The 72089-nt window shown below is 39.2% G+C and overlaps 2 protein-coding genes and 2 pseudogenes across 2 annotated transcripts; 2 read left to right on the forward strand and 2 right to left on the reverse strand.

The window, feature by feature from the left end:
- Positions 1-28830: 28830 nt before the first annotated feature.
- Positions 28831-32281, reverse strand: LOC149242590 (uncharacterized). Its single transcript, XM_089367701.1, has 2 exons — positions 29918-32281; positions 28831-29602 (listed from the first exon to the last, which is right to left on the reverse strand). Exon 1 carries the CDS (start codon positions 32117-32119, stop codon positions 30587-30589), a length of 1533 nt encoding a protein of 510 aa, XP_089223827.1. The 5' UTR covers positions 32120-32281; the 3' UTR covers positions 28831-29602; positions 29918-30586.
- Positions 32282-33687: 1406 nt separating this feature from the next.
- Positions 33688-34341, forward strand: LOC149242591 (putative pentatricopeptide repeat-containing protein At3g13770, mitochondrial). Its single transcript, XM_089370890.1, has one exon. It carries the CDS (start codon positions 33688-33690, stop codon positions 34339-34341), a length of 654 nt encoding a protein of 217 aa, XP_089227016.1.
- A 93-nt stretch (positions 34342-34434) lies between these two features.
- LOC149242592 (putative pentatricopeptide repeat-containing protein At3g13770, mitochondrial pseudogene) lies at positions 34435-35793 on the forward strand (annotated as a pseudogene).
- Positions 35794-42966: 7173 nt separating this feature from the next.
- LOC149242593 (putative pentatricopeptide repeat-containing protein At3g13770, mitochondrial pseudogene) lies at positions 42967-43338 on the reverse strand (annotated as a pseudogene).
- Between the last annotated feature and the right edge of the window lie 28751 nt (positions 43339-72089).

A 72089-nucleotide genomic window follows, 5' to 3' on the forward strand; every position in this document is an offset into this window, starting at 1 on the left:
TTGAAGTGTGGTAGAAGCCAAGGGAAATTTTCTTATCTCAAGGAAAATATGTGGTGAAGATTCTGAAAAGATTTGGTATAGTGGACTGCAAGCCTGTGACTACCTCGAGTATCTTAACTTTCAGAAGTTATATGGTAGTGATGTCGGACCAGATTTGGGAAATGCCTCTTGAGTTTCAAAAACTCATTCGCGTTGATGTTCTTGGTGAACCTCCGTCCGAACATACGTATTTCAGTTAGCATTGTGAGCTCATATTTGGTTGAGCCTCACTAGATTGGTGCCAAGAATCTTCTGAGATGTCTTCATGACACAATCTCTCATGGATTGAGATACACTGTTGGAAATATGAAACTGCATGATTATTCGGATGCTGATTAGGCAGGTAGTGTGGAGGATCATTGGAGCACTTTTTAGTGTTGTTTCTCTTTGATTCTGCTTCAATATAATGGATGAGCAGGAAGCAGAAGTCGGTTTCCATAAGCACCACCGAGACCGGATACATATGTACGAGTATGATCTCGTATGAAGCTGCCTAGTTGGAGAAGCTCTTCAGTGAGCTGTTTGAACACATACCACTGTGATTCTCTGTAACAACCAGAGGTGGGATTCGATTATTGAGGAATTGCGTATTCGTCGATTGCTCCAGCAGATAGACATCATCTGGGATATGGTAAGTTGATGAGCAAGGAGGCTCCATCGCATTAAGATAATGTACAGGTCAATACACCTTGTCAAAGCCCTGAGGAAAGATCTAATCTGTGATTTTCCCAAACGACTTGGAGTCGTCAAGAAACCCTTGCACAAGGGTCCTCCATGTTGCATACATTGAGCTCTGGGAACTCTGAGGGCTTGCGGTTCTTACTGGAACAACATACGACCATAGGGTGACTCACCCTCCCCTGGTGGTGCGCACTGGAACAAGATGATTCGCTCTCTTGTGGGACAAAATGATTCGCTCTCTTATGGAATAAGATGATTCGCTCTACTGTGTAGCAGGATGATTAATTCTCTTGTGAGGCTTGGATTGATGTGTTCTCCATGGCGATTGTAGCAGGATTGATGTGTTCTCCTGTGAGGACAGGATTAATTAATTCTCCTGTCGAGGCATCCTACCCATGCAGCATGGGACTCATGGGAAGTACCTCTCATCTGATCAATGAGTAAGGAAATGAAGTTAGGGACCATAGTAGTACCAATGGACGCAACGTTGTATCTACCGTACTCCCTACGCTAGGATGACCTCCATTGATCTGGGATCAATGATACTGGTCTGGGACCACTGGTAGGAGTTGTACCATACTATGACACTGACTTCGGGTCGGTTGAGACTAGTCTGGGACCAGTGGTACATACTTTGAGACTGACTTCGTGTCAATGCAGTATTGGTCTGGGACCAGTGAGAGTGGTACATACTATGACGCTGACTTCGGGTCGGTTGAGACTTGTCTGGGACCAGTGGTACACTCTCTGAGACTGTGATACTGGTCTGAGACCAGTGGTAGGAGTGGTACTTACTATGAAGCTAACTTCGGGTCGGTTGAGACTGGTCTGGGACCAGTGGTACGCACTGAGACTGACTTTGAGTCAGTGGAGGATGATACTGGTATGGGACCAGTGGATTTGTACTCACTATGACGCTGACTTCGGGTTGGTTGAGACTGGTCTAGGACCAGTGGTACATATTGTTGAAATATGGTACCGGAGACAGGTGGTTCCCTAAGGCTTTGATCTTTGGCCTAGAAAAAAGTGTCCAAAAGAATTTAATTTTTCTCCTAAAGTGACTTTATAATTTTTATAAAGTCAGATCTAATTTAAAAGTGACTTTAAGTGATAAAGTTACTAAAGTGACTTTAATAAAGTCAATGTAAAATTAGAAAGGAAAAGTGACTTTTGAAATAAATGATTAAGCGGGTCTTTATTAAAGTGGGGTGAATTAAAAATTAGAAAGTGAGATTTAAATGAGCATTTAATCTCAGCCCTAGATCTCAATCTATTTCAGCCATTGGATTTAGGGATTCCCCAAAAGTCACTTAGGGTTGGATTAAAGGAGGGAAATGAGGAAAAGGTCATTTATTTCTTTCATGAGCAGATTGAGAGAAGGAGAGCAAGAGAGCAAGGGAGATTTCTGGACAGAGAGGAGAAGGAGGCAGCAGCTTGGCACACATTCCAAGGCAACATTTTAGCAAGTCTGTACAGCTGAGTTAGCACACAGTGAAAGGCAAATATTGGGCACAATTTTCTAGAAATCCGTATAGCAGTTTTTGTGGAGGTCGTACAACAGATTTGGAGGAGGTCGTACAATTGTTTTCAAGGAGGCCGTACAGCAGTTTTTGTGGAGGCCGTACAACAAATTTTGAGGAGGCTGTATAGCAGTTTTCAAGGAGGCCGTACAACAGATTTCTAGGAGGCCGTACAGCATTTATGACTGTTCTGTTTTGTTGTTTGCAAGTTTTTCCAGTTGGCTGTGAGGCACGGAAAACGAGATAAGTTGTAAAAGTTTGTTTGCTGATTTTTTGTTGAATATTTCTCACTGTAAAAAGCATTTTCCAGAAATAAGAAAAAGCTCTCGAACTGGTTTTCCCCAAGAGTTGTAGGGGGTTTTTCAGGGTCACCTTGACCAAAAAGCACTGTGTTTAAATGTGTTGAATGGCTGTTTGTATGTGCTGATTTTTATATTTCTGCATTTTCCAGAATTCTGTAAAATTTCCAGAATTTGTGTTTTCAGCAAAATTTATTTTCCAGTGGTTGAATGTGTGGATATGGGAAAGGGCATTTAACTATTTTGGAGAAATAAGGTGAAACTGAAAACCGGGGTGGGAAATGAGAAATTTTTACATGGTATCAGAGCTTGAGTGCTGAAGTGCAGTTTGGGACAGCAAGGAGGAAAATTACAGCCTTCTGATTTTTCACTCAGAAAATTCCAGCAAGCTGATTTTTCACAAACAGTAGTTTTATCCTTACTACAGGAGTGCTATTTTTCAGTTTTAGGGCAGCAGGATGTCATTGGGATTGAGGGTGGATGATAGGTTGGATGGGCATTCCAATTACAGCGTTTGGAAGGAGAGAATGCAGAGCATCTTTGAGGAGGCAGATGTCTGGGACATCATGGTGCATACCACACAAAACCCTGTTGTTGTGCCTACTTGATGCTACTCAGTTGGTTGCTTATAATGGAAAGAACAACAAGGGTAAGAGACTAATTCTAGACGGAGTCAAAGACCATTGCATTCCTCATGTGAGAGGAAAGAGAAATGCCCATGAGATGTGGACATCATTGTCTAATCTCTACCAAAGTACCAATGAGAACTGGAAAATGGTCCTGAAGGAGAAGCTGAAGACCATTAAGATGGGTAATGATAGTGCAGCTGGATATCTCACAAAGATTACTAATGTGAGAGATGAGTTGGCAGCAGTTGGAGAAGTCATTCCACCCACTGAGTTGGTGCGGATTGCAGTGATTGGCCTCCCCCGTTCATGGATGAACTTTGCTGATGGGGTTTGTGCACGTGAGACCCTCCCACATGGGAGAGGTTTTGGGATGATTGCATTCAGACAGAGATCAGGAAAGATCAACTTGGTGCAACCAAGCCAGTTGAGCAGGATGAGGATGTAGCACTGTTGGCAGGAGGCAAGAAAGGCAAAGGGAAGAAGCAGGCTTCCACAAGCAATGGTGGGGGCAAAGGCAAAGGTAAAGGTAAACAGGGTAACACACAGAAGGACTATTCCAAGGTGAAGTGTTGGAATTGTCAAAAGATGGGACACTATGCAGTTGTGTGTCCGGAGAAGAAGAAGGGGAAGAACCAGAGCATGGCAGCTTTAGCAGAGGTTGAGGACTTTGCAGATCGTTTTGACCAGGAGTTTGCGTTCACTGCGTGTAAGTCCTCTAGTGCAGGATCCCCTGCCACTCAGGTTCAGAGGGAGCATGCTTTTCCCTTGATTAGCGGAGCATCTTCGGGTATCTGGTATGTGGACAGTGGGGCTTCACGTCACATGACAGGAGTCCGTGAGTACTTCTCAGAGCTTTCAGAGAGTGCCACTGATATAGAGGTAGTACTCGGTGATGACAGAGTTGTTAGAGCAGTCGGTGTGGGGACACTGACATTTCAGAGGGAGTCCAAACCTCCCTTGAAGGTGTCAGATGTTCTTTATGTGCCAGGGATGAGGAAGAACCTCATATCCGTCTCAGCTTTGGAGGACAAAGGGTATGAGGTATTGTTCAAGAGAGGACAGGTGTTGATGTATCCCAGGGGCACTCCAGCTGATTCAGCTAGAGTGATAGGTGTACGCCATGCAAAGGTGTACAAGTTTGCATTCCATCCCCTTTTGGCATTGAGCAGTAGTACCGACAGCAGAGCTAGCAAATCTGAGCTGTGTGAGATTTGGCACCGCAGGATGGGGCATATGTATCATGAAGCCTTGAGGACATTGCGGGAGATCACTACAGGTGTGCCAGATTTCAGTATTGATCACTTTGATACTTGCAGAGGATGTGCGATGGGCAAGTTTTCCAAATCCCATTTTCCCAGCAGTGACAGCAGAGCGACTGGGATACTTGATTTGATTCATTCCGATGTGAGCGGTCGGACGTCTCATTTCCTTGAGTGGATATGAGTACTATGTTTTATTCATTCATGATCACTCTAGGAGGACCTGGATTTATTTCTTGAAGACCAAGAGTGAGGTCTTCAAGCGGTTTCAGGAGTTCAGAGCTCTTGTGGAGACGTAGACAAGTCGGAAGATCAAGTCCGTGAGGTCGGACAATGGGGGAGAGTACACCCTTGGAGAGTTTGTTGACTATTGTGCGGAGGCAGGCATTAGGAGGGAGTTCACTGTTCCTTACAACCCCCAGTAGAACGGGGTTGCGGAGAGGAAGAACAGATCCATCGGAGGGGCTGCCAAAGCCATGTTACATGATCAGGGGTTGCCATTGTTCTTGTGGGCAGAGGCCTGCAACACAGCTGTTTATTTGCAGAACAGGAGTCTGCATCGTGCCTTGGGGCACATGACTCCGGAGGAGGCTTTTTCTGGGAAGAACACTGATATTGGTCATCTTCGTATCTTTGGGTGCATTACATACTCCTACATACCCAAGGAGAAGAGGACCAAACTAGAGCCCACCGCAGAGAAGGGTATCTTGTGGGCTACAGTGAGACCTCAAAGGCCTTTCGGATTTACATTCCTACACAGAGGAAAGTTGTTGTCAGGTAGGATATGAAGTTCGAGGAGGACAAGGCCTTTAGGAGGTCACGGAAGAGTATCTGGATCAGCCAGACCCTCAGCAGCAGTTGAGTCAGTCACAGGGATCCAGTGGGCAGGGATCAGGGGGATCCGGAGGTACATCTATGAGGATGTCAAGTCCGTCAATGAGCAATGGCTCGCCGAGCCAGAGGGGTGGTGCTCCGGGCAGCATGCAGAGCAGTTCACTAGGGAGTCCACTGATGGACAGTTCACACGGTACCTCAGCTTCTACAGGTTCAGGGGCAGGCAGGAGGACAGCAGACAGACAGTCAGGAGTTCAGGCTCCTGATGATGATGAGGAGGAGGAGTTTCAGTCTCCAATGGAGAAGTATGCTCTGGGAAGAGGAAGCCCAAGTGGCTTCAGGACACCTTGAGAGATGCCACATCTGTTGCTGAGCCTAAGAGGCCGGTCAGAGAGAGTAGACCACCTGAGAGGTTTTGTAGCTATATGGCAATGGCTACCAGCATTCTTGACTCTGAGCCTTCTAGCTATGAGGAGGCAGCTAGCCAGCAGGTCTGGAGAGAGGCCATGCAGGAGTGTTCTTCTATCATGAAGAATGATGTTTGGGAGGTGGTGCCGAGGCCTGAGGGCAAATCCGTGGTTACTTTCAGATGGCTTTATAAGGTAAAGCATGTTGCAGATGGCAACATTGAGAAATTCAAAGCGAGGTTTGTGGCTAGAGGGTTCTCCCAGGTAGAGGGAGTTGATTATGAGGAGACCTTCGCTCTCGTGGCTCGATATACTTCGATCCGCTCCATTATATCGATAGCAGCAGAGATGGGTTGGAAGATCCACCAGATGGATGTGAAGACTGCATTTCTCAATGGCTTCATACAGGAGGAGGTGTACATTGAGCAGCCACAGGGCTTTGAGGTGCATGAGAAGGAGTCCCATGTGTGCAGATTGAAGAAGGCCCTTTATGGCCTGAAGCAAGCTCCCAGAGCTTGGTACTCCAAGATAGATACATACTTGTAGGGGATGGGTTTCACAAAGAGTGAGGCAGATTCAAACCTTTACATATTGTGATAGGTGAGGAGCCTCTCATTCTGGTGTTGTATGTGGATGACTTGGTCATTGCAGGTGCAGAGAGACTCATAGAGCACTACAAGAGAGATCTTGCGGCGGAGTTTGAGATGAAGGACATCGGCTTGATGCATTACTTTTTGGGTTTGGAGGTGTGGTAGGAGGAGGGGCATTTCTTCCTGGGGCAGGGGAAGTATATTGTGGACATCCTTGGCGGATTCCACATGGAGGATAGTAAACCCATGTCGACACCGATGATCACCAACTGGAAGAAACTTCATGCTTCGGATTCCGAGTTGGTGGATCCCACATTGTACAGGCAGCTGATTGGTTCCTTGATGTATTTGGTCAACATTAGACCAGATATTTGTTTTGCAGTCAACACGATGAGTCAGTTTATGTGTGAGCCTAGGAAGGTTAACTGGGTGGCTGCAAAACACAATTTGCGGTACTTGCAGGGGACAGTGGATTATGGTCTGGACTACAGGCAGGGGGATGGAGTGAGATTGGCAGGTTATACTGGTTCTGATTGGGCAGGTTGTGCTTCTGATAGGAAGAACACTTCAGGGTGTTGTTTTGGGTTGGGTTCGACAGTAGTGTCATGGTTCAGCCGGAAGCAGCAGTCAGTAGCATTGAGTTCAGTATATGATAGTCAGTCTAGCTAGTTGTGAGGCCATCTGGCTTCGCAAGATGTTGTTTGGCTTATTTGGTCAGCCGTTGAGACCTTCAGTGATTCACTGTGATAATTAGAGTTGCATTAAACTCACGGAGAATCCAGTATTTCATGACAGATCAAAGCAAATCAGGATCAAATATCATTTCATCAGAGACTGTGTTCAGAAGGGCGCTGTGAAGCTTGATTATATTCCCACTGATGAGCAAGTTGCAGATATTCTTACCAAAGCCTTACCACGGGGCAACCATGACTACTTCAGAGACAAGATGGGTGTGGTGAGGAACACCTTCCTCGGTAAGAGGGAGTGTTGAAATTTGGTACTAGAGGGCAGGTGGTTCCCTAAAGCTTTGATCTTTGGCCTAGGGAAAAGTGTCCAAAAGAATTTAAATTTTCTCCTAAAATGACTTTATAATTTTTATAAAGTCAAATCTAATTTAAAAGTGACTTTAAGTGATAAAGTTACTAAAGTCTAATTTTAAAGTGACTTTAATAAAGTCAATGTAAAATTAGAAAGAAAAAGTGACTTTGGAAATAAATGAGTAAGTGGGTCTTTATTAAAGTGGGGTGAATTAAAAAATAGAAAGTGAGAATTAAATGAGCATTTAATCTCAGCCCTAGATCTCAATCTATTTCAGCCATTGGATTTAGGGATTCCCCAAAAGTCACTTAGGGTTAGATTAAAGGAGGGAAAGGAGGAAAAGGTCATTTATTTCTTTCATGAGCAGATTGAGAGAAGGAGAGCAAGAGAGCAAGGGAGATTTCTGGACAGAGAGGAGAAGGAGGCAGCAGCTTGGCACACATTCCAAGGCAGCATTTTAGCAAGTCCATATAGCTGAGTTAGCACACAGTGAAAGGCAGATATTGGGCACGATTTTCTAGAAATCCGTACAACAGTTTTTGTGGAGGCTGTACAGCAGATTTGGAGGAGGCCGTACAACAGTTTTTGTGGAGGTCGTACAGCAAATTTTGAGGAGGCCATACAGCAGTTTTCAAGGAGGCCGTACAGCAGATTTCTAGGAGGTCGTACAGCATTTATTGCTGTTATGTTTTGTTGTTTGCAAGTTTTTCCAGTTGGCTGTGAGACACGGAAAACGAGATAAGTTGTAAAAGTTTGCTTGTTGATTTTTTTGCTGAATATTTCTCACTGTAAAAAGCATTTTCTAGAAATAAGAAAGAGCTCTCGAACTGGTTTTCCCCAAGAGTTGTAGGGGGTTTTTCCAAGGTCACCTTGACCAAAAATCAATGTGTTTAAATGTGTTGAATGGTTGTTTGTATGTGTTGATTTTTATATTTCTGCATTTTCCAGCATTCTGTAAAATTTCCAAAATTTTTGTTTTCAGCAAAATTTATTTTCCAGTGGTTGAATGTATGGATACGGGAAAGGGCATTTAACTATTTTGGAGAAATAAGGTGAAACTGAAAACCGAGGTGGGAAATGAGAAATTTTTACACATACTCTGAGACTGACTTTGAGTCAGTGTGATACATCCTCGATCATTTCTTCTTCTTCATAATTCGAACAAAAGCATAGCAGAACAAAACAATGCAAGAGCAGAGCAGAACAATACAGATCAGTACAAGGCAAAACAAGACAAAGCAGAACAGGCAAAATAGAGCAGAGCAGGGCATGGGACAGGCTGTACAGGGCAGTGCATTTGATGGATGAATAGTAACAACTGATAGATTGCAGATGAAGTTCTCCCTAGTTGAGAGGGAGTGTTAAAATTGGCAACTAGGGCAAAACTTCATGTGGGTCATCTTATTCATGGCTGATAATATTTTTATTAGATTCCTCTTGTCGAGAGGTGTAGGATTGATATAAAGATCATCCGATTCTGATAAGTATTCATGGAGATATGAATTTATTTTGATTATGGAATTATTATCAAGCCGACCTACAACTCATGTAGGTTCAGAAGCCCAACAGTCACATCTATTCAAACACCAACATTGTGTATAAATACAAGAGGACTTTTCCTCATTTGGACTCACTCATCTCATCACATCTCTCTCTCTCTCTACTGCGCAGAAAAGAGTCTCTTCTCTACTGCGCAGAAAAGGGTCTCTCCCTCACACATGTGAAGCCGGAAGTTGTTAAAACTGAAGCTGCAACTGCAGAAGTAAAGATTGACCTGCATGAACTAGAAGATCTCCTCATCTGAACTGCGTTGTAGGTTCATCTGAACCTCCTCTGAAAGCCGCAACTTTTGGTGGTGGAATCAAGTCAATCCGATGGATGGTTTGCAAGATATCGACTGCCCTAGTTTGAAGCCGGAAGCTGCCGAAACTGAAGTTGCAACTACAGAAGTAAAGATTAACCTGCGTGGACTAGAAGATCTCCTCATCTGAACTGTGTTGTAGGTTCATCTGAACCTCCTCTGGAAGCCGAAACTTTTGGTGGTGGAATCAAGTCGATCGACGGTCGGTTTGTGAGATATCATCTGCCCTAGTTTGATGATGAAGTCGCTAATACTGATGCTGTTGATCTAGGGTTTGCTACTGCTGATATGAATCAGATTTATTGTACTATTTCTCTCTACTGAATTATTGAAGATAAAAGAAGATTTGATCAAACAGTTTCCCCACACATTATGGGGTTTGTCCCTGGCTAGCCGCCACATCTTGTGTCTCTTGTCTTGGCTTGTTTTCTGTCGATCGTTTAATGTTCTATCTGCACTTTACTTTATGTACATGTGATTGCTAATCTGTGGAATATAATAAGGAAAAGAAGTAAACTGTTATAAGCATAGAACATACCATAACTTAACATCACCTAATACCAACTCTCTCTGTTAAAGTTCTCTCCTAGTTAAGCTAAGGGGGGTAATCCCTAAAGAAGCTTAATAAAGTGAAATGTAAGGTTCTAGGAGACTAAGACTAATGGAACTACTTCTAAAATGTAACTTGATTCAAGATAGAGGCAAGCATGTAGATGTATGAGCAATACAAAGATATATATTCAATGATAATCAATGCAACATTCAAGAAATAAGAATATAAACCAGTGCCTTGTAAATGATTGTTCAAATAGAGATAATAAGTACTTGCTCAAATGGAAATTCAAAGTACAATGATAAGTAGTCCTGCAAAACCAATGTTAGATCAAGATATAAAATATGAGCAAATAAAATATCACTTGCAAATGTAAATGGAAATTGCACTTGTAAAAGAAATGCTCAAGTAGAAATAGATAATGACATCAAATAACCATGAGCCAATTAATCATCAAAATGACAAGTACGTTAGCTAACAATATTGCAAGTAAAATTTAAAATGCTCACAAAATGACTTGATCAAGATGATGTGAAATGCAAAACTATGTGAAATGCAATTATCTTGGTTAATTTTAATCTATATGTCTGTTCTTAAGTGATAAACTCCCCTTTCAAATTTTTACCAAAGGGTAAAGATTTGGGTGACTTGTAAGGAAGAGAAGTTGAGAAGGCACTAAGTCCGTCGTTAACGATACTCTTCCCCTAAACCTTACAAATCATGTGTCATCATTCCTACAAGGGAGCAAAGCCACCTTCATAACTGTAGGGTCACGTACTTTACCTTACTCCATACCAAATGGAAGAACTTTTTCGGAAAATTTGGTCCTATGATGTCTATACAACCAAGCTTATGTTTGGAAGTGAATTTTTTTCTATTTGCTCCTCCGTTGAACTGAACACTGCCGCCATCGCCAAGTAGCCTCCTTGTCTGCTCCTTCGTTGAACGAAACGCTGTCACTGATGTATCAGACTTGACTTTTATATTATTCAATATTCGATGTTCATAGTTGGAAGTGGAACATCAATATGGTTTTAAGTTTTAAGATTTAAAGTTTAAACATTTATAATTTTATAATTTATTTTCATTGTGTAGTGTTAGTAAGTTAGTAGACTAGTAGTTACACTATACAGTTACAAAATTACATGTATGATGTATGATTATAATTTATATGATAATGATATGAATGATCATGCTTTTTGTTTTAAATTTGTTTCAGTTATATGATTCATCGATTTATATTTTATATTTATAAGTTTTTAAGATCCCGACGTCCCCCCACGTTTCCTAAAAATTGGTGGGGAGCTTTTGCATAGGCCGCTCCTGCGTATCCCCGCTCCCTCGTCTCCTGGTCCCTGAAACTTGGTGGAACATTGCAAAATACACTACATCATGACTCAAATTCAATTATGAAGACCGATACTAGTTACATTTCTCAATAGTCCACACATTGTGTTGGGCCTGAAACGATGCCCTGGAGGTCAGTGTTGTGAAAATCGCGATTTTTTCCCTCTGCCGATAAAATCGCGATAATTAAACGAAAAAATCGCCGGATTTTTTTTGCCGATTTTTATTGAAAAAATCGCGATAAAAACTGAAAAAATCGTCGGGGGTCGCGACAGCATAGTTTTATAACGTTTTTTTGGGTTTTTTCATGCGCTCATTTGGATAGTCGCGCGCGGAGGGAGGAGGAGCTCTTGGAGACCAAGCTGAAGAGGGTTTTTTGCCAAATCTAAGTGCTTAGAGGAGGAAATCAAGAGGAGACCACCGATTTCTCCATAGAAACGGTATGTGGATTAATTTTTTTTTGTTTTCATTGTTTAAAAACATTGTTTTTGTATGTTTTTCATTGTTTTTGGTTGGGAAACTTGGTATGGGCACCATTTTTCTTTTGTTTTCATTGTTTTTAAAGATTTTTTTGTATTTCTTCATTGTTTTGGGTTGGGTAACTTGGTATGACTATGGGAACCATTTTTTTTTTTTCATTTTTTTTAAACATTGTTTATGTTTTTTTCATTGTTTTTGCCATTTGGTTGGGTAACTTGGGTTTGGAATGGTTGGGTAATTTGTGTTTGAAACTTTGAACTTTGGAATGGTTGTTTTAAGTTGGATTACGGGTAACTTGGATTTTCATTGTACAATCATCAATGTAAAAATTAAAAATTAAAATACTAAATTGTAATTTGTAAATTTGTAACTTGTAATTTTGTAAATGTTAATTGTAATCCTAATCCTTATTTTCCCATAGGTTCACAACTGCACCAAAACACCATTCAAGACTTCAAGTTTGCAACTTCAAAGTTCAAAAACAAACATGCCAAGGAAATTTGATCCTTTCTGGGAATATGGTGTACCTGATGCTCCGAATGATAGAGTAAACTTGAGTTGCAAGTTGTGTAGCCACCCTATGTTTGGGGGGGTGTACAGGTTGAAGTTTCACCTTGCAAAAATCCCTGGACATGATGTGGAGCCTTGTATAAATACAACTCCTGAACTTATCCAAAGAGCCATGAGAGCATTGGAAACTTTAGAGCAGAATAGAGTGGCCAAAGAAGAACTCAAAAGGCAACTAAAAAGGTCAGCTGAAGGAAGTGGGCCAGGTGGCAGTGGTTCTACTGCAGCATCATCCAATCCAGTAGCTGCATCATTATTTTTTGTTCCTCGAACCACACCTGGTTCACAGCCATCTATTGGTTCAATGCTAAAAAGAACTGAGAAAGAACAAGCTAACAAGTTGCTGGCAAAATTTCTCCTCTGGAGTGATATTCCTTTCGGCATTGTAAGGAATAATCCAACCTACTATTGATGCTATTGCCAGTGTTGGCCCAGGGTACAAAATCCCTTCTTATCATGATTTCAGAGGCTGGATTCTTCAAAATGAAAAGTGTGACTACACCCAAAGATTGGAGGATTTTAGGGCATCATGGGCACAAACAGGATGCACAGTTATGTCAGATGGTTGGACTGACCAAAAGGGGAGAACCCTTATAAACTTCTTGGTTAGTTGTCCCAAGGGGACTATGTTTATCAAATCTGTTGATGCATCTGCACAAATCAAAGATGCAAGAACTTTATGTGATTTGCTGGATGTGTTTATTTTGGAGGTGGGTGAACAACATGTTGTCCAAGTCATAACGGACAATGCTGCAAATTATGTTGCTGCTAGTAGGATGCTTATGGACAGGCATCCTACTTTATTTTGGACACCTTGTGCTGCCCATTGTATTGATTTGATGTTAGAGGACATAGGGAAAAATCTCTTTGTCAAAGATATTGTTGACTCATCAAAAAGCATTACAAAATTTATATATAATCATACATCTATGCTTAATTTGATGAGAAGATTCACCAACAACAAAGAGTTGGTGCGCCCCACGGTCCACCATTACACGGTTTGCCACCAGTTTCATATCTCTTCAATCCCTCTTGATTTCTATGTGGAATGTGAAGAGAATGTTTCTTTCAGAGGAGTGGTGTGCTTTGCCAATGAGCTGCAAACCAGAAGGAGATGACATATGCAGACTAGTTTCATACCAGGAAGACTTCTGGGCGGGAGTACAGGAGGTGTGCGCCGTTACTGAACCTTTGGTAAAGGTTCTTCGAGTGGTTGATGGTGAGAAACCCGCAATGGGCTATTTGTATGAAGCCATGGACAGGGCCAAAGAAGCCATCCGAGCCTACTATGATGATAAAGGAGATGATGGGTTTTCAGAAACAACTCCTATGGGGAGTGATGGAACAACACACTCCATTGTCCCATTCATGCTGCTGGGCTTTTCCTGAACCCTGCATTTTCTTATGCATGTGGGTTTGATTTTGATGCTAAGATCATGGATGGATTCTTATCCTGTGTCTAGAAGATGGTGCGATCTCCAGAACAACGTATAGAGATCTCTAAACAAATTTAGACATATAGGATGGCAGGTAGCACATTTGGCTTTGAGATGGTTGTCAATGATAGGACGATTAAAATGCCAGGTATTTTTTAGTTTGTAACTTTGTTTCAAATTTCATTGTCTCTTCAAATTCCATTTTTTCTTATGTTTATTTAAAATTTTATTTGTATTTTTGTTGTAGATGCATGGTGGAAAATGTATGGTGGCAGGGTACCCCTTCTACAAAAGCTTTCCATTCGCATCCTCAGCCAAACATGCAACTCCTCAGGATGTGACCGCAACTGGAGTGTATTTGAAAAAATACACAACAAGAAGCGCAACAAGTTAACACTTAAACATTTAAAATATTGAAAATTTCCAAATAAATTTTTGAATTCATTAAACAATATTTTTTATAATTATTAATTATTATTTCATGATCTTTGTACAGGTTGGAGTCCCAGCGACTTAATGACATGGTCTACGTCTACTACAATCTTCGATTGTGTGTGAGGCAACTTGAGAGGACTCCTGATGTGGATGCCATCTCATTGGATGGGATTGACACCACTGCTGCATGGAGGGTTGAGGCCAAGAGGCCTCTCATGGATTCTGCTGATGATTGGTTAGTGCAAGATGTAGTGGAGGGGGAGGAGGAGCAGGAGCAGGAGGAGGAGGAGGAGGAGGAACAGGAGGAGGTGACACCGCCTGCCCGGGCTACCACTGCCACCAGTAGAGGACATGGTCTACCTCCTATAGCTCCTACTTCTAGTTCTTCAGCTTCTAGAGCACATCAGACTCCATTGCCATCTCCACCAGCACGGGCACCAACATCTACATCTAGAGGGAAAGGGAAAGCTGTGGCATTTTCTCGCAAGAGGGGCAGAGGAAATCAATAAGATTAGACTTTCATTTTATTGTATATGACATTATGACATGATGAGATACAGTATCATATTTTTTGTTGATATTTTGAGGCTGAGTTGGGACTCAGGAGTCAGGACTTACTATTTAGGACATGATTCAATGTTATGTGTGATTTTAGAGCTAGAAATGATATTAAACATCTTATATATTAGTTTTTTTATCATATTTATGTGTCAATGTATTTATTTTATGTTGTAGATGGTTTAGATATTAAAAAAATGAATATTTTGTACCAAACGATTTTTTCCTGATTTTTTCTGATAATTTCCCGATAATTTCGATTTTTTCCCCGCGCCGATTTAATCCCGATAACGATTAATGCAACATTGCCGGAGGTTGATGCAACTAAAAAGAAAGATAAAAGCATAATATGGCCACATACAATAAGAAATGTACCACAAAATGCAAAATATGGTAAGGACAATAATATTTGGTGAGTGGGCAAAGCCAGACATGAGCTCTACCCCCCATCATCATTATGGCCATCACCCTAGTTCCTAGGGGCCCTATCACTGCCCCCTACACCATTAAGGAACCCATGATTGTCCCAACCCCCGGTGGGTGATGAACTGCCCCACCTTAAGGGGGTATTCACTGTTATATCTTACACATCATGTTCTCATCCCCTTTAAGCCCCGAGAAGTAAAATGAAGAAAAATCAATAAAAGGCACATGAAGGGTGGAAAAACAAAGGTCGGGGTAACTCATGTACCATGATTGCTCCCTCCTACATTCATACACCCAAGGTGTGGGTGTCCCTTATCATAGCTACATGTGTACCATGGCATGTGGCTTGGAGCCTTCCCTCTTGCCCCCACTCTGTTCCATCACTATTTCACATGGCACCTGCCATTTGATGGATATACCATGGACCTATCACTCCCCTAGCAATTGATACCACCTAATAGGGTCCTTCATTAACCTCTCTTGTCAAGGAAGGTAACATTAGTACATGTTCAAAGAGGAAGGGCATGCCACTATGAAGTGTCCACTTTTGTCCCTAATTAGCAAGCTTATTTACTCAATTTCACTTATGGATTATTATGCTGGAAGGTGACGAGACGCATTGGATCTTATACAAGGTTGCAAGTGCGTCTTCATCTTGGACTTGGACTCCCTATACGGGATCCAAGCCCTCCATAGGGTCATAATGGCACTTGTAGGGTGAGTGTTGAGAGCCATGGGCCTCCAAACATGCAAAGCATTGATTGCCATGCCATGGGCTTCTTCAGCACCACCACATTGCGTGTTCGTGAATCGTGCCCTAGTTATATAGAGATGATGATGCACTTGGACCATGTTGCCCAGCCAACTACACATTGCACCTGACACTTGGCAGTTGATCCAAGGCCCAGAGGAGGTTTTGTCTCTCCCGGGGAGACATGGGAGAGCATGTGTCATCTTCTAGCCCTCACTGATGGAGCATCGACTTGATTATGAGTCACATGGAGATCCATGAGACCATTGAGAGCCACCTGGAGCACCCCATGATGTTTCGCTTGGAGATCAAGGGGCCACCCCCTTTGACCATTGTTCATGGAGGCTTCTTGAGGACACAACTAGGCCCTCCAACAACCCTTTGTACCATTATTTTATCATTTCGGCTTCATTGGATGGGTTATCTTACACATTTGACCTATTTGGTAAGCTTATCACCAAAGATATGTTATTTTTGCACATTAAAATAATATTAGGGGCATTTTTAAGCTAATTCGAATTAAAGGAAGCTCATATAAATGGAGCTAATCCTCATTCATTTGGATCATCACTTGGGATTTTCACCAAGCTTATTAGAGATTTTAGACCTGTAATTTGGTGAAGGATTTGGATGAGTATGGATGAATTTTAATGTTTGGATCTTTTCACTATCTTTCTTGGAGCCTCTAATGTCTTGCTAATGGATGGATATACTTCGCATTGTCTTGTAAGTCCTCTTTAATGGTGTATTTCTAATTTTCGCTATGTCTAATGCATGGAATATTGTCTCTTGATGAAATTTTGTGCCCTAGTTATTAAATGTGGTTATAAATAGTAATCTTGAGAAATTTTTGCATGTGTTACTCATTGATAATGTGAAATGAATGTTCCCAGTGGATACTAATCATATTTAATCCATGAAACTCCATTAACTTGATTAAAGAGGGTAAATGCTTGAAGGGGTAGTTATGACTTCCTCTTTAGGCCTCCTTGAAGGACGTTTTGGTCAAGTCAAAGTTCCCATGACTCCAACTTCCCAATGGTCTAGGCACTAGTCTTCTCCCTTGGTGGTCACCCTTAAATTTTATACAAAAATTATCTTCCTTTTTTCCGTCCCTTCAAGGATGAGGAGGCTTTCCAGGGCTTGGTGCGAAATTTTAGGGAGGATGAATTTTTGGATTCCATATTGATAGAATTCTTCCTTTCTATCTCGTCTAGTAATCCTCAAGTTTTGGTGGAATTCCCATGGTGGAATTTTCAGAAATTGGATGCCCTAGCCATCGCATCAAGAGGGAACCCTAGGTGCTAATCCTTCAACTTGGGGACTTCCTTAAGGCTTGAGCTTTTGTACTTGTTGAAGCATATCATTCATAGCCTTTTCTCTCATCTACCCTGACCTTGGGTGAACCCTAATCCCATCAAATATCTCAACCCTAGGTCTTGTGTAGTCTTTATCTCAAGGGGTTTTTCTTGGAAAGTCTTCGTAGCTTCTCTCAAAGTTTGTAATGTTAATTGAATATTTCCATTGAATGAGCCACCTTGTCAATGTGCTCTCCTCCCTCCTCCTCCATTTCCATTTGAATATTTGCATCTCTTGTTGTGGAAAATGAACCCTCAATAGAATAATGATCATCAAAAGTGTTTGGCTTTAGGATTAATGCATTAAGATCCAAATTGACCAATGCCAACTCAAAGTTGCAAACCCATTATATCAGCAAAAACATTCCCCGTTTTGTCCTTCTCTTAATCACCCTTCCCTCACTTTGTGTATAAGATGGACATTGCTATGCACATACACCAATGTCTCCACTCTAAAATGCTCAACATTGATCTCTTCAAAGTCTCCACATTCTCATAAGTTCTCCAATTCCTTTCACAACAAGAGAATGAAGTAACCTAAGAAAGGAACCTCATGCTTATTCATTGTATAATATTCAACATCACCCTGTGTTCCACACAAAGCACGAGACTTCTTAAGCCCCATGTTTGTGACCACATCATATCCTCTAAATATTCCAACAAAAGTCGTTAACTCTATTGAACCCTCCTTCACCTCATTATGCATGGCTCTATCCTAATACATTTGGCTCAATGCAATCATCCTCCCTCTCTAAAATCTCCATGTAACCTAATAAAGGAACCTCATTCCTATTCATTATATAATGTTCAACACTGTGTTCCGCACAAAGCACGAGACTTCTTAAGCCCCATGTTTGTGACCACATCATATCCTCTAAATATTCCAACAAAAGTTGTTAACTCTATTGAACCCTCCTTCACCTCATTATGCATGGCTCTATCCTAATACATTTGGCTCAATGCAATCATCCTCCCCCTCTAAAATCTCCATGTCCATGTGAGAAGGGAATCTACATGCAAGCCCAACATTGAACCAAACTTGACTATAGTTCTTGGGATTCAACAAGTGATACAAGCATTTCAAAGGTATACATCTTCTCTCGCTTGCAAACAAGAATATTTTGTATGGTGGTGAACAAGATCTTTGCCAATGTCACATGCCTATGGCATTCATTCTCAAAAATAATTGTCCTCATCGACTTGAATATAAAGTCCCCCCATTCATAAAAAATTCCTAGTATGGTTTGGTTTGTATTTCCAAACCACAACAAAGAAATCATAGGTCTTGATGGTAAATTCGCCTTTCCCACCAACAATCACCCAACACTATATCCAAGACCTTCTTTAAAGCATACACATCTTGCTTTTTCCATAGAGCCTAATATTCTAAAATGGACGCAAGAGTTGTTTTCACCTCCCTTAACCTTCGAAACATGATGAATGATGAGCCAAACCCAGTATCCAAAATTTTCAACAATGAGAAATATGTGAATCTTTTATATAATGTAAGGGCATGGTTATGGTTTTGCAAATTGTGGAAATGGTGTCCATCATCAATTAACTCTCTCATCCACATCACATTAGAAGCAATAGGATTAAGTGTCAATTTCAAAGAACATACAAAGCAAGGTGTCCAAAATATTTATGGATATTTGGTTTCCATAGTTAAGTCCATAGCCCTACAAATAGGTGCATTATATGTGATAATTTGCACACAAGAATCAACACCTACTTCTTGAAAGACCTTAATGAACAACTCACCTAGATATTAAGCATCATTGTAATTTTCAAGAGCATCCAACACTTTGAAGATCGGTTCATTCTTTGATGACACAATGAAACAATACTAACTCTTGATGAGCGCGATGTCGATTTGATAGGTTCTAATGGGTTGTCCATACCCCTCTTTACCTTAACCAACAATGTAATCCCTAATCCTTAAACTAGGAGCTACATACCTAATTGGAGCCCAATAGACCAGCAATGAATACATCTCGAATAAGGAGAACATGCAATATTACATAAATAAAAAGACTTTGATGGCAAGATCCATCCCCTCTCGCAACTCCTCTTAATTGATATTGTCCACTAGATCACTAGGACGATGCCTCTTACTTGTTGCTACTATTGGTCCACCATCAAATTCAACCACAATCCCACTACCACTAGATGACTTCTTTAAAAAAGAAAGAGGATCCTCATATCGATGTAGTTATGTTTCTACCACATCCACTACACCAAAAAAAATCCTCTTGTGACAATTTTTATTTAGTTGGGGAAACATTTATACATGCTACAATTCCTCTATCTAGGAGAACCAAATGTGAAAATTCCTTGATTGCAATTATTGGAAATTTATCCCTTAACTATTTTGCAATTTATTTGTTATTACGACAAATATCGATAAACTTGTTATCACCCCAAGAAACTCTCCTAGGTTGTATCTCAAAGATGCTTGGGAACATTACAAACTCAACTGAATGTTGGAAATGGATGAATGGAAGGAATGATGCTTGTTCAAGTCAGATAACCACTTCTACTATGCTTAACTCCAGACATGCGTGAACACCCCCAGACTACAAGGCTTTAGATCACCAATTACTCACAGTTTGAGGATTAGGTGAATATGGAGAATACTGACCACACCAGCAAATGCACAAGACCATGTGATGGCCAGCTGCAACCAGTAAAGAGGTCTGCAAATCTATTTCCTAATGCACAGACAGGATGACAGCTCTCTGGCACTAAGTAAACAGAAACCTGAATAACCCATTCACTGATACATACAAGATTCTAACACAGAGGTAGGATGACATCTCCTCTAATGCTAAACATCAAGAGTTCATGAAAACTGCATAACAAGCACAGCCTAGAACAAAATAGAAATGGAAAATGAGCAATTAACAACAAAAGAAGCTTGTACTAGCTTAAAATGAAGACGAGACACTGCAAGTATCAAAGTAGTTACAGTCTCCAGAAGTTGAACCTTACATCAAAACAACAACCATCAACCTTGATTACATCTGTTTTCTGGGTATATATAGAGTTTTCTTTACAAAAATGCTCTGCTACTCTAGGCGTGGAGGGGTCATAATTGACCACCAATCGCTTTAACTGTCTGAAAGAGTCCCTGCTGCAATCTGCTTGCTTCAATAAATGAATCTGATCTTTTCTGATACTCTGTTGTCCTTCTTGAGCAGGTGGAATGTTGTATGAAAGAAACTCCATAACTGATAAATGCTGCGATCTGCTCAAGGCTGGTCCTTTCCTTCTCGGCCATTCTTCATGTTAAATGCGGTTGTTGAGGATCTATTACGCCGAGTGCTAGATACTGGCCACCTTCTTCCTTCAGATGCACGGGACAGGGTATGGACAAGCTAAGTGCATGGCAGAACAGATATCAGTCGTTGGATCAAGTGAATGGAGGGCAGAGATCTATTGGCGAGAAGCCGGAAGTGGGAGCAGAATCGAGCGAAAGCGGGAGCAAACAAACGTGAGCCGTCAAATCGCGGGCAGACAGATCCGATGGCCATCGGGCAGAAGAGTAGCACGGGAGATAACGAGCGGGGATGGTAAAATGAGCGGTAAGCGGTATGTATCGCACCGCTTTTGGTGGGTGAGCGATAATCATACATGGGAGAGCGATCACAATCATCGGGTGACGCGTGGCAGACGAGACGGGATGAAAACCACTTCGATCACGAGTTAATGTGCGGGTATCTTATGGGTGCGGGAGGTGCGAATGCCGTCGGATTGCACGTATGGACGACGAAGATTGGTTTGCGAGAGATATCGAGAGATATGAGAGCGAAATGGGCATGGGCCGTTGGATCTTGTCAGGACTGATCGGACGAGTCGCTTTATCGGGCGCGACGGGAGTCATCGGATCGGCTTTTTCCTTTGATAATTTTGGGCCTTTACGTAGGGCGATGTGCGATTGCGATCAGATCGCATCGCAATATCGCATCGGCGGAAGTCAAGGGGCGTAGCCTTTATACACACATGGATGCGATTTGCGATAGCAATTAAACCCGGACCCGATAAAGGAATTAACTGTTTTTAAGACTGATGAAGGGAGAATGAGCAGTGCAAGGGAAAGAGAAAATGACTGTTGTGACGGAAAAGGGCTTATGAAAAGTGCGCGGTCACGCGATCACGGTCTTATGGGTTTAAACTTTGCGCCCGGGGACCTGAGGGAAAGCGGGTTTATCCAAGGTTTTGGAGGAAAACAGAGATAGCAAGGGCTATGAGAGTATAAGGAAAATGAAGGAGAAGAAGGAAACAGACTGTTGCGAGCTCCCTTTTTGCATAAACACACGACCAAGCTAGTATTTGGTCCTCCAAATGTTGAAGTATGTAGCAGAGCTAACAAAACTCACAATTTCAATCTTCACCAAAAAATAAAATATGTTGTAAAAAATAAAATGGAACTGAGAAATTGATGCACACAATTAACACAATTATTTCAGACTAATGTCCCCAGAAGAAACCCGCAGGGAAAACTGGCGCAACAAATGAGACTTTATTTTCCCTATACAACAGTAAAAATCTGAATACAATAATCGAGATGCCCAATTTGCAATCCTCCGAAAAATGTACTAGCAAAATAATTTGGATGAATTTTCTCCCTTCTGCAACAATTCGGCCTCCCTCTAGCCTGCTCGAACTCTTTCATTGGCAACTCGCTCTGCCAGAATTCGCACTGCTTGGCCTGAGAAAATTGTACGACTTGCTAGTTAGCTCCAGATGAGTCGTCATGCATCACTCTACCTCTGGAATGAAGTCACTTTGCCTTCCGAACAATCTTTTGGCCTCCAACAACTGAATCGACCTACTTTTTAGCACCTTCAAACTGGGTTCTGGCTCACTCACACTGGCTATGCGGCCCTCTTTGCAATAATATTCAGCCTCCTCTCTCCAGCTAAACTGGCACTAGACAGAAACTAGAAAATTCTTCGAATCTCTTTGTTTCTACTCCCTCAATCACTGATGCTCCTCCACTGGCTCGAATTCTTCCCTTACTGAATCACTATGCATTGAGAAATCCATACTACCAGGATAATTTGCTCTCTCACTTATGTCTCTCCTCATCCCATCGATCTACTCATATGATCTCTCGTTGGAGCTTCAACGACCATGATTAGATCCTCATCAACGACTAAGATCATCTTAGACTCGATCCATGTGAGTCTCTAGAGTATTCTCGATCATCCTTAATTAATTCCCATTAATTAATCAATTTTCCTAAGTTAGACTTAGGCAATTTTTAATTATTGATCATTTAATTTAATTGAGGCATTTTGTAAGCTTATCTCATGAAACCTTTTCTGGGTTTTAGAGAAGTCGTGTTCCTTAGCCTCTTAGACACAAATTGAGACTAGAACTCCTGTCTGATACTACAACAACTAACACTCTCTCTTAGCCAGGGAGGTGTTTTCTCTACTAATACTACTCTCTTGCATCTGGACAGTCCTGCGTTGTTGATGTCTTACTGACCTTTTTCACTTCTCCAAGTTGACCAATCTCCCTATCACTATGAAGAGAATATTGTCCATCATGCTACTGCACAAACTCTAATCTACTCATATTGTTGTTGTTATTGCTCTGCTACTATCTCTACATTGTTTCTGCAACTATTGCAATAATGAGTCTGATCTCTCCATAGGGCTACTCCCTTTGAAACTAGACTCCCTCTGAATTTCAATCTCCCATGGGAAATCCCTCTACCCCCTCCTGGCAACTCGCACTGTCCTCCTGCACTGGAAACTGGACTACGTAGCTCTACGTTGGGAATCTTCTGCCTGGAATTACACCTGCATAATGCAACTCAGCAATTCGCACTAATTGTGTCACTGCAACTAGCTCTACAACTGTCTCGTGCTGAATTGACTACAACTAGCTCTGCTAACATTGCACTGTATCTGCAATGTTTTTATCATTGCAATTGTACATTGATCACGTTAGATCATGCTTCCATAGATCTACCACCTTTGAAGGTATTCTCCACTATACCCATTTGTTCTCTGAAATACATGAACTTGGCTCTTCGTAGAGCCTTTGTGAGTATATTGCCATCTATTGTTCCATGAAAACATAATGTAGCTGGATCAATCCACGCTGCACACAATCTCTGATGAAGTGATACCCGTGTGTCTATATGTTTCGACCTATCATGAAACACTGGATTCTCAAAGAGCTTGATGCAACTCTGGCTGTCGCAATAGATATTGGTCGCCTCGATCTTCTAACTGAACAAACTCACTAGCAGCTTCTGAAGCCATATAGCTTCACATGTGGCCATGCTAGCTACCATGTACTATGCTTCGACAAAGCTTAGAGCCACGAATTTCTACTTCCTATTGCACCAATATACAACTCCTAATCCAACGCTAAAGCAAAACCCTGATGTGCTCTTCTGATCCATTGAACTTCCTTCCCAATCTGCATCTATGAAACCACATAACCTGACACCATCACCTAAAATATACCTCAACCCATACTCAATTGTGTCGCACAAACACCTCAGTATGTGCCTCATTGTTGTCTAAAGCACTCTCTTAGGTCCCGCGATAAACTGACTGAGAGTGTTGACTGTGAAGCAAATATCTGGTCTAGTGTTTACTGAATACATAAGGGAACCAATGAGTTGTCTATACAAGGTTGGGTCTACGTCCTCGCCCTATAATGCATCAATCTTCCCCCAGTTAGTAATCATAGGCATGGACATAAGCCTACAGTCCTACATGCTAAATCTCTTTAGAATCTCTGTAGTATATCTCCCTTGACCAAGGATGATCTCCTCATCCCTCCACCATACTTCCAGGCCTAGGAAGTAATGCATCAGTCCCAAATCCTTTGTGTCAAACTTTGCTGCCAGGTTCCTCTTGCAATCCTTTGAGCCCTGAAGAGCAATCAAGAAGAGATCATCCACATATAAAACTAGGATGAGTGGCTCACCCTCTACCATCGTATAGTAAAAGTTAAGATCCGCATCACTCTTGACGAATCCCATCTACTACAAGTAGTTGTCAATCCGACCATACCGTGCCTAAGAGCGTGCTTGAGCCCGTATAGTGCTCTCTTTAATCTGCACACGTGTGCCCCTCTAATGTGTCTCTAAGCCCTCGGGGTGTTCGATGTATACCTCATCCTCTATCAACCCATTCAAGAATGTTGATTTGACATCCATCTAGTGAATCTGCCATCGCATTTGTGTTGTTAGAGATATCATTGATCAGATGGAGGTGTATCCAACAACTAGGGCGAAGGCCTCCTCATAGTTTATGTCTTCCTTCTGTGCATACCCCTTTGGCACGAACCTAGCCTTGTACTTCTCCACGTTGTCGTTCGCAGCGTACTTGATCTTATAGAACCACCAAGAGCCCAAACATCATTTGTCACAATAGAGCATATACTCTTCTACCATGGCATCCACCCATACTCGATGTTGTGCCGCCTCTTGATAGCTAGAAGGTTCATCAACTTGTGCCACCAATGCTTGGTATCTATCTATCTTTTTGCGTTCTCTCCTATTCGTCCTAAGAGCTCCTATGAACTCCTTTGCATCCCTCAACGTCTGACGAACTTCTCTACTGGTTCGACCACTAATGGTGGGAGGATCGACCAACTCCTCATCTTGCCTCTACTACTCCATTTGTTGTGAACTCACTGAATCTCCTATACCAAAGGTTATGTAAGTACTGGTAACTGTACCAAATCCTTGTGGTTGCCCTAGTTGTTGTCCCTGTGGCTGCATCTGTGGCGGCCCCCGCTGCTGGACTAATGGAGCTTTTGTTGGCTCACTCAGATCACCAGCTGGCAACTCGCAAGATTTCTAGAAGGCTTTGTCCTCCATGAACTTTACGTCCTTTCTCACGACAATCTTCCTACTACTCAGAATATATATACTATATGCTTTTAAGGTTTCGTTATACCCAACAAAGAACCCCTTCTCTGCAGTTTGATCCAATTTAGTACATTTTTCATCAAGCATATGGCAGTAGACTATACTACTAAAGATCCTTAAGTAACTCACTTTTGGCTTCTTCCCTAAGAAGACTTCTTCTAGTGTTATCTTTCCCAACGCCTTGTGAGGAACCCTATTCTAGATATACGTTGTTGTGTTGCATGCCTCTGCCCATAAAAACTTGGGCAAATCCTGGTCATACAACATTGCTTTTGTTGCCCCAACTATAGACCCGTTCTTCCGCTCTACTATTTCATTTTGTTATGGATTATATGGAGTTGTCCATTCCCTCCTAATGCTTTAATTCGCACAAAAACTCATGAAGTCATTGTTTGTGTACTCTCCTCCATTATCTAAACGAAGCACCTTGATCTTCTTTCCTATCACATTTTCTACCAGAGCTTTAAACTCTTGAAAGCAACTGAAGACCTCATCCTTAGTCTTCGAGAAGCAGACCAAATTTTCCTGGAATAATCATCGATGAAGGTGACGAAATATTCGTACCCTCCAAGAGATCTAGTGGACATTGGGCCACAAATATTTGAGTGTATAATTGGTAACACACCATCTGATCTATTGTCACTTCTTGGGAATGCTACCTTAGCATATTTCCCAAGTACGCACCCCCTGCACACGTCATCATGTTCCGTGCCTAATTCTAGAACACTTGTCACTATCTCCCTAAGCATCTTAAGTGCTCCATGGTGTAGATGTCCCATTCTCCTATGCCATAGTTCATTCAAGTCTCTCCCACTGTTACTGCTATCATTGTTGTTGCTAACTAGTGCCATTGGAGAGTCGAACTGCAACCTATACAATCTATTGCTTCGCACCCCAATTTGTCTCACCTTCTTTCAGTGTGGTGTTTGACAAACACCTTCTTCCTTACAAAGTAAACATCGTATCCCTTATCTTGTAACTGAGATACCGAAATTAGGTTCATAACAAGCCCTGGCAGATGCAATATGTTTGTAAGACTGGTGCTTGCTCCTGACTCCCTCTGAATATCAATCCTCTCCAAACTAGAGTACATTTAGTTGTGTTTGCCATTGTTATTCAGAATTCCATCTCCTCCCCATGGTAACTAGAGAAATACTCTTTGACCCTTGTCATATGAGCCGACGCTCTACTGCCTATATAGTAGATACCTTGTCAAGATGAACTAGAGAGGCAAGCAATCTGAGCGAATTCATCTTCCAATCTGGAAGACAAATCGGTAGCCTCCTAATGTTGAATCTCTAAAGAAACCTGGAAATAATTTCGTGTGCTTTTATCTTCCTACCCTACGCAAATCTACAACTGCAACACTTTGCTACAAATCACTTTGCCTAGATCTGATAAATTTGCTCTACAAAATCACTGATTTCCCTACCAAAATTACTATCTGGAAATACCACTAGTTACAATCACAGATCTAGAGCAAAATTGAGCTTTGCCTCTACCTAAATCTGGAAATCGATTTCCTGCTCCTCTGTTAATCAAACCTTTGGCTAGGCCTGCGCATATCTGAATAGAGTGCTTCAAATCTCCCTCTAAAACTGCACAATCTCTTCTTCTTGCCTTTGAGCTTCAAATCTGATCAAACACGCTATGATCCCATGTGAAAATTCCTTGATTGTAATTGCTGGAAATTTATCCCCTACCTGTTTTGCAGTTTACTTGTTATTATGGAAAATATCGATAAACTCACAGTTGCAATCATCACCAAAAAAATAAAATATGCTACGGAAAATAAAATGGTACTAAGAAATTCATACACACAATTAGTTCGAACTAACGTCCCTGGGAAAAAAACCCGAAGAGAAAACCGGGTCAGCAGATGAGGGTTTATTTTTATTATGCAACAGTAAAAATCTAAGTACAATAATCTGGATGCCCAACTAGCAATCCGCTGGAAAATATACTGGCTAAATAATTTGGATACATTTTCTCCCTTCTACAACAATTCGGCCTCCCTCTAGCCTACTCAAACTTTCTACTGGCAACTCTGCCAGAATTTGCACTGCCTTGCCTGGCCGACGTTTCCATTTTTGGGGGGTGACGTTTCTAAATGTACTTGTTTTTGAAACTTTGAAACGTTCCAACGTTGACTGCAACATATGTCACAAGTCACCAAGACAAATTAAACACTATAATACTAACTTCGCCCTTAATCTTGCCTCGACTTGAGGACACATACAAAAAGAAGGTATCACAAGACAACCTTTGAGACCACAACTTGGTTAGTAAAGGTTTTGACAAATAACCATTCATATATTTGACCAAGTAAATACTAAATAGACATCCCAACACCTTTATACTTTTAAGTTAACTTGTTTAGAGGGAAACTATCTTCAAAAAGTATGCTTCCTTGCGGTATTTAAGACCTAAGTTTCACTTTCTCATCAAAGGAAATATGAATCATTAATAGCTGCATATTTACAGTGAATGTTAGAATTTCTAAGTCTGACACGTTAGAAACCCTTCATGCACTTTACTGATTTATTCCTACCTACCTGCTCTGTTAATTAACAAGTTATTTACCATGTAAACACTGGAAATAAATACAAGTACATGCTCAACACATTACAGATCATGAACTGAAGGAAATAGAAACAAGCACACAAGTGACACCGTTGTTTTTGGACCAATGTCCCCGGAAAAACCCAATGCGGGAAAAACCGATGTAGCTATCTGAGGGTTTTATTATTATGTAGTTTTTGAATATAATCTGGTTGCCAAAACTAGCTCACCCAACAGAGAATAATCTCACCAGTAGTACCTCTCAGTCGGAGACAGATGTTCTGGCTGAAACCTCGGATAATCACTCTAGCAGCTTCACAGCTCCAATCTGCCCCACGAAACCCCAACATCAGCCTCTAGGGACTGTGTCAGCCCTTTGGCCCTCTGCGTCACCCACGCTGGCTCTCTAAGGCACTGCGCAGCTCCTGGCTGCCTCTGCATGGGCCCTAGCTAGCTTTGCGTGGTCTCTAGCTGGCTTTGTGTCCCTCTCTCGGCTTCTACGTTGATCCTCCCGGTACTATCTCTCTGCCTCTCTGCTTCTGTATTCACTGCCTCTCGCTGCTGATCATTGATTCTATCTCTTTTAGCAAACCCCGCTCTAGATAATAGAATGACTAATCACTCTGGTGTGTTCTCCAAGTGACCCTCCAGCGTCCTCTTATACTTTTCTTGTTGACAAATCAACGGCGGAGATTAAGTCCCTAATGAACGGCTAAGATTAGATCTGGCTTGATCCATGTCTTTTGGACCATTCTAACATAGTTTTATATTAATTCACATTAATATTTTAATTTCCCTAAGTTTAGACTTAGGACTCCATTAAAAATATTAATTATTTTAATATCTCTCTGACTATTTAGAAGCTGCCCAAACCCTTTCTGGGTATTGGAGATCTCATGTGCCCTAACCTCTCCACCAAATTTCGTGGCTAGAGCACATCCGATGCTACCCCAAATCAACAGTGAAATGTTATTTTCATAGTTTGATCATCTAATATAAATGTGACAAGGAAGTAAACATCCAAAAAAATTGATTGTACGCATCACGTATGAGAACAAATTCCAAGCTACAAACAAACATGTACTTCCACATTCTACATCTTAGACATGTTACAAAAGTAAGTCCAAAAGTAGTTTCAAATGTGCCATCAAGACTCTATGATATGAATACATAATTAGGATAAAAGGAATAAAAACCATTACACTTCCTCCACAGAAAATGCATAGAAACATAAGATGTCATTAACAATGTAAACAATTAAAAAAGTTAGATATTATCAAAATTAAAGCAAACCTGTGCGTGACTGATCTATTTCCAATTATATATGAAAAAAATTGAAGCAGAACAGGATGAAAGGAACAAGGCTAATCTTACAGGTTATAGGGGTGGGCCAAGAGGATCAAGAACATTGTTGTGAGAGTAATCCTCTCCTTAGAATGATGGCATCCACATGTCATGCCAAAGTTACGGTCACCTGTCTTCTGTATAACTGACATTCTGGTTGACCAGGTCTTTGAGGGACCGTACTTTCCTTCGGGGTACTGCTTGACAGCAGATGCTAGTGGAAATGGGGAAAAAGGTCCCTGAATTCCAGTAGCCATCACATCTGTTTGGGATGTGGGCCCATAGACTAAACCAGCTCCCATTGCTTGTTGCTAACCACCTAGAGAGGCAAAATTAACCCACCTGCCCTTTGCAGCAAATAAAATAATTTATGGCTAAAAAAAGGGAATGGTCCACAAATTGATATCCTCACTGAACACATAGCCATGACAGCTTTGAAATCAAGCTGATTGCTACAAAGGTCAAAACAGACGAACCACGAGAAAATAGTTGTCTCAGCTACTACAATTTGGATAGCAGAGAGAAATTCCAGTATTTGGAATGTGTGATAAAAGCATGCCACTGTCACAAATATTTGCCATGCCAATCATTGCTGCCCATTGTATTCTAGAAGAAGAATAAGTACTCAATAGATCTAGAGTCTGGGCATTCAATGAATGCAACAATATTTCACAAAGCCTCGAGTGTCAAAAACGCAACAACAAGATGTATGCCAGAGCAAGCTGCAAAGTGGGAAACAAACTTCAGTTCAAGAAATAAAAGCAGGTTGTTCAACTTTTATGTAAGTACATCCTACTATTGAAAGTCACAAGGTACACTCTATCAATGTCATTGACAAGCCACTAACCACTTTACCAAACCAATTCCAGATTATTAATGCGAACAATATTATTGAAATTTACCTAGGGCAACTCATCAATCGCAAGTTACAGCACACTAGCTGCTAAGCTCAATCCATTTAGATTGATCACCTGGTGCATTTTAACAGATATGCAGCCAACTAAACACTAAACCAAATGTGTTTTTAGATTAGATACCTGGTGTCCTCTTAGGGAAGTTCTGTTCATATCCCACCATCAAGCTCAGCCACCAAACCAATTTCAAATAGCTTGCCTAATGTATTATACCGAAATTGCCCCTGTACTTCATCAATTGCAATTCATTCGCTGCTACTGAATCTTGCCAAGTTCATTTCAGCCATATCTTAACACAGGCTGTTGCTTGCTGCTGAATATGTCATTGTGTCATGTCAAACCTTTTTTAGAATCTCATGCAATAAACTATTGGCCTTTTAGGGTGTGCCTTCTTTGCATAGTCCATCCACGAGGATGGTATATGCATCCATATCAGGGAGATAACTGCTATCTTTTTTCTGCTTAAATAACTTTATTGCCTCCATACTATCACCCATTTTGCAAAGTCCATCCATCAATGTGCTGTAAGTAACATCATCAAGGCTCAGACATCACTCTGAAATCTTGTAGAAGATCTGTTAAGCTTTGTCTATGCAATGATATTTACTGAGTCCATCTATCAATGTATTATAGCTAAGTCAGGCCAGCACCCTTTGTCCGATATCTCTTGAAGGATCTCCCTGGCCTTCTCCAGATTACCCACCTTACAAAACCCATTTTTATGTTCATCATATGAATTTCGTTAGGCCTTCCTTGCAGAAACTGTCAATAAGTGCACTGTATGTGACAACATCAAGATATTTGTTTTTTGTTAGGCATTTCATACAACATCTTCTTTGCATCTTCCAACTTGCCTTCCTTACAAAAACCATCAATAAGTGTATTGTATGTCACAACATTGAGGCATATGTTTTTGTTGGGCATTTCAAAGAAGAGCTTCCTAGCCTCGTCCAACTTTCTTTCTTTCAAAAGACCGTTAATAAGCACACTGTATGTGATAACGTTTGGGCATATGTTTTTGTTAGGCATTTCATAGAAGAGCTCTTTAGCCTCATCTAACTTGCCTTCCTTGCAGAAACCATCAATAAGTGCATTGTAGGTGATAACATCAGGGGATATGTTATTGTTGGACATTTCATCGAAGAGTTTCCTAGCTGCCTCCAATTCCCCTTCTTTACAGAAACCATCAATAAGAGTATTGTATGTGAATACATCAGCACTGTTTTTGCTCAGCATTTCATAGAACAGCTTCGTAGCCTCGTCCAACTTGCCTTCCTTACAGAAACCATCAATAAGCACATTGTATGTGACAATATTAGGGCATATGTTTCTGTTAGGCATTTCATAGAACAGCTTCCTAGCCTCGTCCAATTTCCCCTCCTTAGAAAGGCCATCAATAAGTGCACTGTATGTGACAACATTCGGGCATACATTTTTGTTGGACATTTCAAAGAAGAGATTTCTAGCCTCCTCCAATTTGCCAACCTTACATAAACCATCAATAAGCACAGTGTATATGACAGCATCAGGATATATATTTTTGTTGGAAATTTCGTGGAAGAGCTCCATACTCTCGTCCAACTTGCCTTCTTTGCAAAGACCATCAATCAGTGCAGTAAATGCAATAGTATCAGGGCTATGCCCTTGTTTTAACATCTGATACAGTAGTTTCTTGGCCTCTTGGAGCTTGCCTTCTTTGCATAGACGATCCACAAGGATGGTAAATGTGATTATGTTAGGCTCATGGCCCATTTGCAGCATAACAGCTAACAACCCGAACGCCTCGCGCGTTTTTCTCATCTTGCAGAGCCCATCTATTATCGTATTATACATTAAAAGATCAGGAACCTGCCGCTTGCCCATCATTTGCTTGAAAATTTTGAGAGCATCCTCCATCCTGCCCATCCTGCAAAGCCCTTTGATGAGAGTATTGAAGGATATAACATCTGGAATATACCCGTGTGCTTCTATTTCTTCAAACACTTTGAATGCATAATCCATCCTACCTGTTTGACAGTGACAATTGATCACAATGTTCAAAGTTATAAGATCTGGAACAATGTCTACTGCAATCATAATTCTATAAACAGACAATGCTAATCCATGTCTCTTCTGCCGGACTAGGCCACTTAACAAAAGATTGCAGGTGCTGAGAGTAGGGATAGATTTAGATTTAGCTAGAAATAGATGCTTGAAGGTGTCCACTGCCTCTTGAAGCCGGTTGGTCTGGCAGAATGTTTTAATGCGCATATCTGCAGTGGCGTTCAAAGTATGAAAGAAGCATTGAGGAATAGTTGTTCTCCTCGCAGTCGCCACCATTACCATTATGTTGGGCAATCGGAGTAATAATGAGATAAAAATAGTTCGCTGTACAACCCGCTCCTTAAAACCCTACAACCTAATGTCTCGACCTTTCCCACCACTCTGAATAACGCCTTTGTTTTTAATTAAAATATACTAACACTGCAGCGATGATTAAAATAATTAGTCAGAGAGTTAAAAGCAAGCCTGCAGCACAAATCTCTTTGATCTAGATTGGCATGTGCGTTGGCATGTGCGTTGAGATTTCTTGGTCGTTTTCTTGAGCATGCTCATAGAATTAACCCGGTAACTGATAAAATTTGTATTAACGTGGTAGCTGATGAAGATTTGGAGTAGACAGTATCTAAATGTCACTTTAATGGCATGGCGAAGGTCGGTGAACTTAAAGAACTGGAAATCTATGAAAGAAATTTTTTTTTTTTCTTCAAAGTTATTTCCATGACGATTAGGTTTTCCAAAATACCTTTCTTAGTTAAATGATTTATGTAACTTTCATTTTTTAAGTTGGAAATTAAGGCTATAAGAGGATGGGTTTAGAAATCCATTTTCTTAGAGTATTGTAGGATGAGTGTTTGTTCGAAGCTTTATATATATAAGAAGAAGTTAGATTATGAGCCAGTCTTATTTTTGTTTTTGTATTAATCATGTTTTGAAGTTGGGTGTGTAGTAATTACTTATTTTTGTAATAAATTTAAAAAATTTATGAAATACTAAAAATTGGTTAAATTTCATACCAAAAACTGAAAAAATAACAAGTTTATTTAGTGAAACAATGTTATTGAGCAAATGTTTAGTATTTCCACATAAGAGGGATGTCATTAATAGGAAACAAATGAATGTTGAGAAAGAGTTCCCCTCCCGTTTTGGGGAGACGTGAAGTTTAGAGGGGAGACATGGGGTTTAGAGGAGTGATCAAAAGGCATACAAAGCCAATTAAAATGAAGGGTTATATTCATAGCGATGGCCAGGGTTTCTGAAACTGCTTTCTGCACCGTCGCCGCTCTCCGGACCAGAGACAAGGGAGAATACAAGAAGGTAGCTCGCCCCACAGAACGAAGTAGTCTAACAAGGTGGAGGAATTGCCTGGTTTCCGTCACTGTTTGGAAAAACGTCCGGCTCCGGCCACCGGCAATTCCTCCGCCATCATGGTTTCCCTCACCGTCTGGAAAAACGTCCGGCTCCGGACACCGGCAATTCCTCCGCCATCATCCACTTTCGCGAGTTCCGCCACCGTTCTGTCCACCACCGTGGAACATTAATTCGTCTGACAGAATTCTGAGCGAGGCTATGGCAATTCGAATTTACCCCAAACCAATTCCCATTTCACTTATTTGCATTCGACTCTTCTCAGAAAATAAAACTTGCTCAACCATCTTCAAGGCCAGGCGTTCATTTTGGGCTACATGAGTACAGGCTTCTAGAGTGAGTTTCTGACAGTCCATAATACTGCAAAGCGTATCATGTTCAACTTTTGTAAGGGAAAGATGTGCCATCAGTGATCACCTCACAACATTTGAAGGACGCAAATCTCTGTTTGTACATGAAGTGAAGCTAAACTATTAGCCAATGGCATGGCAAGGAATTTCATACCATTACTGGCACAAGGATGGAGATATTACAAAAAACACAGACTTTGCTATAGCCGTAATATCCTGCATTGTCTCCATTATCAGAGTAACTTGTTATTTACGACTGTTGCTTTTACTCTGGGCAATGAAGTCACGCCATCGTCAATGCCAACTCAAAATGCCAATGAAAGATCACTCGGCAAAAATGGATTCTGTGAAGCGAGCAGAGATATTAAAACATTCTGTGAGCAAGGAAAATTGAACGAGGCAATGGGTTTTTTACATGTTATGGATCAACAGGGAATTAAGCTAGACCTCGCTGTTTATAATTCTCTATTGCAGACGTGTATTGACATGAAAGCAGTAGCAGAGGGCAGGCTAGTTCATGAATATATGATCAAAGATGGGTTTAAACCAGATACAAATTTGAAAACCAAACTTATTATCTTGTATGCTAAATGTGGTAGTCTTGTTTATGCACGCCAAGTGTTTGACGAAATGTTTGAAAGAAACGTGGTCACATGGACTGCCATGATTGCAGGATATGCTCAACATGGGTATGCTGAAGAAGCCCTATTGTTGTTTTCCAATATGCTAAGGGTTGGAATTAAGGCTAATCAGTATACTTTTGCAAGTGTTCTGCGGGCTTGTGCGTGATCATGGGCTCTGGAACAGGGAAAACAGATACACAGTAGCATCCTTAAGACAAGATTTCGGTCGTATTTATTTGTGGAAAGTGCTCTTGTTGATATGCACTCGAAATGCGGAAGTATAGAGGATGCACGCCGAGTGTTTGACAAAATGTTTCAACGAGACGTGGTTTCATGGAATGCAATGGTTGCAGGTTATGTTGTGCAAGGGGATGCTGACAAAGCCTGGAGACTCTTCTGTCTAATGCAGCAGGCAGGAATGAAGCCTGATCAATTTACTTTCGGCAGCATACTACGAGCGTGTAGCAGCTCAGCAGCCTTGGAAAAGGGTAGCCAGGTTCATGCTTGCGTTATCAGGATGGGTTTTCAATCATATTCTGTTGTGGGAGGGGCACTTGTTGATATGTATGCCAAGTGTGGCACTATGGACGATGCACGTGTTATATTTGAATTGATGTCCCCAAAAGATGTGATCGCTTGCACGGCTATGATTACTGGTTATGCTCAACAACACGGTCATGATGAAGAGGCATTATCAATCTATTATGAAACGTGGCGTGCTGGTATAAAACCAGACCATGTTATGTTTTCTAGTGTTCTCAGTGCATGTGCTGGCCTTGCAGCCCTGGAGCAGGGCAGGCAAATCCATGCTCACATTTTTAAAGTTGAATCTGAGTCGTATATTGTTTTGGGGAACGCTCTTGTTGATATGTATGCAAAATCCGGGAGGATAGAAGATGCACGGCATCTCTTTGACACAATGCATGAAAGAAATGTGGTTTCATGGACTACCATGATTACAGGATATGGCAAGCATGGTCATGGAAAGGTGGGCATAAAGCCTAACGATGTTACCTTTTTGGCTGTTCTGTCTGCCTGCAGCCATGCAGGCTTAGTGGATGAAGCATGGCAATATTTTAATTCCATGATTCAAGATCACCATATTACTCCAAGAGCAGAGCACTATGTCTGTTTGGTTGACCTTCTTGGACGAGCTGGGAGCCTAGATGATGCACATAAATTAATCAAAGAGAAAGTGCCTTTTGAGCCCAATGCTTCAATTTGGGGTGCCTTGCTTGGTGCCTGCAGAATCCATGGCAATGTTGAGCTAGGCAAATTAGCAGTTGAACACCTGTTTGAGCTAGACCCCCAAAACTCTGGTAATTATGTGATGTTAGCAAACATCTATGCGGCATCTGGCAGGTGGGCAGATGCAGTAAAGGTTAGAAAAATGATGAGGGACAGAGGAATAAAGAAAGAAACTGGCTACAGTTGGATTGAAATCAAGAAGAGTGTATATACTTTTGTCGCGGGGGATAGATCACACCCTCAATCTGAGGGGATTTATGCAATGATAGATAACTTGACTAGTCAGATGAAGGAAATAGGGTATGTACCAGACACAAACTTTGTGCTGCGGATAGATCACACCCTCAATCTGAGGGGATTTATACAATGATAGATAACTTGACTAGTCAGATGAAGGAAATAGGGTATGTACCAGACACAAACTTTGTGCTGCATAACATAGAGGAAGAGCTGAAGGAATATATTCTTTGCCATCACAGTGAAAAGCTGGCCATTGCTTTCGGGCTTATTAGCACACCCCAAGGGACACCTGTACGAGTTGTAAAAAACCTTCGTGTCTGTGGTGACTGTCACACTGCCACCAAATTCATCTCCAAGATTGTTCAGAGGGAAATTGTAGTTAGGGTCAGGCGTTCGAACTTGGCTAACTGCTGAATTAGCTTCAGAATGTGAGGAACATCTTCTTTGTTTCTATTGTCCTTCACTGTGCCAAGTGAGGTAGTCAAACATTTAAAAAATTAAACCAAATAAAAAACTTTAAAACAGTAAGTGCATATGATGAATTTTGAACCACCTTCCATACAGGAACACAAACTAAGCATATAAATGAAAGAGTATTGTTGAAGCAAACCAAGTTCACCATGCTAAGATATTCAAAATTCAAGTATTAACAAGATGTGTAGAAATTGAAAACTGCTATTTAACATGACAGAAAAGGCTTAGAAAATTTTCCTCGTTTTTTGCAAGAGGTTTTTAACCCAGGTATGATACATAAAAGCTTGCCATAAATGTTCCAAGTTACATGTAAGAAGTGAACATTCTTGTATATCAACTGAAAGTAGAGGCAATCCAAAGAGTAATTATAGATAAACCAACCTGTATAACCTTTCTGTAGATTTTATCTTATTCGTGCAATCCAATCAGAAGAATAAGAATCAAATTTAGATTGAACAAAGTTATGATTATTTCATTAACAATCTAACAGAGAAATGAAGCAGCGATAATACAGAATCCTCATTTGTTTATAATATTTCCAAAAGATTATATCTACCTTGGAATTTATCGCATTTCTAAGTGATCTACATATTTCTATTAACAAGTTTAATGTAAAAGGGAATAAACTAGTAACTTTCGAAACAATCACAGGAATAATGATTTTGAAAAACAGAAGAAAACACATTTTTTATCATTCCTTGGTAGCAAATGTGTACAACTTCCACCATTTTTATGCTCCATATATCCTCATTATGTTTACATTCTTGACAAAACTTTTAATTTGCATTCACTGTGCTGTGTGATTGGCTTCTGTCTAGTCTATATAGCACCAATTAAATTTGGCTTATTTGCATTCTACAAAATTAGGCCTGCAGCATCTATTCATAGAGCAATCATTTTTAACTAGGCAAGAGTTCAAAGCTTCTAAACCTGACAGCATATGTAAAGAAGAGACTTATAAAATACTACATCATTCAAGCAATGAATTATGAACTGGAGAATAGCTAAAGGCCAATAAATCGTCCAACTAGCAGCATCCATATCAATTTAAAGACTGGATACAACATGGACAGAGAATTTTGAGCTGGTACGAGCTTTTTTGCATTAACCCTGAGAAGATTTCCCTTACCACCAACACCTGCCATGCACAGAGTTTGAATATATTTTTCAAATTAAATTTATAGTTCAAACATTATTACCATGTTGTATCAAATTTGATTCCCTCAAGTTACAGACTTCTCATCAAGGGAAAAAACAACAATTTGAAAAACAATTTAAATTTTATAGAGACTAATTCAAATTGCAGTTCAGAATCCTCTCTCTTTCCATCTTCAGTAGAAGTTTGACACCGAGATACCCTAAATGTTACCCACTATACATTGACAATCACTAGACCAAACAAGTTTTGTAAAAATTACAGAAGCAAAATTGATTCTGCTCCTTAACCTTGCATTGATTGCCAATCCCACTACCTTAGATCAACTTGCCACTTTGCCAACAAAGTTAAGTGGGCAGTTAATGGTAAATCAACAAGGGATGCAATCGTTTGTTGCATAGGGATGGATTCATGGAGTCTTACCCAGATAAGTGGCAGGCTGACAGCATACCTTAACAATCATTAAAGCACACAACTTTTGCAAGAATCACACATCAGCTAAATTGATTCTGTTCCATCAGCTTGTGTCTGCTGCCAATCCCACTACCTCATATCAACTTCCCATCAAAGTTCAATTGGGTACTAAATGGTAAATCAACAACAGATAGGAGCCATTTGTTGCATAGGGACAGAATCATGGATTGTAATTGAACATAATTGTTTGCTCTTGACTAAAATTACAAGTTTCAAAACCATTGGTCATAATAGAACACACAGTATGCACAATATCCTATGTTCCACCAAGTTTCCAGGGCAGTAGAGTGCGTGAGTGGAGAACACACATGGGGGGCATATGGGAAACCCCAAATTTTAGGGAAATTCATGGGGGACAGGGGGGCATTGGGGCCCCTAACATAGGGATCCCCATATGATAAAATCTCAACAACAGCAATTCAACCCATGAAAATTCATCAATGTACAATCGAGTGGAAATGCTACAATCCAAAATCTGGAAAATTGTTAAGTCCACTGAAATATGAATGGGATATGAAATTTTACTTTCTCCATATGAAGTCTAATGAGAATGGCACCTCTCAAACATCTTGAAATAATTAATATTACCATTAATTACCAAGGTCACAAACTCCTCAAAACTCAATCCCCTATCTTTGTTCTATCTTATCAGGTCAGGAATCATTTCCTATGTGTTTCCCCTTATCTTTTTTCTGTGGATGGGGGGGTGTAGCTCGGCAAAAGCATCCCCCACACTTGGGAATCATTTCCCTGAGCTTCCCCAAAAGTGGAACATATAGCCCCTGAAGTATGGGAAACACACTAGGGGGCACATCCCCATGGAACACTGACAATATCTAAACCAAACCCACTAACTAGTGAGTTTAATTAATATCTTCGTCCATCAATCCATTCAAAATTGGATTTTAAAATATAATGCCAAGTTGAATTGTCATCAGCCCCAGCAAACACTAGCCTTTACCATCTTTGTTTGTCATATATCACTTGCCAGTCATTTGACATGTGGGATGATCCTTGAATACTGGGTGTCTACCACTAGTTGCTCTCTTCTATCAATAATGAAATGTAAAACTATGCAAATTGCTGAATTGCAGAGCATCCTCACATAATTGATACGCATACTAGACATGGCCACAAAACTCCTTCCATAGTTCCCCCCTTTAATCACACCCTCAATCTCCTAGTCATTATACAGGTGTGCTGCACAATAATTGTCCTAATCAAATTCAAGCCCAAATACCTATTTCATACTACTCCATGCAATCACTTCAACTCTAATTTGTGCCATAGGTGTTCCCAATTGTAACAGTAAAATGATTGAAGTTACTTGCCATCAAAAGCTCACCACACAGGATTTATTGTTTTTCAACATCAATCATGTTGCAAGGAGTACCTGAACGGTGGATGTTGATATACCCTCAGGGACTTCATGTACAAAGAGCATGTAAACAAGCTCCTATGATCCACCGATGCAATTCACTGCAATTAGCTTCTTGCAGGAGATAAGTCAAAGGCAACACTATGATAAACAAAGCCTTGGCATTCACACATATAGTTATGGAAATTGTCAAATAGTTTGATTGGTATATGTGAAAGTCACAGTAAATATGGCATGAACATTTTATGTCTACTCCATATACCCATCTTTCCTGCCTTTAAAAAGAAATATAATTTGATGCAATTGTTTTCCCAATCTAAAACAAACTGAATATAATAGAATTCCAGATATTCCCGTGAACAATAGAAGAAAACAAAAAGTTGATTTAGGATTGATAACAAGAACCATATAGCAAAGACAATAGCAAGAATGACAACAAATGAGCTTCCTTCTCGTACCAAATGAGCTTACGTTGAGATCATTTTTACTGAGCATTAGTAATTCTCAAAAGATGAACTTGAATCCTTTTAATGGCAGAAATGTGTAGTGGCCAGTGGATATGCTAAAAAAGGGGTTCTCTTCTCTGCAAAAATTCTCCAATAAAAGAAATAATTGAAATCTTACGGTAATGCTTGCTTACCAAGTTCAAGCTGTGTAGAACTGGAATCATGGGGTAGTTTGATTGGTATATGTGAAAGTCACAGTAAATATAGCATGAACATTTTATGTCTACTCCATATACCCATCTTTCCTGCCTTTAAAAAGAAATATAATTTGATGCAATTGTTTTCCCAATCTAAAACAAACTGAATATAATAGAATTCCAGATATTCCCATGAACAATAGAAGAAAACAAAAAGTTGGTTTAGGATTGATAACAAGAACCTTAAAGCAAAGAAAATAGCAAGAATGACAACAAATGAGCTTCCTTCTCATACTAAATGAGCTTATGCTGAGATCATTTTTACTGAGCGTTAGTAATCCTCAAAAGATGAGCTTGAATCCTTTTAATGGCAGAAATGTGTAGTGGCCAGTGGATATGCTAAAAAAGGGGTTCTCTTCTCTGCAACAATTCTCCAATAAAAGAAATAATTGAAATCTTACGGTAATGCCTGCTTACCAAGTTCAAGCCGTGTAGAATTGGAATCACAGGGTAGTTTGATTGGTATATGTGAAAGTCACAGTAAACATAGCATGAACATTTTATGTCTACTCCATATACCCATCTTTCCTGCCTTTAAAAATAAATATAATTTGATGCAATTGTTTTCCCAATCTAAACCAAACTAAATATAATAGAATTCCAGATATTCCCATGAACAATAGAAGAAAACAAAAAGTTGATTTAGGATTGATAACAAGAACCATAAAGCAAAGACAATAGCAAGAATGACAACAAATGAGCTTCCTTCTCGTACCAAATGAGCTTATGCTGAGATCATTTTTACTGAGCATTAGTAATCCTCAAAAGATGAGCTTTAATCCTTTTAATGGTAGAAATGTGTAGTGGCTAGTGGATATGCTAAAAAAGGGGTTCTCTTATGGCAGAATATAAAAAAAGATGGAAAAAACTCATTAAATATACCTTCCGTGGAATTCTAGAACCTAAAACTCTGTTTCAAATAATTGAACCCCATCGATATTTTTAAATGCTGTCAAATTTTATAAATTTTGTTAAGGGAAATGAGCAAGGACAAAAATTCTTGGAACATTTATAAAGTGTAATGTAACATGGGATTTTGTAGCTCCTAGAAAATGCCCAAACCATTTCAACTATCAGGGGTAGGTGGGTATAGGAATACTATCATTACTATATGCATCGCAGAGCCATTTGATCAACAACGGAAATATGGTGAGGGGAGCAGATTTCAAAGAATGAATTAGTGTTTTCATTGGCATGTTCAAGGAACATAGATGGAATAGAGTGGACACTTGCAAGGATCTTCCTTATTAGCTTAAGTTGGTTAATTAATAATTTAAAAGGGTTACCATTGGAATGATAAGTACAGTGATTGCAACGGATTTGCTTCACTGACATAAAAAGGAAGATACCAAAAATGGAGTGGAGTTGAACATCAAAAGTTTGGAATATAACAAATTGCTAGCAAGAAATTCACTGCAATGGATTTCATTATATTCAATTTATTACAAAATGCTAGAACTGTTTCCTCAAGACTATGGAAACTGCCACAGTATTGAATAATACTTCCCTCGTGCTTCTAGAGCATCATTTCATGTAATGATGCTTATACAAAAGGTAAATTAATCTATCACAGCTTTATCACTTGTTGTACAATTGGAAGTTGGAAAACCATGGACTAGATAAAATACAAATCTTCAACCATGACCATCACTTCCCTAATGCATTTTACAACAAAAAATATTTGTATAGATAAACATTGTGTTCTTGGAAAAAGACCACATTGTGTGCTTGGATGAGAATTGCATGCTTGGAAAAAGACCACATTATGTGCTTGGCTGAGAATTTATGTCTTCCACATTGAGGTTCAATGCATGGACAATCCTAGTTGGAAGCAGAACTGTAGAACAACTTGAAAAAAAAGAGCATCCACGTTAAAATTTTGAAAACTAATCAACACCATCATTATCCTAGCAGACCATAAACTATATGTGACCAGGAACATCAACACGCATATATACACGAGCACACAAGATCAAAATAAACACTTTCACCGAACACACAACTAAAAGATAACAACCAACGTTGATTTGGGCAATAGGACAGTTAACACTTTATCACAAGCATAAAAGGACAGAACATCGTTCAGTGAACATCAACAAATCATGAAGAGGGCATGTTCAAAATAACATAACAATATACTACGCTATCATATACTATTTCATGAAGGCAAAATCAACTTGATGAAGTCATGAAAATCCAACGAGATCTCTGACTAGAGGCAAAGAATAAAAAATCCAACAACAACAAAACGCAATGATAAGGTTTAAACCTCATTGGCCTTTGACCATGACAATGTCCAGGTTGTTTATGGGATTAAAATATTTAAAAAATAAAATAAAAATAAATACATAAGGGTAACAAGAAGCATGAAAAAACAGGGTAATGAAAATAACCTTGTTTCACCTAAAATATTGGAAAACTTAGAAGCAAGAAAGCCTTGATTGTCACCAACAAAGCTAGGATGAAAATAAATTCAACAATAGGTCTATGAATAAATCAATTCCATGGAACAAGAGGCACATAATGAAAAGGTACAAGATTATTCTCATATTCCTGAACATTATTTTGAGTAGTGTGACTTTCCTTTAGACATTCCTATGGAAAAGGATATCATCAAAGCATCAAAATAAGAGGTAACAGAACTGGAAGTTTTAGAGAGACATATCAAAAGAGAGAATGAAATGCTCAAAGAGAAAAACCACAAGATTCTGAAAAGGATGTATCACTAGTAGCATAAAAATTCCAAACTCAAGAAATATAGGAGGGAACTACACTTAAAGATCAAAATTATGAACGAAAATATACTAGTGAGGAAGCCTAGATGGTTTGTTGCCTTGAAAAATAAGGGCACCCAAAACAACATGGACATTGTCATCTAACCATCTGAAACCATACTCTAAATCAGGAAGTATACAAAAAAATTTGCAATTTTGTCAAATTGCATGAGGACATGCACTAAATTAAGTATGGGGAATGATGGGCCCCGAATTAGTAACATTTTGTCATTTTTCTACATTAGTCTGATCTCTTTTACCTTGTAGAAACCCTCATAATAATCTTTCCTACATCATTTTGTCATATTCCATATGAACTAAAGAAGGTTCTACAAAGGTAATAATTATGTTATTCTACGTTTTATATGTTTTTCTTTGTTCCCCAAAACAATATACGACTCAGATTCAACTTTAAAAATGTGAGCATGGATTTGTCTGCCCTGCTCCAGGGCTGCAAGGCCAGCACATGCACTGAGAACGCTAGAAAACATAACATGGTCTGGTTTAATACCAGCACGCCACGTTTCATAATAGATTGATAATGCCTCTTCATCATGACCGTGTTGTTGAGCATAACCAGTAATCATCGCCGTGCAAGCGATCACATCTTTTGGGGACATCAATTCAAATATAACACGTGCATTGTCCATGTTGCCACACTTGGCATACATATCAACAAGTGCCCCTCCCACAACAGAATATGATTGAAAACCCATCCTGATAACGCAAGCATGAACCTGACTACCTTTTCCAAGACTGCTAGGCTGCTACACGCTCGTAGTATGCTGCCGAAAGTAAATTGATCAGGCTTCATTCCTGCCTGTTGCATTAGAGAGAAGAGTCTCCAGGCTTTGTCAGCATCCCCTTGCACAACATAACCTGCAACCATTGCATTCCATGAAACCACGTCTCGTTGAAACATTTTGTCAAACACTCGGTGTGCATCCTCTATACTTCCGCATTTCGAGTGCATGCCTGCAGAACACTTGCAAAAGTATACTGATTAGCCTTAATTCCAACCCTTAGCATATTGGAAAACAAAAATAGGGCTTCTTCAGCATACCCATGTTGAGCATATCCTGCAATCATGGCAGTCCATGTGACCACGTTTCTTTCAAACATTTCGTCAAACACTTGGCGTGCATAAACAAGACTGCCACATTTAGCATACAAGATAATAAGTTTGGTTTTCAAATTTATATCTGGTTTAAACCCATCTTTGATCATATATTCATGAACTAGCCTGCCCTCGACTACTGCTTTCATGTCAATACACGTCTGCAATAGAGAATTATAAACAGCGAGGTCTAGCTTAATTCCCTGTTGATCCATGACATGTAAAAAACCCATTGCCTCATTCAATTTTCCTTGCTCACAGAATGTTTTAATATCTCTACTTGCTTCACAGAATCCATTTTTGCCGAGTGACTTTCATTGGCATTTTGAGTTGGTATTGACGGTGGTGTGACTTCATTGCCCAAAGTAAAAGCAACAGTCGTAAATAACAAGTTACTCTGATAATGGAGACAATGCAGGATATTACGGCTATAGCAAAGTCTGTGTTTTTTGTAATATCTCCATCCTTGTGCCAGTAATGGTATGAAATTCCTTGCCATGCCATTGGCTAATAGTTTAGCTTCACTTCATGTACAAAGAGAGATTTGCGTCCTTCAAATGTTGTGAGGTGATCACTGATGGCACATATTTCCCTTACAAAAGTTGAACATGATACACTTTGCAGTATTATGGACTGTCAGAAACTCACTCTAGAAGCCTGTACTCATGTAGCCCAAAATGAATGCCTGGCCTTGAGGATGGTTGAGCAAGTTTTCTTCTCTGAGAAAATTCGAATGCAAATGAGCGAAATGGGAATTGGTTTGGGGCAAATTCGAATTGCCATACCCGCGCTCAGAATTCTGTCAGACGAATTAATGTTCCACGGTGGTGGGTGGAACATTGGCGGAGCTCGTGAAAGGTGGCTGAGGGCAGAGAATTGCCAGTGGTCGGAGCCGGACGTTTTTCCGGGCAGTGACAAAAACTGGGCAATTCCTCCGCCTTGTTAGACTACTCCCCACAGAACATCTGAAGATGTACAAGATGATGATGACAATCTATCAACCGTTTGGCTCCTCCACAAACCAAAATACGACTCCCCTGCGGTAGATCGACCACTACTTTGGTCACGGCTAAACTCTCCCTTCCTGAACCGAGACGTTTTATACAGAGCGAGACAAGGGCTTATAGGAACGGGGACTCCCAGGAATCATCCCAACCACTCAAGTAACTAGCCCCTGGGTCCCACTGAGTTTTTAGACCATTAAACCCCTGAACACTCCCTTGATATGGACAAGCATGCATTGAGAAGGCTCCAGACGCTCCCACAACATGGGTATGCATGCGTCCAGGGACCTTTCTGCCCAGTGTTGTGCCTGCGTCTCCGGGATTTGAGCTGCTTTTTCAGGCCAAGAGGCCAAGTCACTGCCCATAACTCAATAACACTTTCAGAATTCATGAATTACACGACCACGAGAAATATAAATAAAAAGCTAACTCCAGGACTAGTCATGACCATCCCCAACCAGGATTGACATTCTGTCAAACACTTGGAAACAATGCAATCTACAGTAAATGAATACAAGACATAGCATAAATAACGGATAACTCATGTGGAGCTTGACAAGAATGATCACTACCCTCTTCCCTTACTGTTTTGACATCAATTAGGTCTTGTATCCATTATCCTTTCAGCTATGACAATAACCAGTCATATAACCATGCTTATAACTAGCATTAAACCATGAAAATAACAACCACCAAAGCCACATAGTAACAAGTATAAAGGCAAGAAAAGTTAGCTTTTATTAAACATTTGCAAAGTTGATCAGATTTGGGACTTCCATGTACCACCCTACCATAGACATGGTTGAACCAAATCTTTCTTTCAGCCAATTACCCATTATGCCATATTCCAAGCATGAATGTGGGATCTTATGGATAAACCAATCCAAAAACAACCAAGGAAATCCAGAGGTTAAAACACATCCACCCTCACCAAACCATGATCTCACCAAAATCGGCACCGAGATCACAAAACCAAACCGAGCTAGGAATGCCTCTGTACTCCATCACTATCATTGAGGAATTTTTCGTCTCCTTGTCTCTCGAGCTTTACCACAATCCACATCAAATCACTAGGCCCTAAACTGAGACATCAGTCTCTCAGGCTTTACTGCAATCCACATCAAATCACAAGGCCCTAAACCAAGACTCCATCCCGCAATCCACATCAAATCACTAGGCCCTAAACCGAGACTCCACCCTCAAGATTTACCGTGTATCCCGCCAAAACTGATCAAGGTATTCCTAGGCCTTTGGGATTTTCCTTAGACCACCTCCACCCCGAATTCTGAAACCATCTGACAATTTCACAACTCAAAACCAAGAAAACAATCCCATCACACCATGTCTATTCAGAAAAAGGCAAGGCAAGGCCACTATTATAACCTGAAAAAACCATGTCACCGACAGTAAGAGAACCATATACCAACATGCAAATCCATGCATGTCAAAACTAGCTAGGAAATCACACATGCAATATGTTACTTGCAAGTATTCTCGCTGAATTTGCTTGATCATGTTCTTCCTTGCTCGATCTTTTGCTTTCCTGCCTTTCCTTTATTTGTTTTTCCTTCCTTGCTCCAAAGCTATAGTGCTCCAAGAAAACTCTAAGTGTCCAAGAGTGTGAGAGAGAGAGAGAATAATGAGAGAGCTCCAAAACTGAAGTGACAAAAGGATACACTATCACCTTCCATTATTTTCCTTCAATTTCTCAGGAAGCCTTTTTTATCAATGAGGCCTCTCTTTTCTTCATTTTCCATTATTTTCCATCAATTTCCTCCTCACATGAAACCTATGACCTTTCACCTTACTTTTCTCCTAATTTCCATTTTTTTCATAAATAAATATGCAAAAAATGTCATTTTTGCTTTCCAAAGCCTTAGCCATTTCCTTTGACAATTTCCTTAGACATAAACATATCCATTGATGCCCAGTAGGATATCTTTTCCCAACATTCAACTTGGAAGAAGTGTCCCTTAACTCTGGTCTTAATTTTCCTTTATTAACTTTTATTACATGCACTCTTAACCAGGGGTTGTTACAGACCCCTCCCCCTTGGGGAACACTGTCCTCGATGTTAAACCACACCAAGACTTCAACAAAACTGCTGAAAAGCAAACATATTGCCCATGGAGCTTTATAACTCAGCTTGTTGCAGTATTTACAATGAAATACCTACTCAAAAGAAAAACATCATGACAACATGACAAGATAACAACCATACTGCTTATTGAAGCTTTATAACTTATCTCATGGCGGTATTTACATCCATATATACATGTAAATGTACCAAAACATCATACCAAAATTGCTTTGCCTCCACCGCAAACAAAGAAAGATACATGGCCCGCATTTGATCTGCCATCTCCCATGTAGCTTTTTCCGGCCCAAAGTGCTTCCAATGCATTTTAACTTGCTTTATGGCTATGTTCCTAAGCATGAGATGCTTTCACTGCAATATGCACTCAGGCTCCGATTGAAATTCTCCTTCTTGATCCACCTGCAATACAAACCAATCAATAACATGATCAACATCCCTTATATACCTCCTAAGTAATGAAACATGGAAAACATCACATAATTCCATTGTTGGAGGAAATGCAAGTCAATAGGCCATTGGTCCAATCCTCTCAAGGATCTCGCAATACCATGGTGCCAACTTGGCACATGATCCAACCATCAAAGAGCTCTTCTTAGGCTTGATGCACAAATACACACGCTCCCCAACCTGAAACTCCTTGAACGCCTTGTGTTGGTCTGCATAGCTCTTCTGTCTATCTTGTGTTGCCTTTAGATTCTTCTTTATAACCTGCATTTCCTGTTCCATGTCTTCCAACATATCTAGTCCAATAAGTACCTTGTTCACTGGATCACTCCAATTGATGGGAATATTATAACTCTACCCATATAGTGCCTCGAAATGACTCATCCTCAATGACTTCTGATAACCATTGTTGTATGCAAACTCAACCAATGGAAGATACTCCTCCCAAATTCTCTGCTAGTGCATCACGTACATCCTTAGCATATCCTCCAAGATCCTGTTGACCCTCTATGTCTGTCCGTTTGTCTATGGATGATAAGTTGTACCGAAGACCAACTCTGTACCCAAACCTACAAATAGTTCCTTCCAAAACTTGGAAGTGAACTTCGCATCCTTGTCTGACACGATCTTCATCAGAACACCATGTAATCTCACAATCTTCCTGATGAAAACATATGCCACCTCACTAGCTAAATATGTAATCTTTACTAGAATGAAGTGAGCTACCTTTCCCAACCTGTTGACCATGACCATAATAGAATCATGTTGTCTCACTGTCATTGGAAGACCTGTAATGAAATCCATGGAAATGACCTCCCATTTCCATTCCAGAATCGGAATAGCATGTATTAGACCACATGGATACTTACATTCTGCCTTTACCTGCTGACAATCCAAACATCTAGCCATGAACTCTCCCACTTCCTTCTTCAGATTCGGCCAATAGTAGAATTTCTTTACCATTGTCAATGTCTTTTGATATCATGGGTGACCCAAATATGGCTTCATGTGAAACTCCCTCAAGATAAGCTTCTTGAGCTCACTGCAATTCGACACATAGATATTGTCCTTGAATCTCACCAAATCATCTGCCGTGAGACGATAGTCTGCATCCTTATCACCTGTACCTGTACCTATACATGTACTTGTATCTGAACTTGTACATGTATCTATACTTGTACTCTGTTATAACCTGTGCATAATCTCCATATATTTTTCATCTCACTCTCCTGCTTGCAAGATCCTTTCCTATAACTATGTCAAATAAGAGCTCATAGATGGTATATGATTCACTAGTACCTTCTTGCTAAGAGCATATGCAACCCAGTTCTCCTTTCCCTTAATGTATCTAATATCGAGGTCAAATCCGCTAAGGGTAGCCAACCATCTAGCTTTCCTAACATCTATATTTCACTGGTCAAACAAGTATCTCAACCCATTATGATCGCTCATCAACACAAATTTCCTTCCAAGAAGATAATGCCTCCACATCTTCAAGGCGTGAATAATTGCTACCAACTCAAGATCATGAGTCATGTAGTTCTTCTCATGCTCATTCAACTTCTTGGACTCATAGCACACCACCTATCCATCCTGCAAAAGGACTCCACCAAATCCTCTTTTACATGCATTTGTACATAATGCAAACTCTTTATTTGAATCTGCAATCTCAAGGACTGGAGAATTGGTCAACAACTACTTCAGTTGCCCGAAACTAGATGCAGATTCCTCTGTCCATTCAAACTTCTTACCTTTCCTCTACAAGAATGTCATAGGATATGCAATGCATGAGAGGTTCCTGATGAACATCCTATAGTAACCTGTGAATCCCATGAATGATCTCACCTCATCCACATTCTTAGGAGTTGCCCACTCCATGATGGCCCTTATCTTTTCTGGATCTATTGTTATTCCCTCCTTGGAAACAATGTGTCCCAAGTAATGCAACTCTGTCTGAGAGAAGTTGTACTTGCTAAGCTTGGCATACCACTGATTCTTTCTTAATAATCTCAACATTGTTGCTAAATGCTCGGCATGCTCTTCTTCTTTCTTGGAGTATATCAATATGTCATCAATGAATATAATAACAAACTTATCCAAATAAGGACCCAATACACTATTCATCAAACACATAAATGTGGTTGGGGAATTAGTCAAACCGAATGGAACTACAACAAACTCATAATTCTCATACCTAGTCTTAAACACAATCTTGTAGATATCCTCTTTCCTAATGCATATCCGATGGTATCTGGATCTCAAGTTGATCTTAGAGAACATTGTTTCTCCCTTCCATTGATCAAACAAATCATCAATCCTCAGCAATGGGTACCTGTTCTTGATCGTTACCTTGTTTAGCTGCCTGTAATCAATGTGCAATCTAAGAGTGCCATATTTCTTCTTTACGAACAACACTGGTGCACCCCGAGGTGATACACTTGGCCTAATTTATCCCTTGTCAATGTTGCGAAGATAAATCCCCTCTGTGGACAGAGGCGATCTCTCTAGCCCAATGAGTGGGTCTAGCAACAAACTGAACAAACTAATGCAGACTTTCCTAGCTTTTGTTTAAAAATTCAGAGAGAGAGAGAGAGAGAGAAAGCTACCTTGCTCTGATGCTAATTGATCAATCCTTTGGTGATGGCTTTGATCTCCTAGCTTCTAGGCTCGCTCCTTGCTTGTTCTTTACGTCCGAGTACTTGCAAAAGAGATCAAAGGAAAATACAAGATACGAGAGCATCCATAGTATATATCAAACATAAACTGCTTGATAGATCAAGGAACATCAAGCTAAATGCATAAATATTTAGACATTTATGGAAAGTGAACATTAGATGTATATATTAATGAATCAAAATGGGAAGCATATAACCATTGCATTGATGTTAGAAACCTCCTTTTGTTGGATGTCTAAGTCCAAGCCAAGACTCTTCAAGCACTCCTTCTCCAAGTTAGATGGGCAACATTTAGGCATAATCTCAACATAGGAATGCAGGCAATCAATGACCAACAATTTGGGGATGGAGAGGATTTGATTTATAGGATGGGAGAGAGAGTTAGGAATCCACAAAAGAGGGAAGGAGGTCCACATCTCAAGGGGAAGGCCCTTAAAGGTAGGATCAAGAGCTCTAAATGGGAGATCTTGACCATATCTCTACCCAACCACATCCAGCTCGTTGTTTCTTGAAGTTTCCAGCATACGAAGCTTCTCCTCCATTTTGAGAACACCTGTGAGGAGAGGTTCAACGCAAGTTTTCATATCAAAACCTGCACTAGCAGCACTAGGTCAAAGAACTGCAACTTTCCATCAGCACGGGGAGGCAATGGAGCAAAGAGTGTTGGTCTTGAAATTTAGGGTTTCATTCAACCTTCTCCAGAATTGACTCAAGGCAATTTTTCTTCCATTCTTCAGGGATGTTTCAGTATGTGTTTCATGATGAATACACTTCACAATTGTCAACATTTTGGCACTTCAGGATGTGGAACAGGAAGTGAACAGGAGGTGTGACAAAATATTGTGTAATAGATGCCCCCTAAAGCATGAAGGCAGAATAAAGAGTGATGGGTGAAATGCTTTACAAGTGAAGGCAAGGACTGGAAAAACATCATCAATATACCTGCAAATCAAGCATATACATATACATATCTGACATCTCTGATATAAATATTCCTAATGATACATGAATAGACATCTAATAATACATGAATCCACGACATGGGCACAACCATCCAAATAGAAGGGATCATGTGCATGGAAGCACAGTATGGACACAACCATCAAAATAGAAAGGATCATATATATGGACCCACGGTATGGTCGTAACCATCCATATAATCATGTGTACAATCATAAACAACTCACAACTCCACGCAAACTAGATTTTATCAGATGGAATCCAGGGTCTTGAGCTCTATCCCAATCTGATCAATGTACGAATTCTAGCATGCAAATAGATGTGTCGAAGTCAAACATGATATAAAACCACCTGATTACCGGTCAATGATGTAAACCGTTAACAGGCACGAGAGAAACCATTAATAATGATAATGGCTCTCAAGGTAAAATCAACACAATCCACGAGTGTGAATAATGAAGTTGAAGTCGAACACCCAAAGAATCACTCGATCGAAGGCCAATGATGTAAACTTGTCGTTAAATGTGAAGAACTTGCCATTGAGGCATGTAAGATCCAAGGTACTTGAAAGGATTTTCTATATCATCTTCCTAGATATTGAGTTGAAGTTGATAGGAAATAATCCATCGAAGGAGGGCCATAATGTATCCCAAATCATCGACAAAAAACAAAGGTTATAGTAGAGTAGGTAAGTTTGATTCAAGATTGTGGTAGAAAAGTCAGATATTGTATAAGCGGTAAAACTGCAGATATGGCTTCTCTTGAACATATCGGCGACATGACTCCGGAGTTTGGAAGCATTTGACTCAACATGGGATCAGAGGTCATGATGACGAAGCAGTATAATCAGATGAGAGGCAAAATGGATTTCCCAAACCTAGGAAGGCAAGTAATGAAGTGAGGATATCCCAAACCCGACATGAGAAACATATAAGTGTCATGTTCAAGAGCAACATGTTGCCTTTACACAAGAGATGTTCGCTTTCATTTTTCCCCACTATTTCTAGTGAGTATCCCATTATTTTTTATCACAAGCTTGAATGGGATAACATATGCTTGCCATATAAGTTCATCCTTTGGATGAATCCATCCTAGTAAGTTTAACGAGACCTAGGAAGGAGAAACTCAATTTCGTAATGATGTCAAGTCTTGTTTCATTTAAGTTTTATGAGTCCAACGAAGGTGAAAATCGACATCTTTTTCGTGTTTAGAGAGTTTTAAAAAGAGACGAAAAAGAAAACTCCAAAGGTCCCTTTTTCGTAAATCGTCTCTTGAATCTGAAAAGGTACAAAACGATATCCAAGAGAACCTCTTAGTCATGTTCGACTAAGGTATTCCTTTTTCATAAATTAGTCTATCTCAGTCTGGAAAAGGGTTAAACTTATACTGAGTAGACATAATTTCATTTACTTTAACGAGTTTGAAACGACAAGTAATCGACGATATTTTCATGTTTCTTGAGTAAGAAAAGAGCTTAAAGATGACTCCAGGGGTCACTTTTTCATTTATTTTTTACAAGTTCGAAAAAAGTGATAAAATAAAACTCGTTGAATCAGTCATAATTAATCACCATCACCATGTTCTATGACCTATCGCTGCACAAGTGAAATGTACATTACTAATTTTGAGGAAAAACATTAAAATACAACTGAAAAATGCCCCAATTTGGTAAAAATGTCATTTAAAAACTTATAAAAGTTAAAGAAGGTAAATCATTTTCACCATTTTAATGTTTCGCAAATCAGAGAAAATTTTACCCTATTTTACCTCGATCTTTAGGTGGAGATTACAATCAATCTCGGACACCATTCGTTGAGTCGTTCGCTACAGGTAAGAGATGTATCCCTTCCCTTCAATTTGGTTGTATTTTTATGCATTTTCATCCATAGACTAGACTATATGGATGGTTTAGCAAAAATTCATGTCGAGGGCGACCAACACGGGTTTTACCCATCAAACCCGCGTTTTTCACCCTGTGGCCAACTGTGGTAGCGTGCTAGAAGCACAAAAAAAACTATGGATAGTCACGTTGGCACAAAGTTGCGATTTTTTTTTTTAATCCTCCAAGTTTAATGATTTATTTCTGGATTTGCTTCCATATAAACTCATGAAATTTTGTTTGATGGATGTTTTACAAGTTAATAAACCAAAAATGGTGATCGAATGGAAAGAAAGAGGACACGAAGCCGAAGATCATCAAGCAGCCTAAGACCCAAATTGCATTGCTTCCCTTTGAAACTGTGGGTTGTTGAAATTCTTCTAGATTCCTAGGATTAGGAACCAGGTAGAGTTATTGCAGTATTTGATTAGTTGGTGGGATGTGTATGGCCAACTATTCATGATCGGGGACCAAGAACTCGAAATAGATTTCGCAGACATTTATTTCATTACTGGTTTGTCTAGAAAGGGAAAACAAATTCAATTGTTTGGTTCTCGCACTAGAAGGGAGAGCACATATATGTTGATTGCGAGACACTGTCCAGGAACTTGAAAGACTCAAAGTGGGAAGATAGATATAAATACTCAGAGTCGCCAATTTTTTCACCAGACAATCCCTTCTATGGATAGAAGTGATCCCTCTAGCCCAATGTGTGGGTCTAGTAACAACCGTGACAAAACAAGCAAACTTCCATAACCTAAATCAGAATGATAAATAAGAAAGGGAGATGGCCTACCTCTCTCCTATGCACTCGATCTTTGATGATGATCCTGATCCCTTAGCCCTTAGGCTCGCTTCTCGTTATTCCTTGCGTCCAAATACCTGCAGGATAGATCAAAAGATAACAACAAGAGAGATCATAGCATATGCATTCCAATATAAGTTATACAATAGATCAAGGAGTATTGTAATAAGAAAATAATCATAGACAAGCTCGTGAGAAGTAAAACATGCTTTGTATTAATGATTAAATCAAATAGGGAAGCATACAACTGGTGCCTTGATGTTGAAGGTCTCCTTCAGGATGGTTCCAAGTCCAAGCCAAAATTAACAAGCTTTCCTTTCCTCTCTCACCGAAATGGCAGCGTCTAAGCACAATTGAGCATAAGAATGGCAACCAGCAATGACCAACCCATTAAGGAAAGTGAAGAATAGATTTATAGTGAGGGAGAGGGAGTTAGAGATCCACCAAATGGGTAAGAAGGTCCTTATCCCAAAGGTAAGATCCATAAAGGTAGGATCAAGGCCTCTAAATGGGAGTACTCAACCATATCTTCATCAAACAACTACCATCTCACCGTTCTCGAGGCTTCTAGTAAGAGAAGTTTTTGATCTATTTTTGGAGAAACTACTTGAAGAGGACCAGTGTGGATTTTCCTATCAAAATTCGCCCTGCCAACGCTAGTCATTAGTTAGACAAATGGTTACCAACATAGATTTTCCTACTAAAAGTAGTGTTGGTCTTGCAAATTAGGGTTTTCATAAGTTTTTCCAGAATTTCTTCAAGACATTAGTTCTTCATCTCTTCAGGGATGTATTAAACATATAATTCATGGTTAATGAGTTTACATAGCTTTTTTCGCTTTATGACATTTGTGACGACATTGGCACAAAGGACGACACTTTGGGTACAGAGTTGGGAATGTGACAAAATATTGTGTAACAGTCAAGCATCTCCTTTAATTGAAATTTTAACTCTACTAGTTCTAGGGTACTCATCTTGTAAGGTGCCTTTGATGTTGGTGATGCCCCCGGAACCAAATCAATAGAGAAATCTACTTCCTTGTGAGGAGGTAACTCTGGAACCTCTGTAGGAAATACATCCTGAAACTGCTGTAGAACTGGGTACCTCTTGAATATTTTTTCTTCCTCAACATCTTTACTCTTGTCACTAGATATATGCACTGCAAACATCACACAACATTTTCTACAACTACACTTATCCTGAATAGCAGTTGATGAGCCTCGGTATTGCAACAAGAATGCTGCAGCTCCCAAGGCTACCAACTTTAATTATCAACCCAGGGTTCGTACAAATTTAAGAGGTATCGATACTATATGTGCATCATACAATGTGTCCTTCTTTTAATGTCATGATGTAATGGAGTGAATGTAAGGAAATCAAATCCTAGACTAATTTCATAAATGGAAATTTTACTTTGGAAAAGAAATTAATCCTATGCAAGAACAACAAATTGTAATTGAAATCCTAAGAGCATGAATTCAAAAAAATAGGCCTAATCTACATTGTAAAAAGGCATGTCCTAATTGATGTTTATTCTTCCTCAAACATTGATTTAAATCCTAAGGGTCATGATTCAACCTTAAGGGACCAAAACTAATCTTTTTGAGCAAAAATGGGCAAGTATATACATGCTGGAAGAGTACTACAGGAAAGTGCAGGATGTTACAAATTTACTACAAGAAGTTATAATTCATCAAATGACCAAGAAAAACAAATCCAAATTGGATGGGAAAAATTTTGTTATTGACTACGATGTATTTGGTCTCCATTCCAAGTGGAATCACTAGAAAAGACCTCTGTTAACCCATGCTAAAAAATAGCAAAAAATTACTAGTTTAAAATTTAGAAATTCGAGAACTAGTGAATTAGTAAATCTATCAAATGCCTAACCCAATCAAGTGAAAATGCAATGAGGTAAATTTTGTTATTAAATAGATTCTTTTTCTCATTTAATGTAAGTGGAATCAACTCAATTGAAGCTCATTAGCATGTTCTTAAAAATAACAAAAATTTACTGTTATTTGTCACAAGGGACTTCGATAAATCTAGATTTGGGAATAAGCAAACTAATCCAAATAGCTCAATGATTATTATGACCTTCCATAGTTGTTCCAATGATGAAATGATGCTTGTGATCCTGCAAAAGAAATTGCTTCAACCATTTAACTCAATCTTACAACAAGAAATCATCAATACTAAATGCAGAAATAGGAAAAAACAAGAACAAAATATGCATGTGAATAAGAAGTGAAAGGAAGAAAAGTAAATGATACAAAAGGGCAATGAGGCTCCTAGGATGGCCAAGCCGAAGGAAACTCAGATTCCTATGAAGGAGACTAAGATTTAGAAGCTAAACATGGCACTAATCTGCATTATTTCCATCAATACAATTACATCCCTGCAAGAAATGAAAGTGGAGCTGCAAAAATACAAGTTCTCTCCATAAGAAGACTAATAAAAACCACCCCCTAGAGGTAAATTCGACTTGGTACTTATGCAAAATGATTAGAAAGAAATCCCCATCAAAGGAGGAAGCTTTCCCCATCAAAATCCCTTAATTAATGGATCTGGTTCCCAATACTAGGAATCTGCATTAAATGACAAGGAACACATTCCTAGATTTTCTCAATCATTGGAGCTCGAGAATTTGTGAAATTATTGCAGAATATCTTCTTGATTTATTATTTAATATTGATCCTCTTGTAGTAGGGAGAAAGTCCCTAAATTATCTCCTCCTCCAAATCTTCATAATCTGCCCAATATTCTCACAATATTCCACACAAAAAAAAAAATTAGGCACAAATATGCAATTATCCATAAACCTTCCTAATGAACATATTAAAGTTAAAATACATTATCTAATGCAAAAAGAGAGGTTTAATGTGTTGAAGGATGGTCAGATGGGCCTTAAATTATGTCTAATTTGGAGGCCCATCATACACCCCTGGTGAAAGTGTTTCTCATCCTCTAAGCAACTTAGTGACCTCATTGTGCCTCATTCATGGCCTTGGTGGCCTCCCTGATTTGTACATTCCTTCCTTTTTCCCCTTATGCAAGATGGGTTCTTGAATATTTTTCAGTTTGGCAAGGTCTTCCACATCCTTTTCCAACCTCCCGCTACCTTTTTCCACCATTTGAACACCTATGAAACCTTCAAAACACCTTTAGATGAGAACTAAGACATCCTGTAGTAAGTCCTGTAGTAACTATAGGAAACATTGTAGAAATTCCTGTAGTAACTACAGGAAACCCTGTAGCAGCTTGCTGAAACCTATTTTGAGCTGAAATGATAGTTTGAGCTGAGGGTAGGCCCTCAACTTGAATTACATGCTTTTCTCTCCTTTCTATAACATCTTTTAGGCCTTGAACAAAAGCTAGAAAGAGATTAGAGACCTCTTGGAAAACCTCTTTTCATCACTGCAGTTTGAGTTCTATTTTGATGGTGAATGCCTTCTTGCCTTTTGTTGCCTTCTTCTTCTCTTTTGTGGCCTAGATGATTGCCTAATGGCCTTGGAGTTCTCTGTTTTGATTAGGTCTCTCTTAGACACTGCCATTTTGGTTTTTAGCATAATTTTTTCCTTTCTTCCTTCTTGTAGCAACATTTTGCCTTCCTATAGCAGTCATTCTTTCTCTTTCAGGGTCTTCTAACTGTATGGGAGTGATGAGAAATAATGTAGAGGGTTTGGAGGATGATGCTAGGGCTCAGAGGGAGTAGTGTAGGTTTGTGAAAATGGAGAGGATGTGCTTTGTGTGTTTTTTTCAAGAAATTTTCAGGGTGAGACAGAGTGTAGGGTTTGTTCTTGAAAAATATTATTTTTTTCTTATGAAATGGGATGGATGAATGATGGATAGATAGTGGATATGAAGTGGATGGAGGGCTTGGAGTGTTGTGGTGACTTGGCCTTTTCACAAATTTCTTCTTTTAATTGTTGTCCCCATTCCTCGAAATCATCATCCTTCCTAATTTGGCTTTTCCACATTGCATGAGTGAAGGAGTGAGCTGCAATTAACTAGTTGAAGGTGGTCAAGATTGCTCACCCATCCTTCCCTTATAAAACCTCATCTCTCATGCATTAACAACAAATTTATAACTATAATATGCTCAAGAGAAGAGGTCAAGAATATTGCATACCTGTACCTACCTGATGGTTGTTGGAGAGGCATGGATGTTGCTACTGAGTTGATGATCGATCCATGGTCCTCTCAAGGTGATAATTTCCTTTGTTTGCTTCTCCACAGGTCTTCATAGCTTGGTGATTCTAAAAATATGTCTTCCAGTTACTGTGAGAAGATATCTTAGTCAAATCCAGCCTTCTTGGAGTGTTGGGTTGGGCCATGGGTGATGTTCACCTTCCCCACACTTTTCAAAACTGTCATACCCCTTACCAGAACTTCATTTCACTTTCCCTACCTTCCTATAGACTTTAGATAGTTTCCTGTAGAAAACCAGGACATCCTATAGTAATTACAAGAAACCATGTAGCAACCTGTTTAAACCCATATCTCCCAAATGGTATACTGGATTGACCTGAAATTTTCTGAGCATGTTTCCATCATCCTTATGCACCTCCCCATAAAAAAAATTGGCCAGTGGATGCACGAATCTATAGAAAAAATTAAAAATGGTTGTAGGTGATGGAGGTCGATTTCTCGAAAACTGTGTATTGGAATTCGCTGAAATGGATTCATTGTGTTACCATCATCCATATGCATCTCCCCATGAAACAACTTTGCAAATGGATGCACGAATATCGAGAAAATTAAAAAATGGTTGTAGGTGATGGAGGTCAATTTCTCGAGAACTATGCACCAGAATTTGTGTAAATTACTTGGGCATGTTACTATCATCCACATGCATCTCCCCCTGAAACAACTTGACAAACATATGCATGGTTTTAAAGATATGACAAAAATAATTTTCTGCTCTATTTATTTTTGTTTCCTATAGTAACTACAGGATCTTCCTGTAGTATTTCATGACAACAAGGAAAATGAGTGGTAAAAGCTTGGGAATGATGAGTGGGTGGTGGAAATAGACGAGAGTGATGGATTGGTATGACCTTGGTCCTGTTGGAGTATTTGAGCAAAGGAGGAGAAAGTCAAAATTTGACTTCTTTTGACTAGCTTGTGATCAACGTTTCTTTTGGTGGCTAAGTTGTTTTTGTTGCTTGTAGAGGTTAGAGAGGACTTGCATTAATGAGAGAGATACATGGAGCAAATAATTTTTTATTTTATTTTATTTTTTGTTTAGGCCTACTAGCCGCCTCAATGAGGTTTTCAACTAATAGGTCTGCCTAGGTGCTTCAAAGGAGGTTTTCACCTAGGGTATTTTATTTTTCTCATTTTTTTCTCTTTTTTTTTTCCAACCCATTGACCGCCTCATGGAGGTTTTCAATCAATGAGCCAATCTCAGGTGCCTCGAAGGATTTTTTCACCTGAGATTTTATATTTTCTCTTATTTTTCATTTTTTATTTCTTTTCCTATCCTACTCAACTTGGAAAAACAAAATCATTTTCAAGTGTAGGAATACTTCCAATGAAGCCAAGTGCACATTGAGATGATAGATAAAATGATGTGTAGGATTGAAATATATGCTTTGACAGGTACTTGAATATGAGAGACCAACTTCTTTGATTGAGATGAGATCAAGAATTATTGAAGAAGAGTGGGTTGCTACAACTTGACACTTTGTTGGAACCATATTTCAATATAGTTGTGATGCTCCTGGTCTACTTGCTGATTTGGATCATCTTGGATGTCTTCTTCTTTTTGGTGATTATTCTCTTGAACACATAGAGGATATGATGGTAAACATGAGGTCACTTTCCCAATATCTGATTTTGATGTCTACTCTTTGTCAAGTGCAACCCATGATTCTTTGGTCTATTCATTTGAATCTTCTTTTTTTGTATGTCGTTCTTCAATGATATCAAGATTTTTATTTTTTTTTTTTTTTGTGATACTCTTCCCGAGCTAATACGAATACCATTTAGATCAAGAGGAGATGTTTGGAAGTGTTGTACCTCCGCATTGTAAGTGGGTTGAGCTACTTCAATGTGTGGGTTCGAACATGGTGGTAGAGGTAGTTGAGTGGGAGTGGATATTTGAGATGGATGTGGTTGGGGTTGTGGTTGTGGTTGTGGTGGAGGTGAATGGTAGGGATAACATGGAGTTGGTTATGGAGGATATTGAGGATATTGTGGATGGCTCCCATAAGTTCCTTGCCAACCTTGTTGCCAAGATTGGTTTTGGGGTTGAGATGGCCAAGGCGGCCAAGGAAAGGGCGTGCTACAATTACTTTGAGATGGATGTAGGCTTCTGCATCATATCAGGTTGAATAGGTTTCCATGGTCCTCTTGGAGCTACATAACATAGCTGCATTGGAAATTGACTTTCTGCATTGTCCTCTTGGTAAAATTCCTTCAACCTTGGTAATGAGGGACAATATTTAACATCATGTGATTATGCATGGACAACACAAATATCAACATATTATTTTTGCTCATTTTATATTCTTAACATTTCTACTTGTTCACTTAGATTACTAAGAATTTATGTTTTAAAGTTATCAAACAAATTTCCAAGTTTAGCTTGACTTACCGATCTTGATGTTGATTGAATTACTCTTGCCCTTCCTCTTGATATGTGTTTGCATGTTTGAAAAATTTATTCAAATGATAATTGGTATACATCACCTCTACTCATGAGATCAAGGAGATCAATCCACTCATCCCTAATTGTTCTAAGTAAGAGGGCTTTTAGTGTATCATATCCTAAATGATGTAGTTTTTCCCTCTTAATATTATATATGAACCTATCTACTAGATCCTCTAGACTCTCATCTTCTTTTTTATTCATTCTAAATATTTTTTCTTTAATATAATGATCTTTATATTTTTCTAGAAATATATTTTGCATCTCACTCCATGATCTTATTGAATTAATCCCTAAACTCATGAACCATTTAAGAGCTTTACCCTTCAATGTTGCTGGAAACAATCTCAAATTTTTGAGTGTTTAGTAAGTAACCATAAGATATACAAAGTATTTCAAATTCAAAGAGAAAGGTTTCCAGATCCTTTGACCTTAGACCATGAAATTTTGGAAGAAAATACAGAGGGATGTTCTTCATGTGCACACTGCCATCAATATCTTGAATGGGAAATCTGAGAGGATCTTCTTCATTGTGATCATCTCCACCCATTTCTTCTACATTCTTTTCCATCTCTTCTTCTACCTACAAAAGTGGGTGGTGATGTGGCTCTTACTACACCACATGATCAAATGGGAGGTGGGTTGGTGTTGGAGAAATCTTTTGTTTCTATAATTGAATGAAAACACTAATGCAATGCACTTTTCTGTTTTTGAAATGAAATATGCCTAATGTAAATATTTTTTTGTTTTTGCAAAAAGTAAAAAGAAATTAATCAACTAGGGAAGAAAACAATCCATACTTTGACACCTCCCCAGCAACGGCGCCAAAAAGTGATGAGCTTTGGTATTGCAATAAGAATGTTGCAACTCCCAAGGCTTCCAACTTTAATTATCAACTCGGGGTTCATACAAACTTAAGAGGTATCGACACTATATGTGCAACATACAATGTGTCCTTCCTTTGATGTCATGATGTAATGGATTGAATTTAAGGAAATCAAATCCTAAACTAATTTCATAAATGAAAATTTTACTTTGGAAAAGAAATTAATCCTAGGGAAGAACAACAAATTGTAATTGAAATCCTAAGAGCATGAATTTAAATAAATAGGCCTAATATACATTGTAAAAAAGCATGTTCTAATTGATGTTTATTCTTCCTCAACCATTGATTTAGAGCCTAGGGGTCATGATTTAACCCTAAGGGACCAAACCAATATTTTTTAGCAAATTTTGGCAAGTATATGCACACTGGAAGAGTACTACAGGGAACTACATGATGTTACAAATTTACTACAAGAAGTTATAATTCATCGAATGACCAAGAAAAGCAAATCCAAATTGTATGAGACAAAAAAAATTATTGACTATGATATATTAGGTCTACATTCCAAGCGTAATCACTTGAAAAGACCTTTGTTAACACATGCTAAAAAATAACAAAAAATTACTAGTCTAAAATCTAGAAATTCGAGAACTAGTGAGCTATTAAATCTATCAAATGCCTAACCTAATCAAGTGAAAATGCAATGGGGTAAATTTTGCTAATAAATAGAATTTTTTTTTATCTAATGCAAAAGGAATGATCTCGATTGAAGCTCATTAGCATGTTCTAAAAATAACATAAATTTATTGTTGTTTGCCACAAGAGACTTCCATAAATCTAGATTTGGGAATAAGCAAACTAATCCAGGTAGCTCAATGATTACTATGACCTTCCAAAGTTGTTCCAAGGATGAGATGATGCTTGTGATCCTATAAAAGAACTTACTTCAACCATTTAACCCAATCCCACAACAAGAAATCATAAATACTAAATGCAGAAATAGAAAAAACAAAAACAAGAGATGCATGTGAATAAGAAGTGAAAGGAAGAAAAGTAAATGATACAAAAGGGCTATGAGGCTCCTCGGATGGCCCAGCCCAAGGAAAATCAAAATCCTATGAAGGAGACCAAGATTTAGAAGCTGAACATGGCACCAATCTTCATTATTTCTATCAATACAATTACATCCCCGCAAGAAATGAAAGTGGAGCTGCAAAAATACGAGTTCTCTCCACAAGAAGACTAAGAAAAATCAACCCCTAGAGGAAAATTCGACTTGGTATTTATAAAAAAATATTAGGAAGCATTCCCCATGAAAGGAGGAAGCTTTCCCCACCAAAATCCCTTAATTAGTGGATCGGGTTCCCAATACTAAGAATCTGCATTAAATGACATGGAACACATTCCTAGATTTTCTTAATCATTGGAGCTCGAGAATCTATGCAATTATTTCATAATATCTTCTTGATTTATTATTTAATATTGATCCTCTTGTAGTAGGGAGCAAGCCCCTAAATTATCTCCTCCTCCAAACCTTCATAATCTTCCCAATATTCTCACAATATTCCACTAAAATAAATAATATTAGGCACAAATATGCAACTATCCATAAACCTTCCTAATGAACACATTAAAGTTAAAAATACATTATCTAATGTAAAAAGAGAGGTTTAATGTGTTGAAGGATGGTCATATGGGCCTTAATTTATGTCTAATTTGGAGGCCCATCAATGGTAACCATCCTCACTGTTGTCAGCTTCTTCTTTCCCTGCAAAATTCTCTTTTCCCCATTATAACCCAAGCACTCAATGGCCTTGTTGAAGCAATCCACTTTGGTCCTATAAAGGTATAGCTAATCCATACCCAAAATCATGTCATACGATCCCAATGGCAGTACATTCAAATGTGTTGTTGTAGTTATAACATTTAACTCTAATGCACGAGCTCTTACCCAATGGTGAACTCTCTTCTTTGTACCTGTAGCTAGCTGCACCAACCAAGATTTTGCATGCGCTTTTTTTCTCAAACCACACTTATCCACGAGGTCATGATTAATAAAACTATAATTAGATTCATGATCATTCAAAATAGAAACAACTTAATCACAAAGCTTACTATCCATCTCAATGATAGGTGCCTGATGATCTGCATGCCTGTTGTCCACCGCTGTATAAATCCGAGGAATGATATGACCAACATCCCCAACTGTATGCACCTCCTGAGCACCATAGATTTGGTATCTTCCACCCTGATATTGTGAAAAATCCCTCTTATAATGATCCTTTCCACATATCCAACACTGCAACAACGCTCTACCATCACCTCTAAGTTGTTGTTCTCCATGTCCCTTCTCAACTTTATTGAATTTCTTGTAAGGGACTACATTTTATTTCTCACCTTCATCTTGAGGTCTTCCCTACTTTGGTGGACATTTTCCTTTAACTTTCTCATTTCCTTTCAAGTCATGCTTAGGATCAACTTTGCACTTCGACTGCTCATAACTATATTTCAACTTTCGGATGGCCTCCTCCAACAATCTAAGCTGATTGAACTCAATCTGGTCTCTGTATGCTACTGATAGTCCACTGATGAATCTTTGAACCTTGGCCTTCTACTCCTTGAGGTAAGGCACATACCTCAACAACTCCAAGAACCTATTGGTATACTCATCATCTGTCATGGAACCCATCTACAACTCATAAAACTCCTTATCTCTGCCATCATAGTACCTTTTTGACAAATACTTCTTCTTGTAGAGCTTCTCAAACTCATCCCAAGTCAAGTCATCTTCCTAAATACCTTTAACATTCTTCACACTTTCCCACCAAATATATGCTTTACCTTTGAGACTGAAAGTGGATGTCCTTGCTTCATGTTCTCTAAATAGTAATGCAACCTAAAGAACTTCCTCCTACCAAGCAACCATGCCTCTCCATCCTATGATTTCTTCATCTCTCCATTGAATGTAGGTGGCTTTTCTTTATTAAACTCATCTGGAAAATATCCCTTGTCACTTCTCTGGTAAGCATGATGATGATGATGATGATCATAATGCCCGTTAGAACCAAAACTAAAATAGTACATGTGTCTATCACCCTTCATATCCAGAGTATCCAAGGACCTTCCATCTCTGATCGTGTCCTCTTCGTCCAACCTGTACTCACCATGAAATTTGCTGCCATATGCCCCATTAGTTTTTTCCTCCTGCTCATGGTTGATCCAAAGTGGTCCCTACCATTGCAATTCTGACAAACTCTGAAGTATCACCACTGCATTTACCTTTGTTTGTCTCTCTTGTGTCTGTATGATTTTGTCATTGTCTACCTTGCAACTCATTATTTATGCCTTCAAGATTCATAGCGTGTCTGCCAAATTAGAAGAGTGCCCAGCACCGCGTTGCTCATATGATCCATAAGGAGAGTCTAAGGAACTATAGTTTACCATCTTGCTAGCCATCTTTGATATTCTCCCTACAAGGTATATCATGTCATCTAAACCATATCACAATAAACCAACGTATCTTAGCATAATTTAGGGAGGATACATCGTTTGCAAGATCAACAAGTCAGCATAATACATGTATAACATAATCATGACAACAATATATAAATATAACACATAAGCATATAAGCATATAACCATCATTCTAGCTAGAGTGCAATCATCACTGCATGGCCATATGAACTACACATACCTTAACCCCATGCATAACAATAACTACCACATCACTATACACTTGACCACACGTAAGCACCGATATGCATAACAATGCATAACCAATCATACACTCATGATGACAAACTTCACACCAACAACATCCTCTTTCACATAGAAACATCACTATAACCATGACCAACACCGTGCATATGCAATAAGAATATGGACCAAAGGATTATTAACCCACGTACAATCGACATGAATGCATGACCAACAGACAACCCATCTAGTCTGAGGGGTGAACCATGCTTTGATACCATTCTGTAACATCCTTCTCCCACATATATCCAAGTAATCGCCCAACCAAGGTAAACATGTGATGAGAAGTTAATATGATATGATTTGACCTCCTAAGTCACCTTAAGGAAGTGGAACTGATGGAAACACACCATACAGACTTTCCACATCAACAACAGGACTCCCAGGAACCATCCAAACCACTCAGGTAACCAACCCCTAGGTCCAACTGAGTTTTTAGACCATAAATCCCCAAGACGCTCCCTTGATATGGACAAGCATGTGTCCAGAAGGCTCCAATCACTCCCACAACATGGGTATGTTTCCGTTCATGAACTTTTGTGCTGAGTGTTATGCCTGCGTCTACGGGATTTGAGCCACTTTTTCATGCCCAGAGCCTAGGTCATTGCCCATAACTCAATAACACTTTCAGAATTCATAAATTACATGACCAAAAAAATTAAAAATCAAAAACTGACTCTAGGACTAAGCCCGACCATCCCCAACCAGGAAAACATTCTATCAAACACTTGGCATCAATGCAATCTATAGGAAATGAATACAAGACAGAGCATAAATAGCTGATAACTAATGTGGAGCTTGACAAGAAATATCACCACCCTATTCCCTTAACTGTTTTGACATCAATTAGGTATTGCGTCCATTATCCTTTCAGTTACAAGTAATTACATGAAATAACCATGACAATAAACAGTCATATAACCATGCTTATAACCATCATTAAACCATGAAAATAACAATGAAATAACAATCATTAAAGCCACATAGTAACACGTACAAAATAAAGAGAGCTTAGTCTTTGTTAAACATAGGCAAAGCTGACCAGGTTCAAGACTTCCACGTACCACCCGACCATAGACATGCTTGAACCAAATATTTCTTTAATCCAATCACTCATGTGCCATATTCGAAGCATGAATGTGGGATCTCTTGGATAAACCAATCCAAAAACAACCATGAGAATCTAGAGGTTAAACTGCCTCCACCCTCACCAAACAGTGATCTCACCAAAACCGGCACCGAGATCACAAAACCAAACTGTGCTAGGAATGCCTCCAAATTCCATCACTATCATTAAGGAATTTTCTGTCTCCTTGTCTCTCGGGCTTTACCACAATCCATACCAGATCACTAGGTCCTAAACCTAGACACCATTCTCTCAAGATTTACTGCAATCCACATTGGATCATTAGGCCCTAAACCGAGACTCCACCCTTAGGCTTTACTATGTATCCCTCCAAAAATGGTCAAGGGATTCCTAAGCCTTTGGGATTTTCCTGAGACCACCTCTGCCCCAGATTTTGAAACCATCTAGCAATTCCACAAGTCAAAACTAAGAAAACAATGCCATCACACCATGGCTATCCGGAAAAAGGCAAGGCAAGGTTGAAAACGCTGTCATAACGTGACAAAACCATGCCACCGATAGCAAGAGAAACATATACCAACATGCAAAGCCATGCATGTCAAAACCAACTAGGAAATCACACATACAAAATGTTACCTGCAAATAATCCTGCTGAAGTTGCTTGATCTTTCTCTTCCTTGCTCAATCTTTTGCTTTCCTTCCTTTCCTTTTCTTTCTTTTCCTTCCTTACTCCAAATCTAGAGTGCTCCAAGAAAACTCTAAGTGTCCAAGAGTAAGTGAGAGAGAGAGAATAATGACAAAGCTCCAAAACTAAACTAACAAACAATTACACTAACCAAGCCTATGCAAAAAGCTTACCAACTGATCCTCATAAGCATGTTTACCAATGAGGCCTTTATTTTCTTCACTTTCCATTATTTTCCTTCAATTTCCTCCACACATGCAACCTCTGACATTTCACCTTCCTTTTCTCCTAATTTCCATTTTTTTTCATAAATAAATGTGCCAAAAATTCCATTTTGCCTTTCCAAAGCCTTAGCCATTTCCTTTGTCAATTTCCTTAGCCATAAACACATTCAGTGATGCCCACTAGGATATCTTTTCCCAACATTCATCTTTGAATAAGTGTCCCTTAATCGTGGTCTTATTTTGCCTTTATTAACTTTTACTACAGGCACTCTTAACTAGGGGTAATTACACAATCTCCCACATATTGTTTTGCATGATTAAGCTATACTCCTCAACCATAACATCTCGCCACACTTGCTGCTCTATGACTTCTTGATAGCTAGAAGGCTCACTATCTACCAATTAACTGACTAATTCCATGTAGCCAATGTACCTCGTTGGTTGTATCCTCTGTCTACTACCATCCTAGGAGCTTCTACAAACTCCTAAGCATCCCTAAGTGTTTTTTGAAACCCACGGTTCCTCCTCTCAAATGTAGAGGATATGTTAGGTCCCTATACTACTAGTGTAACCCCTTATTATTATTAGTGCAACCCCTTTATTGAATTATTGTGCACATATAGTCCCCATGTTGTTATTATTATGCCCCATGAAGCCCACTACTGTTATTGTTGTGCCCCTACAATATTATTGTTATGTAGGCTCTGATTGTATTAGGACCCCTTAGACTCCTATATATAGAAATGAGGTATTCTCATTTGTATCATCCAAGAATTGTTAATTTGCGTAATGTACAGGAGGTTTCCCCCCCGAAGAGGTTGATTTTGTAGTTTTTGCTCTATCTTTTCTTCTATTTTGTAAGCTGATTGCATAACATTTGGTATCAGAGCTTTGGATTCTAGGGTTTCGCTGCTCCAAACAGGTCATCATGGAATTTTCGATATAACTTTTTCTCTACGAAGTTTCAAAAGATAAAAAAAAAAACCATTTGAACTGAAATCATTTTGAACCTCGGGTCCGAATTTCCGATCTTGTCTCGCTATATTTTCGAAGATATGATCTTAGGAAATTAGGGTTTTTGCAAGCTCCAAAATTCCATAACAAAAAGGTCATTGTGGAATTTTCACTATAATATTTTTTCTACAAAGGTTTAGACTCCGAAATTAAAACCCATTTGAGCCGAAATATTTATGAAGCTCGGACTTGAATTTCAGATCTTGTTTCGCTACATTTTCGGAGATATGGTCCAAGACATTTAGGGTTTTTACAGGCTCCCGAATTACATCCAAAATAGGTGACCTGGGGAAAATCGTCATATCTTTCCCTTTGAGCACCAAATTGAAATTTAGTAAAAATTTATAGAAAGAGGATGACCTTTATTTTTTTTTGTATCAGTTGTAGGTCCTAAGGTCGAAAACAGTGACATGTGGCACTTAGTACAAGTTCGCTCTACTGAGTTAATCTATAATCAGGTCATCGTGGGAGATTTAACATAAATATTCCTTGGAGAATCCAATCTTGATCAGATTTGCGGGGTTATAAAGATGACTCAAAGGGCTATCGTAGAACACAATTTTAGACCTTGGAGATCCGAAATTATAGAGATACAATAGATTCAATATCGAGCTCCTACAAAGTGAAAAAAAGTGTGTAGTTTTTTTAAAGTTTTCCATAAGTTTGGTTGAAAAAATAGTTTGAAGGAATTCAAAGGGCGTGGAAGCTAAGATTGATGGTGTATAAGAAAAAATTAAAGGCAACATGGAAGATTTGAAGACAAATTTGACAAATTTGTTAGAAGAAATTCTTACTGATGGCGAAAGGGTAGTAAAGGAAACTCATGATGAGAACAAAATAAATGTTAATCATGATTTCATAGACTCTAATGTTGGATTGAAGACCCACCATGTTCCAAATATCGATATGAAGAAGTTTTATGGCAAGGATCTCATAACATGGATACTACAGATGAAGCAATATTTCGATCTCCATAATGTGCAAAACACACAAAAGGTATGCATTTCAACTTTATATTTGGAAGCAAATCAACTTGTATGGTATCAATGGCTTTGCTCTCGTAAACAATTTGTCACTTGGAGAATTTTTATGGAAGACATGATAGCACATTATGAGGATACAAAAAGCAACACCTTTTTTAGCCAATTGATAAATCTCAAACAAAAGGGTTCAATGATGGAGCACATTGAGGACTTCAAAAAATTGAATTTAAGGGTAAAAGATATTCCAGAGGAGCATATGATTGATGTGTTCATCGGGAATTTAAAGGATAACATCCAACATGAGGTTCACCTTCGGAAACCTGATTCATTGGAGAAGGCATTCAAGTTGGCAAGAAAAATGGAAAGTAAAATTATGGCAATAAGGAAGCCTACCACTCATAACTATAAAGATGGAAGTGTTGTTTCTCCTAACCTTTCACCACCTACAAGGTTGACACCACTACAATTGGAAGAAAAAATAGCAAAAGGGATTTGTGATAGAAACTACACTGAAGGTCATTAATGTGCTGAGAAGAAATTAATTTACATAGATGGGGAAGAAAAGAAAGAAAAGGAACAAGAAACGTCAAAAGAAGAGGATATACACCAGGAACCAATCCCAGAGAAAGAAGAAATGAATTTGACCATATCTTGTAATGCACTGACAAGAATCACCACTCCTCAAACTCTCAAGATAGAAGGGCATATCATGAAGAAAAAGGTAATAGTGTTGATTGATTCGGGTAGTAACCATAATTTTATTCATTGTAAGATAGCCAAGGAATTGAATTGCTTCCTATATCCAACACCAGAGTGTCAAGTTATGGTTGCAAATGGAGGAACCATAAATTTCTTTGGAAAGTTCCATAATATCAAACTATCCATGGGAGAATATGTCTTGAATAGTCCAATGCTTTCCATTCCAATGGGTGGTGTAGATGTTGTACTAGGAGTCCAATGGCTACAATCTTTGGGTACGAAAGCTTTTAATTTTCAAGAATTTTTCTTGAAATTTTTTTGGGAAGGAAAGGAATTTGAATTAAGGGGTATCGAAGGGAAACAGGGAAAGATAATCAGCTTTAACATTGTGACAAAGCTTCTAAATAAAGAACAACGAGGCGTATTTTCACAATTATGTTCACTAAAGGTTCCCACATTGAAATCATATATTTCTCCAGATTCCCAAAACGTTTTGGACAATCATTCCAAGGTATTTGAGACTCCCAAAGTCCTCCAACCTATTCGTGATCATGATCATGATCATGCTATTCATTTGATTCCAGGAAGCGTTCCCCCAAACATCAGGCCTTACAGGTATCCATATGCCCAAAAGAGTAAAATTGAACATATGGTTGCAAAAATGCTAGTGGTTGGTACGATTAAACCTAGTCAAAGTTCTTTCTCTGCTCCAGTGGTATTGGTACACAAGAAGGATGGATCATGGTACATGTGTCTGGATTATAGGGAGCTCAACAAGCTTGATATTAAAGATAAATTTCCCATTCCTGTCATTAATGAATTATTGGATGAATTACATGCAACAATTTACTTCAACAAGTTGGACCTTCGTTCAGGATATCATCAAATCAAAATGAAGACTAAAGACATTCCAAAAACAACATTTAGAACTCATGAGGGTCATTATGAATTTTTGGTCATGCCTTTTGGCCTTACCTATGCACCTTCTACATTTGAAGGTTTGATGAATTCCATTTTCAAACCATTCCTTAGAAAATTTGTGTTAGTATTTTTTTATGATATACTAATCTACAAAAAGTCTTGGAAGGATCATGTTCAACATGTTGACAGGGTGCTCAAACTATTGGAGGAGAAACAATTATATGCCAAAATCTCAAATTGTTTCTTTGGAGTAAAATAGGTGGAATATTTGGGTACTCAATTAGCTCATAGCTCATCTCATCATCCTCAATCTGATGGGAAAACTGAGATAGTGAACAAATGTTGGGAAGGATATCTTCGTTGCTTTGTATATGATAAATAGACACAATGGGTCAAGTGGTTTCCTTTGGTTGAATGGTGGTATAACATTTCCTTCCATACTGCAACAAAAATGACCCCATTTATGACACTTTATGGATATCATCCACTATCCATCACATCATCTTTAAAAGAAAATTCAAAGGTTCAAGTAGTGGAAGATCACATCGATCATCAACAACAAGTTATCAAACTCTTAAAGGATAACCTCACTTTGGCGCAAAATAGAATGAAACAATAGGTAGATCAACATCGCAATGCAAAGAAGTTTTGATGTAGGTGACTGGGTATTTCTTTGACTACAACTATACAAACAAATGTCCCTCAAGAAAGCTAAGAAGGATAATAGATTATCACCAAAGTAGTATGGTACGTACCAGGTGTTACCAAAGATTAGTACTATGGCATACAAATTGGAGCTTCCTGTATCTTCCCGAGTGCACCCAGTTTTCCATGTTTCATGCTTAAAGAAGGTTATAGGTGAGAAGATCCAAGTTCAAATAATATTTCCAGAACTTGACGAGGAAGGAAAAATAATATTGGAACGGGAAGCAGTCACAAATACAAGAAATCGATAGCTACAGAATCAATCAATTTTAGAGTATCTCATCAAGTGGAAGAACTTACCTGCTGAATATTCCACATGAGAGGATGAGAATTTTATAAGAAGCTTCCAGAACTACTCAAGCGTTGAGGACAACACTTTTTGAAGGAGAGCGGGATGTTAGGTCCCTATACTACTAGTGTAACCCCTTATTGTTATTAGTGCAACCTCCTTATTGTATTATTGTGCCGATATAGTCCCCATGTTGTATTATTATGCCCCATAGAATCCCACTACTTTTATTGTTGTGCCCCTACAATATTATTGTTATGTAGGCTCTGATTGTATTGGGACTCCTTAGACTCCTATATATAGAAATGAGGTCTTGTCATTTGTATCATCAAAGAATTGTTCGTTTGTGTAATGTAAAGGAGGTTGTCCCCTCGAAGAGGCTGATTTTGAAGTCGTTGCTCTATCTTTTATTCTATTTTGTCAGCTAGTTGCATAACGTGATGGAATGCTAACCTCCATGTTCTCTTGATGCATCTCTCGAATCTACTGCATCTACTGCTCCATACTTTGTGAAATCTTAGGAACTCCTGCACTGGAGCCTGTTGCCCGTACTAGTGATTGTACTAGTGCTCTATTGCCCCTGATCCTACTACTCAATCCTTGGATCTTCTACTAGATGTTCACTTTGATCAATTGTTGGC

Source organism: Pinus tabuliformis, chromosome 8 (genome assembly GCF_031772625.1).
Source record: "Pinus tabuliformis cultivar Carrire ecotype Pingquan chromosome 8, CPIR1, whole genome shotgun sequence".
Taxonomy (NCBI): domain Eukaryota; kingdom Viridiplantae; phylum Streptophyta; class Pinopsida; order Pinales; family Pinaceae; genus Pinus; species Pinus tabuliformis.

Coding starts and splice junctions, on each gene's coding strand:
- LOC149242590 (XM_089367701.1), bottom strand. CDS start 32,119: ATGGTAATGGTGGCGACTGCGAGGAGAACAACTATTCCTCAATGCTTC.
- LOC149242591 (XM_089370890.1), top strand. CDS start 33,688: ATGGCAAGGAATTTCATACCATTACTGGCACAAGGATGGAGATATTAC.